Raw genomic sequence first — 72,089 nt, forward strand, 5'->3', positions numbered from 1 at the left:
TCAATCATCAATCAATCAAATTGTACTTACATAGCCCTAAATCACGAGTGTCTCAAAGGGCTGCACAAGCCACAACGACATCCTCGGCTCAGATCCCACATCAGGGCAAGAAAAAACTCAACCCAATGGGATGACAATGAGAAACCTTGGAGGGGACCGCAGATGTGGGGACCCCCACAGGGCGACCGGTGCAATGGACGTCAAGTGGATCTAGCATAATAATAATATCCATAATAATAATAAATGATAAATGGGTTATACTTGTATAGCGCTTTTCTACCTTCAAGGTACTCAAAGCGCTTTGACAGTATTTCCACATTCACCCATTCACACACTGATGGAGGGAGCTGCCATGCAAGGCGCTACCAGCACCCATCAGGAGCAAGGGTGAAGTGTCTTGCCCAAGGACACAACGGACGTGACTAGGATGGTAGAAGGTGGGGATTGAACCCCAGTAACCAGTAACCCTCCGATTGCTGGCACGGCCACTCTACCAACTTCGCCACGCCGCCCCATAATAATAATAATAATAATCCATTGTCATGTTTAAAGCAGCTAGTATTTTCGTAGGGCTGCAACTAACGATTAATTTGGTAATCGATTAATCTGTCTATCATTACTTCGATTAATCGATTAATAATCGGATAAAAGAGACAAACTACATTTCTATCCTTTCCAGTATTTTATTGAAAAAAAACAGCATACTGGCACCATACTTATTTTGATTATTGTTTATCAGCTGTTTGTACATGTTGCAGTTTATAAATAAAGGTTTATAAAAAATTTAAAAAATAATAATAATAATTTAAAAAATTAAATAATAAAATAAAATACAAAATTTGCCTCTGCGCATGCGCATAGCATAGATCCAACGAATGGATGACTAAATTAACCGCTAACTATTTTTTTAATCGATTTTAATCAATTAGTTGTTGCAGCCCAAATGCAGTGTGTCTTTTCCTGATCTCCGTGCGTTTATCTTATGTCCGCTAGTAAACTCTTTGCTTTGTTTTAAGGGCTCCTGTTGGTTGGCTCACAGAGCTGTTTTGGCAAGTTGTTATCTATTTTCAGGGCGTTAGCTGTGCTCCTTTCTGGGCGAGATGGGCTGTTTTCGTGCTACATAAACTGACTCTTTTTGTTTGGATTTAGACCTCTTCTTGCTGCTGCTATTGTTGCATTGTAAGGGCTGGTCCCCTAAAGCTTTAGTAAAACTTGGCCAAGTACTATTCTGTCTCGGTGGTCCTTCTTACTCAACATATACGGTATGTCATCCAAAAAAACTTGGGATTGACCAGTGCGCGCAAGAGTCTTTAAAGAAAAAAACAGTAAATAAATATAATTCACTTCACATGAATAAAAAAATAAACATTGTCACTGGACTGTAGATGTGATCATTTTATGCAGGTAGTAATGTAAAGTGAACACATAGCTGGACAATACGTACGACCTGTGTTAAAGAGCTGAAGGGAGTACAGCACATTTATAGACGTTGCATTATTCCATATCTGTAGGGACAGTTCAGCCGATACTTAACATGCAAATGTATTTCCTCCAGCTAAACACCGACGTAAGGAACCCCTGGGAATCCTTCAAGGACGTAATATGCTCTCGCTTCATTCACACCGAAGGGTACTTTCTACCTTTCTGTCCTCAAAATACCTATTTCTGTCTGTATGTTCAAGTTTATTAGTGCTTGTTTGTTGAAACAGAAACAAACTGATCTGTTCATGCTTTGATTGCTGTGTTCATGGAAACTACGATTTAAAAAAAATGAGAGAAGAGGCAACAAAATGTTATATATATTATGTAACAAAACATGTTCACTGGATGTTTAAATATGCATGCACAGTAGGGAAATCTTGATACAACTTTTTTCACTTTGATACGATAACGATATTTGAGCTTTGAGTATTGAGCCGATACAACATCAGCATAGGGTATTAGTATATTAGTATAGTACCGCGATACTAACGAATCATATTCAGTAGTATACCACCTCTAAAAAGTACCGGTCACCCAGCCCCCCACCCCTCCGTCGTCGTCACGTCGTGTCATTGCTAGTTTTGCGAGCAGAGGAGCATATTCGGCAGCGCACAATCACAGAGTACTTACAAGCAGACAGTGTGTAGACAGAAAAGGGAGAGTGGATGCATTTTGGCTTAAAAACTAACAATAAAAGTGAAGCTATAACACTGACACACCCTCAGGAAGAGGTGCTTTAAGACATGGCAATCTGCAGTGTTTTAGCTACTACCAAATCACTAATCCTCGCCTCCATGGTGACAAATAAAGTAAGTATCTTACAAGTATCATCTCTGCAGGACGAGGAATAGCTAAACATGCTTCACTACACACCATAGCTCCCCGGCATCAAAATGTAAACAAACGCTATTGGTGGATCTACACCTAACAGCCACTGTAATGATACCAAGTACAGGAGCGTATCTAGTCCATACTGTAATTTTTAGCATCACAAAATCTTCTTTAGTTTTTTTTAAATGTATATTATGTTTATAAACTCAGGAAATATGTCCCTGGACACATGAGGACATTGAATATGACCAATGTATGATCCTGTAACTACTTGGTATTGGATTGATACCTAAATTTGTGGTATTATCCAAAACTAAGCATTCGCTTCGATCTCCCAAAACTAAACACGAGCATCCAAACAACAGAAGAATAAGTGATTATTACATTTTAACAGAAGTGTAGACAGAACATGTTAAAAGAGAAAGTAAGCAGATATTAACAGTAAATGAACAAGTAGATTAATAAATAATTGTCTACCACTTGTCCTTAATAATTTTGACAAAATAATAGAATGATAAATGACACAATATGTTACTGCATATGCCAGAAGCTAAATTAGGAGCCTTTGTTTGCTTACCTACAACTAAAAGACAAGTTGTCTTGTATGTTCACTATTTTATTTAAGGACACATTTGCAATAACAAACATATGTTTAATATACCCTAAGATTGTTTTGTTAAAATAAAGCCAATAATGCAATTTTTTGTGGTCCCCTTTATTTAGAAAAGTATCGAAAAGTACCGAAAAGTATCGAAATACATTTTGGTACCGGTACCAAAATATTGGTATCAGGACAACACTACATCAGCCCAAATCATAGTGCATACATTTATATTGTAGAGTGGAATGTCAAGTGATATCAGTCAAACAGAGAACAATGGTAAGTCTGAAAAACACTAACCAATTTTTTTTGTCTGGACTTATGTTGTCTTTAAGTTGAAGTGGAGTGGTAATTGATTTTGTGGTGACACCCAGTGGCCAATAATTCACAATAATTTATTAAGCTAAGCTCATGGCGTAGTAAATTCAATAATGCGAACAAATTTAGGGCTGCAGCTATCAATTATTATAGTAATCGAGTAATCTATCGATTCGTTTGTTCAATTTATCGAATAATAGAATAAAACACACTTAGCCTCAATGGGTATTTTAGAGAAAATAGTTGAAATAAACTATTTGCCATAACCTAAAATAAAAAACGAATTAAATAAAAATACAAAAAATTATTAAAAATTAAAAGCACATCAACAACATTGATATTGCACTTTTAACATGAGTGAATTGATAAGTGAAAAAAATAAATTAAAATAACTTCTGCAGCAAAGTTTACAAAACCAGAAATTCTGGAAAATCCTGGAATTTTTTTTAACTTGGAAAAAAAGGTAGTTAGAATTTACAGAATGGTGGAATGCTTTGAATTGGTAGAAATGTGTGGAAATAGTGGAAGTTTGAAAAATGGCCAATTAATTTTGAATGGGAAAATTGTCCCAGAAAACCTGGAATTGTGGGACTTTTTGGAATTTGGAAGTGAAGTGAAGTGAATTATATTTATATAGCGCTTTTCTCTAGTGACTCAAAGCGCTTTTACATAGTGAAACCCAATATCTAGGTTATATTCAAACCAGTGTGGGTGGGCTCTGGGAGCAGGTGGGAAAAGTGGAAAAGCGATTCCCAATATAGGCTGAACAGTTTGAAGTTGGAACGGTTTAAATCGGGTGAAAAATGTGGAAGGTAGAGTGCGCCAAAATCTGGAGAAGAAGAAGTTGAATAATAAAAAAAACATGTGTCAATGCTTTGGAGGATTCATACAATAAATAGTCAAACTTGACACTCACAGCACGACTGCACATATTTGGATGCTGGACAGCATCAATCTACGAAGTCAGTGTATTGAAAATAAATCTTGAGAAATAAATGGAAGGAGAGAAGAACATTTTTTCAAAAAATCTATCATTCACACACCGTTTTTAAATTTGTGGTTCACTTTAACACACATACCCATAGATAAAAATGTTTTATACACATTTACTTGTAGTTCTGCTGCATCCACTGTGGGTCCAAATGATAACATTTCTTTATCACGCTACAAAAAAATAGGCTTTAATCAAAAGTGCAGCGTAGAAAACTCGATTTCCTCAAGAATGGTGTTATTTTAATAAATATAAATGATAAATGGGTTGTACTTGTATAGCGCTTTTCTACCTTCAAGGTACTCAAAGCGCTTTGACAGTATTTCCACATTTACCCATTCACACACTGATGGCGGGAGCTGCCATGCAAGGCGCTACCAGCAGCCATCAGAGGTAAAGGGTGAAGTGTCTTGCCCAAGGACACAACGGACGTCACTAGGAAGGTAGAATTACACAAGGCGACTCGGTAAAGAATCTGGGTATTATCTTCGACCCAACTCTCTCGTTTGAGTCACACATTAAGAGTGTTACTAAAACGGCCTTCTTTCATCTCCGTAATATCGCTAAAATTCGTTCCATCTTGTCCACTAGCGACGCTGAGATCATTATTCATGCGTTCGTTACGTCTCGTCTCGATTACTGTAACGTATTATTTTCGGGTCTCCCTATGTCTAGCATTAAAAGATTACAGTTGGTACAAAATGCGGCTGCAAGGCTTTTGACAAAAACAAGAAAGTTTGATCATATTACGCCTATACTGGCTCACTTGCACTGGCTTCCTGTGCACTTAAGATGCGACTTTAAGGTTTTACTACTTACGTATAAAATACTACACGGTTTAGCTCCAGCCTATCTCGCCGATTGTATTGTACCATATGTCCCGACAAGAAATCTGCGTTCAAAGAACTCCGGCTTATTAGTGATTCCCAGAGCCAAAAAAAAGTCTGCGGGCTATAGAGCGTTTTCTATTCGGGCTCCAGTACTCTGGAATGCCCTCCCGGTAACAGTTAGAGATGCTACCTCAGTAGAAGCATTTACGTCCCATCTTAAAACTCATTTGTATAATCTAGCCTTTAAATAGACCCCCCTTTTTTTAGACCAGTTGATCTGCCGTTTCTTTTCTTCTCTCCTCTTCTCCCCTGTCCCTTGCGAGGGGGAGTTGCATAGGTCCGGTGGCCATGGATGGAGTGCTGGCTGTCCAGAGTCGGGACCCCGGGTGGACCACTAGCCCTTGCATCGGTTGGGGAAATCTCTGCGCTGCTGACCCGTCTCCGCTCGGGATGGTTTCCTGTTGGCCCCGCTGTGGACTGGACTCCCGCTGATGTGTTGGATCCACTGTGGACTGGACTTTCACAATGTTATGTCAGACCCACTCGACATCCATTGCTTTCGGTCTCCCCTAGAGGGGGGGGTTACCCACATATGCGGTCCTCTCCAAGGTTTCTCATAGTCATTCACCGACGTCCCACTGGGGTGAGTTTTTCCTTGCCCGTATGTGGGCTCTGTACCGAGGATGTCGTTGTGGCTTGTACAGCCCTTTGAGACACTTGTGATTTAGGGCTATATAAATAAACATTGATTGATTGATTGATTGAAGGTGGGAATTGAACCCCAGTAACCAGCAACACTCCGATTGCTGGCACAGCCACTCTACCAACTTCGCCACATCGTCACTGATGTTTATGAAAGCACAGATTGAGGTTCAAATAGCAGACATGTTGCACTTTAACTTTAGGTAGAAGACACAGAATGTCTTCAACCTGGGAGAATATTATCACCCCCATTAAAATTCATACCGCATGACAAAAACAATAATTGATTCTGCGGTTTTACATCCTGCAATACATCAAATTAATGAGAGCATAACAAAACAATTACATTCTATTGACAGTTAATTATTGATATTGTCCTTTTTTAACGTCCTGCATTGTATCAGATTCAGCTGTTGTTTTATCGGCCATATTATTACCACATCAGCTATAAACGCTTGAATTAAAACACGGAGGGAAGTGGTTGGATGCAGCAGTGTAGCTGACGACGGAGTCATTCCTCGATGTAAAATTATATTGTGTGTGACCTCTCGTGTAAATCTGGCCCACCCTCAGAAAAGCACTCTGAAATGAAAGAAAACATCTGCTACACATAGGAGATGGCCCCGGCGCAATAAAGCACCAGATTTTCCGGACCATAGGGCGCACCGGATTATAAGGCGGACTGCCGATGAATGGTCTATTTTCTATCTTTTTTCATACTGTATATAAGGCGCAACGGATTATAGGGCGCATTAAAGGAGTCTTTTTTTTTTCTAAATTGATAACTAATGTTCTTTGGGTGAATAATGGAAACTCACTACGTTTAGCGCTTTTATGGCAGATAAAAGTAAGAACTTTACACTACATTATCTTAGAAATGGCAACAGAGGAGGATGAATGTCCCATAACAAGAAGATAGAGAAAAAGAAGAAGCTTATTGTCAGGTTCAAACACTGATGACATTTATTAAACAAGACAAGAAGCAAGGAATTAAACAGACATAATTAAATTTGGCTCAATTGAGGAGAGACGTCTGGACTGTACTCTTTCTACAGTCTCACCACGCTCTGACAAAAGATTGTACGCCTCCTATTTTATTTGGACTTTCCCTGATTACATGGCAACAGCTTTTTCTAAAGGAAGGGGGTCGTAAACAGGTGCTGCCATTGGCCACGAAACAGTTCAAAGAAAAGGTCGTAAAACAGTTCAAAAAAAGGTTGCCTGGAGGGGAGTCTGGTCCTGGTTCGAATTCGCTTTGTAGTTCTCGGGTCAAGACAATATCTTTCTGTTGATTAAAATACATCAAAGAAACAGAACACCTTCATGTTGCTTCCTATCCTACACAGTAGAGTTTTACAAGCCTTCTTATTGGTAGGATCAAAGACAGCTTTTGTCTTCTTGCTTGGAACTTAATGTAACACAAAGTTTTGTGATAATTTAGATACAATTATTCTAACACTTATCGACTACGGTGTCGGCACGGGCTACAAAGGCGGGATGCGCTCAATTTTTCAGGACTTATGCAGATCCAAAATACAGATCAGCAGGTACCAGAGGGTAAGAAAAGTTGCTTTTGCATAATATTGCGAAACAAAACCCCAGATATTATGTCTTACCTTATACACACACCATAATGATACTCGTATGTTGAAGCACAGTACAATCCATCAAGCGGTGTGGCTTCATAGCTTACCAAAGTTGTAATAAAACATATTGATGGATTGTTGAGCGCCGTGTGTAATGTTCTATATTTTCAATGGAACATATAAAATGTTGGTGATGTTTACTTGAGTCATAGTGTTGTCTAAACTTATCTCTTATGTTGGACTGCCATCTACTGGTCACACTTATCATTACACCATGTACCAAATAAAATAGCTTCGAGGTCGGTAAGCAAAACCAGAATTATTCCGTACATTAGGCGCACCGGGTTATAAAGCGCACTGTTGAGTTTTGAGAAGAAAAAAAAAAGATTTTGAGTGCGCCTTATAAACCGGAAAATACAGTACTTTTATAAAGAATACTTCATGTTTCTGTAAATCCTTACATTAAATATTGTATATTTTGTGCCGCAGTTGTTTTGAATGATGAATATTGGTGGTAATCAATCATTCGTGAGACCAAATGTGCCAGTTGGCAAGCACAAATCAGATATGCTAAATAGATACCCAAACAGTTTTAGTCCTGATGAATTAGATTGCAAGGGCTCAATTTTTATATTTGTATCTCCTCCCGGTATTGCAGACCATCTGACAATCAGCATACATTCTGCATAAACAGTGCATCCGAATAATATTCACAGCACTTCACTTTTTCCACATTTCGTCATGTTACAAAATGGAATACATTTTTGTCCTCAAAATTCTACACAAAATACTCCATAATGACAACATGAATGTATTTATTTTTTTGAAAAATGTAATAAAGATAAAAACCCAAAAAAGCTAAATCACATGTAGGCTACATGAGTATTCACAGCCTTTGCTCAATACTTTGTTGATGCACCTTCGGCAGCAATTACAGCCTCAAGTCTTTTTTGAATATGATGCCACATGCTTAACACACCTTTTTTTTTTTTGCAGCACCTCTCACTCTCTATCAGGTTGGATGGGAAGCGTTGGTATTCATCCTGGATGTCTCGGTACTTTGCTGAATTCATCTTAGTCTAGTCAAGGAGGTGACAAAGAACCCGATGGTCACTCTGTCAGAGCTACAGCATTCCTCCGTGGAGAGAGGAAAACCTTATAGAAGGACAACCATCTCTGCGGCGATCCACCAATCAGGCCTCTATGGTATAGCTGCCAGACGGAAGCAATTTCTTAGTAAAAAAACAAAAAAAACATTTTTTTTTCGCAACATGCACCTGAAAGACTTTCAGACCATGAGAAACTTCTTTGGTCTAATGAGACAAAGATGTAACTCTTTGACGTGAATGCCAGGCATCATGTTTGGAGCTCATCACCAGGCCAATACCATCCCTACAGTGAAGCATGGTGGTGGCAGCATCATGACGTGGGGATGTTTTTCAGCGGGAGGAACTGGGAGACGAGTCAGGATAGAAAGAAATATTAATGCAGCAATGTACAGAGACATCCTGGATGAAAACCAAAACTTCTCATCCAACCTGATAGAGCTTGATAGGTGCTACAAAAAGGAATGGGCAAAACTGCCCAAGGATAGGTGTGCTGCCAAAGATGCATCAACAAAGTATTGAGCAACGGCAGTGAATACTTATATACATGTGATTTATGTTTTTGTTTTTTTATTTTTAATACATTTGCAAAAATAGAAAATCACATTGTCATTGTGGGGTATTGTCTGAAGAATTTTGAAGACAAAAATGTATTTCATTTTGGAGTAAGGATTTAACATAACAAAATGTGGAAAAGTGAAGCCCTGTGAATACAGTACGGAAGGGATTCATATGGCCCCATTCCTGGGTGGATCTCACGTGAGAGGAAGAGTGAGGGTTAATCACTGTGCAATGCAGTCTGCTGAAAATGATGGAAACTGCCACTCTACATAGCAACTGTGGTCAGAGTTGGAATTTCCACGAAACACATTTTGATATATTCAAAAACCTACTGCCATCTGGCGGCTAAGGTGGATCGTGTAACCGCCCTCGTCCCGTTTCAGGTGTTAAGTAAATTGTGACAAAAAGGGCCATATGAATTCCCTTCCTACAGTACTTTCCTGATGAATTGTAAATTGTTGCGTCTGACCAGTCTTCCTCTCAGGGAATACAAGTCACTGGTCAATCCCAAGTTCTTTCACATGACATATATGTTGAGTAAGAAGGACCATCAAGACAGTATAGGAATATTATCAAGTTTTACTAAAGCTTTAGGAGACCAGCCCTACAGTGCGCTAATACCAGCACCTTGAAGTGATCTGAAAATCAAACGGGAAGAGACAACTTATTGAATACGTAAACAGCCCCCACCCTGCCCAGAAAGGAATACAGCCTCATTGTTCTAATACAGATAAGATAAAAAGGGAGTATATCTTACTCCCACATTCTAACGCCTTCAAGGTAAGGCACACTGTTTACTTGCGGACATAAGATACAAGAACAAAGTGTACACATGGGAAAATATTAGCTGCTTTAAACATGACTATGAATAAAGAAAGAACTCTTAGAAATACTGTTTATGCATTCTCCACAATATGAAGAATGCGCTCTGAGTTTTGCTAATTTAAGAGAAGGCTCTGCGCACGAGCTTCGTAGATCAACTTTGCGTGTTTTAATACAAACCCCGTTTCCATATGAGTTGGGAAAATGTGTTAGATTTAAATATAAACGGAATACAATGATTTGCAAATCCTTTTCAACCCATATGAAAATTGAATGTACTACAAAGACAATATATTTGCGGTTCAAACTCATAAACTTAATTTTTTTTTTGCAAATAATAATGAACTTAAATTTCATGGCTGCAACACGTGCCAAAGCAGTTGGGAAAGGGCATGTTCACCACTGTGTTACATGGCCTTTCCTTTTAACAACACTCAGTAAACATTTGGGAACTGAGGAGACACATTTTTTAAGCTTCTCAGGTGGAATTCTTTCCCATTCTTGCTTGATGTACAGCTTAAGTTGTTCAACAGTCCGGGAGTCTCCGTTGTGGTATTTTAGGCTTCATAATGCGCCACACATTTTCAATGGGAGACAGGTCTGGACTACAGGCAGGCCAGTCTAATACCCACACTCGTTTACTATAAAGCCACGTTGATGTAACACGTGGCTTGGCATTGTCTTGCTGAAATAAGCAGGGGCGTCCATGGTAACGTTGCTTGGATGGCAACATATGTTGCTCCAAAACCTGTATGTACCTTTCAGCATTAATGGTGCCTTCACAGATGTGTAAGTTACCCATGTCTTGGGCACTAATACACCCCCATACCATCACAGATGCTGGCTTTTCAACTTTGCGCCTATAACAATCCGGATGGTTCTTTTCCTCTTTTGTCCGGAGGACACGACGTCCACAGTTTCCAAAAACAATTTGAAATGTGGACTCGTCAGACCACAGAACACTTTTCCACTTTGTATCAGTCCATCTTAGATGAGCTCAGGCCCAGCGAAGTCGACGGCGTTTCTGGGTGTTGTTGATAAACGGTTTTTGCCTTGCATAGGAGAGTTTTAACTTGCACTTACAGATGTAGCGACCAACTGTAGTTACTGACAGTGGGTTTCTGAAGTGTTCCTGAGCCCATGTAGTGATATCCTTTACACACTGATGTCGCTTGTTGATGCAGTACAGCCTGAGGGATCGAAGGTCACAGGCTTAGCTGCTTACGTGCAGTGATTTCTCCAGATTCTCTGAACCCTTTGATGATATTACGGACCGTAGATGGTGAAATCCCTAAATTCCTTGCAATAGCTGGTTGAGAAAGGTTTTTCTTAAACTGTTCAACAATTTGCTCACGCATTTGTTGACAAAGTGGTGACCCTCGCCCCATCCTTGTTTGTGAATGACTGAGCATTTCATGGAATCAATCATCAATCAATGTTTATTTATATAGCCCTAAATCACAAGTGTCTCAAAGGGCTGCACAAGCCACAACGACATCCTCGGTACAGAGCCCACATAATCATTTTCTGAATCTACTTTTATACCCAATCATGGCACCCACCTGTTTCCAATTTGCCTGTTCACTTGTGGGATGTTCCAAATAAGTGTTTGATGAGCATTCCTCAACTTTATCAGTATTTATTGCCACCTTTCCCAACTTCTTTGTCACATGTTGCTGGCATCAAATTCTAAAGTTAATGATTATTTGCAAAAAAAAAAAAAAGTTCAAATATGTTGTCTATGATTTGCAAATCATTGTATTCCGTTTATATTTACATCTAACACAATTTCCCAACTCATATAGAAACGGGGTTTGTACATGCAAACCTTTATTAGATCAGGCCCTTAGAACTGTGTGGACAGTTTTTATGGATGAAAAAGTTGTCTTTTCTTAAAACATTTTGGGGGAACTATCTCCTTCCAACAGCGTAAAGCTAGCCGGTCCTTTTCAGTTCCAGCATAGCTGTGCCCCAGTGCACAAAGCAAGGTCCATAAAGGCATGCTTGGACGATTTCACTCTTTTGGATGAACGGCCAAAAACTCTCCCTCACACACTCCTTTCATGTGCAATCTTCTGAACGTCTTCCCAGAAGAGCAGAAGCTGTTATAGCTGCAAAGAGGGGACCAACATCTTATTTTAATGACAATAAATGTTGAACGAAGGCCGCAAAAGTTCTTGAAGTCCAATGCCTTTTTTGCGATGATAGAGTTCCACAAACACTGTTTATACACTATGTTCCTATACTTTTTCAAATTTGTTGAGATTCCTCGATGTAATTCATATAGTCCAATAAGGTTTTCATGGACTGCTGTTAAAAATTGACCAGTATAATTGTACTTATATTAACGTCAGTAGATCACTGTGCATTAGAATCCTTGTGTCATTTTGATACCCCCACTAAAAATAATAATACTTATGTTTTTTTCTTAATTATTTGTTAAAATACATTAAAAATTGTTTTGTTTTTCTTATTGTAATTACAATAATTAAATCAAAAGTGAAAAATATAAAAGTAATTTTTGCTTATTATGTTTCTCTGCGTGAGGATTATGATGAATTCTTCATCTAAACGGGAAGATAAAATATTCCATCAGTTGCCATCCCAGTGAGAGCAGACATTGTACATTTTGTGATTGTTTTATTATGTTCATAGTTTATATTACTGGTTTAGCAGCTAACGATAGTGCTACTTGCTGGATCTGCTTATCACTCAGCTTCTTAAATTAGTAGCTAATCCTCCTTTTTTTCAGGCTCAAAAATATACAATTCTGGATCATCATTTGTCCCAAAATAGTTGTTGTCCCTCATGAAGTCTGCCATGATTCGTCGTGTTGTTGTAGGAAATAGCGAACATTGTGATGCGTCTGTGAAATTAATATGCCGCCGTATGCCTAAAATGAGCGATATGCATTAATATTACATGTTATTATAAAAGTGCCTGTCACTACATTACATGTATATTTACAGAATGTATAAAACAATGGCGGTTTTTATAGGCAAAATAGAGAGACTCCCATCAACCCCTTTGTTAGCTGACACTTGCTAGCGTTTAATTACGAGTTAGAATGCATTTTAAAAAATGTGTTATTGTCTTACATAAGGATAGTGAATGATAGCCTAAAATCCCCCAAAAAAGTGTAATTCCTCTAAGTTGGGGCAATCTTAAATTGAGGTAACACCATACCAAATGGCAAGTTTGGAGGCTTTTGCACGTTAATAAAATGAATAAAACACACATTATATATATATATATATATATATATATATATATATATATACACATACATACACACACATATGTATACTTATATACAGTATATACATATGAGGTATATATTATATTATACACACACGTGTATAATAGATAGATGTTTTATTTATTTTATTTACTAATGTTTTTGCTCCATCTTTGTAATTTTAGTAAACCCAACTTGTACAGCACTTTGGGGCAGCTTAAGCTGGTGCTTTGTAAATAAACCTTGACCTTGTTACCTTCTTTTATTCTTAAAATTCAGTGTTTTTATTGATGCACTATAATGTGCTTTATGTGTCCAATTGCTATTAGTATAAATACCATATGGCCATACTTCATGTGTTTGCTAATTCTATGCCCCACCTGGACCCACTCCAATTCACCTACCAGCCCCTACTGGGAGTGGAGGACGCAGTCATCTACCTGCTGAACCGAGCCCACACCCACCTAGACAAGCCTGCGAGCAGTGTGAGGGTCATGTTTTTTGACTTCTCCAGTGCTTTCGATACCATACGGCTTGGGTTACCGGGTGTGAAGTTGGAGACGATGCAGGTGGAGGCACCCTTGGCGTCCTGGGTTGTTGATTACCTGACTGACAGACCACAGTACGTGCGACTGCAGGACTGTGTGTCTGACAGGCTGGTCAGCAACACCGGGGCCCCACAGGGCACAGTCCTCTCCCCCTTCCTCTTCACCATCTACACCACTGATTTACACTATCACTCAGAGTCCTGCCACCTTCAGAAGTTCTCTGATGACTCTGCGATAGTGGGGTGTATTGAGGATGGTGATGATGAGGAATACAGGGCACTGGTGGAGGACTTTGTCACATGGTGTGGAAAGAACCACCTCCAACTTAATGTGACGAAGACCAAGGAGCTGGTTGTGGACCTGGGAAGGAGGAGTACTCCGGCGACCCGTTTCCATCAGGGGGGTCGATGTGGACATGGTTGAGGATTATAAATACCACGGAGTACACATCGACAACAAGCTGAATGGGTCAAAACACGCTGAGGCACTCTACAAGGAGACTAGGATCCTTCAACATCTGTACAAAGATGATGAAGATGTTCTACGAGTCGGTGGTGGCGGGCGCCTTCTTGTACGCCGTGGCCTGCTGGGGCAGCGGGCTGAGAGCGAGGGACGCAAACAGACTGGACAAGTTGGTAGAGAAGGCCAGTAACGTGGTGGGAGTGGAGCTAGACTCTCTGGCGGTGGTGTCAGAGAGGAGAAGTCTAGCAAAACTCCTAGCCATTATGGACAACACCTCCCACCCACTACACTCGGACCTTTTGGATATGAGCACGTTCAGTGGAAGGCTCAGACTCCCAAAATGCAACACGGAACGACACAGGAGGTCCTTCATACAGACAGCCATCAGACTGTATAATGCACATGTTCCTTGACTGCACTTAAATGTAGAGTATATGTAGAATATATTTATATTATTTACATATTATAAATATATAATATGTTATATATATTATATTATTTATTATTATTCTTGTCTATTGTGAGCGAACCGTGGTGCTGAATTTCCCCCAGGGATCAATAAAGTACTTTCTATTCTATTCTATTAATCCAAATTCTAAAGTAAAGTTAAAAAAAACAACTACTTTTTCTAAACATTGACTTTCCTTACGCAACTGGCTATGAAATAGCTTTACCACTAGTGGTCACCACCAATCCAGGAAATCCTCTAATCTACAAGTCAACGAGATCAGAACGTGACATATGGTGTTTGTCTGTCGCCATGTGGACTGTGCAAGACAGGCCATCAAACAGCGGGGGGGCGGACTTGCCTGTCACTCTGGATGTCAACCTACTCAACTCTATCTGAACCTTGCTGTAAGTCCACACTCATCAAATGACTTAGCGATGCCCAAGAGCAGGTCACGGTGTTAATAGGAAGACTTTGGAGTTCCGCGCCAAGGCTGACAAAGGACAGGTGCATGTGAGGAGATCTATACACGGGAAATGTGGCCAAGTAGAGATGTTCTCTGCACCTTTAAAACCCAATAGGCCTGCTCCTCTTTCATCTGCAACCTACCAACTGTCCTGCTGCAGTGAGGCCTCCAACACAGGTAAGCATGTTTTCTCTGTATTCCCTCAAGATGTTAACTTTGAAAATGTCCACGTGTAACAATAATCAGGATGAAAGTAACAAGTGGCACGGGCAGATCTATTATTCAGCCGGTCCACTGTGCCAAGAGCCTGGCACGCGGCCAGCGAGGATAGAGGAGTGGCGAGCCAGATAGAGCGGACTGCCAATGTCGTAATGCCTGGCGCTGGTGCATTGTTAAAGATCACTGTTAAAATGATTCATTTTCAAGCCAATAATCTGCAGTGCTTTAGATCCCCACAAAGGCTCCATATAGTTTCGAAATGACTGCTAAATACGTTTTCACCTTGAAACCGAAGCTGAACTTCCAACCCAGAATATTCATCACAAATGTGATTTAATTAACGACACTAATAACAATTCTGCACCAGTGGAAGGATCAGCAAGGTGGGAAGTGACCTTGAGGGTACTCTGACAGAATCGACAATTATCATTTTTGCAACACTTTTTCCATTTATTGTGACACTGCAAGTATTGAGGAAGCTCACTAAAGCCAAATGAACCTTAAAATCTAATTCATTTCCCGATTATAAGAATATAGACAAAATCAATAAAATAAACAACCTGTGGGGACATTCAATGTTAATTATTTCCAAAGCCCAAAAGGAACTAAGTCCTTAATTTTGTGAAGGGCATACAATTTTCAATCCTTAACAAAAATCAAGCATGTACGTTTTTTCTAGCAAAATAAGTCATGTTAAACTAAATTATTCTGATTAAAAACTGTGACATTATTTGATCAAAAGGCCTTCAAAGGGTTTTAAAGAAGAAAAAAAAAAAGTTTAGTAGTTTTGTTCTGGGGTGAAGTCGATTGAGAAATTTCAGCAAAAACATTTTAATTAAGAAAATAATTAATCCAAAATGTTTTTGTGCCCAAAATGAAGGACTTTGGCTTTGGGGTATTGCCGAATAACTGCCGGTGTACCCTACACCTGTGAAAACATTGAGATGCAAAAATTCAACATGGAAATGTACAGTATAATGGAGTACCACCAACAGTTATGGCCAAAATATAGCAACATTTTACAGAAAGGGCAACAAAGTCAGCCTTTGTGCCCTGAGGGTTATATAAAAAGGTAACTTGTACTTTAACCAAAAACCACGATCTTACCTCTTCTCCTGCAGGCCATTACGATCAAGTATATCAGAAAAAATATTGAGTTAAGAGACAATTATAATTTGTGTTTAAAATTGCTTGTTGTCATTATTATAATTATGTAATTTGATTCAGTTTTTTTTCCTTTAGGTTTAATAATCTAAATATGTTTTAAATATCTGTTAAAAAATGTTTTTAAAGGGGAACTACTTTTTGAGGGGAAATTTTGCAAATCGTTCACAATCATTATGACAGATGTATTTTTTTTTAATGCATTCTAACTCGTAAATACAAGTCTGCTTATAACAGAGTCTATGAGAGGTCCTCTATTATGCCCATAAATCCTTCTAAATAACCATCCAAAAAGAACCCAACATTACCCCAATCATATTTTGTGACTTAAATTTTAATCAAGTATTGTCCAGGGTGTACCCCGCCTTCCGCCTGAGTGCATATTATAAGTACTATCACAGACATTTATTTTTTTGGCAGCGCCGTGATCAGAGATTCACAGCTTGTGCTGCTATATTGGCATCACCGGCTGCGGTGAGCTGCTTTCACGCCTCAGTGCCGGAAAGTTTACTCTAGTTCATAAAGGATGCCTGACATAATCTGATGAGTTGTCAACTTAAGAGTCAAATTTAGACCCAGAAATTGCAAGAAAGGCACAAAAAGACACTTTTTATGAGTCATTCTTTACCCAAATTGGAATATATGAACATAATCTTAGCAGTCGGCATCCTAATGACAGCAAACATTTTACAGTAAGTGGTATTTTATTATGTCTGTTGGCTGTCATGCAGTAATCAGTGATGTTGAAAAAAAAATCAAACGTGATGCGTTTTTGAAATTAATGTGTATGCTCAAAATGATCAAAACACGTAAACATTGAATGTTATTATGAATGGGCCTGTTAGTACAATACATGTATACTTACATCATGCATATAAAATCTTGGAGGAGTTGAGATGTTTTTTTAAGCGCTTTATAGGCAGAGTAGAGCGACTCCCACGGGCTCCATTGTAAGCAGCCTTTTGATCGCAATTATTTACTATTCAGAATGAAAAACATTTCTTCTTGTCTTACATAAGGATTGTCAATGATAGACAAAATTCCCCCAAAAAGTGGTTTCAGTGGAATTAATGTATAATATATAATAATCTTTTTCATACAGATCACAATATGAACATAATTTTATTGTATTTAAAAAAAATGCATTTCCATTGCAGTTGTTCGCAAAATAAAAGCGATATTGCTAAAATTTCCATAAAGTACACTTATAGGTGTTTCCATTAGAGGGCGTTCAGCGCCATGAGCCGTAATTTTTGTAAAATCTCATCTCGCGAGACTCCACTTTGAGGAAGATATTGCAGCCAGTGCTGTTGCCGTGACACTTGTTCGGGCATGTGGGTTTCTCTGAGCCTGCGGGTCGGCCTCTATTGCATGGAAGGGACCGGCGACACGGTCCAGCGCAAAAATGTTTGAGCGATATTTGAGATTTTTCCCGAAATACGGGTGTTTCTATTACCAACTTCTTATTGCGATTTTTAGGTTTTGTGCATTTCTAGGGGTAATGGAAACGCAGCTACAGACATAGTACACAGTAAGTGATATATGCGGATGGGTAAACTATTCGATTTAGAATGACTAAAGCAGGAGTGTCAGACTCATTTTAGCTCAGAGGAAAATCTGTGCACACAAGGGCCGGACTATTAAAATCATGGCATTAAAACAAAAAAATAAAGAATACTTCAAATTGGGGTTTTTTTGTCTTATTTTGGCCAAAAATAGAACAAACACATTCTGAAATTATTACAAATGATAAATGATAAATGGGTTGTACTTGTATAGCGCTTTTCTACCTTCAAGGTACTCAAAGCGCTTTGACAGTATTTCCACATTCATCCATTCACACACACATTCACACACTGATGGCGGGAGCTGCCATGCAAGGCGCTAACCAGCAGCCATCAGGAGCAAGGGTGAAGTGTCTTGCCCAAGGACACAACGGACGTGACTAGGATGGTAGAAGGTGGGGATTGAACCCCAGTAACCAGCAACCTTCCGATTGCTGGCACAGCCACTCTACCAACTTCGCCACGCCGTCCCTACAATAAAAATATAGGAAAAAATACCGGAAGCTGTAAAGTTTATATCCATAAAGGAAAGAAGAAAGTCAATGAATGTTTATGACTCAATGCATTTACATATGCTTAAAAATGTGTTTTCTTTTGTATTATTTTTTTTATGAATTAAGTAACATTTATGACAATATTTTTCCCAAAACACAATATAGAATGTGAGATATAACAGGATAATGCATAAATGTATCATTTGTTTTCAAAACGCTTACAAAAAAGTGGGACCCCATTTTTATGACTTGACGGGGTCCCTGGGACCCCATTTTGAAAATTCTTAGCGCCAACACTGATGGAGTTTTGGTGCGTGCACAACAGCAGCAGGCGGCTGTGGCCTGCGGGCCGGTTCTAATACTAATAAAATATTATCCCGGGGGGCCATAGATCATTCAGTCGCGGGCAGGATCTGGCCCGCAGGCCTTGACTTGGACACGTAGGGACTAAAGCAAAGAAAGGGACACAATATGAAGTGAGATTGTAGACAAAGTGTTTTATGTTGCAAGATTGCACCAAGAAAAATTCCTAGTTTGTGAACCCGTTCTCAAACAATGGCAATAAAACTATTCTGATTCTGAATAGTCCAAATGTTCCTGGCAGTTTGTCCACATGTGAGCAGCTTCACTATGTTTAGACAAAGTAATCCTGAACCAGCCGACCCGTCGACAAGGTTTATACTGGGTTACGAGATCTTTTAAGCATCTTGCTTGGACTTTACCTGTCTGGTGGTTCTCGAGCAAAACCACTTTCAGAATGGCACTAACAGAAAGTAGTAGCCTAAAGGAACGGACGTGTTTTTTTACCGGCCTGTTACGAGCCTGGCAACATTCTGTATCAGTATTTTGGTTGCCGTCTGATAGACGGGCTGTGAACCAAACATCAAAGTAATCCTGCTTGCTTGAGACAAACTTGTTCAAGTTTTTATGGATCATGTTTTGACATCAAAGCTCTTAAAAGAGAAGTTGTTGAATGGAGTTGATGGTGAGCCATGATTTAAGGATAAAATACTTTTTGGATGGATTCAATTTTTCAGAGACAATGGGACGATTATTAAAAGGTGAGAGCAGACTTAATTTTCTTATAAGAAAATGTTATACATTTTTACATTTTGTAAAAAGCTTAAGAAAAACCCTACATATTTTGTTGTCAAATGATTAAATAATTCATCAGATAGTCTGTAGTTAACTCATGATTAATCACTATTAACTGCAGACTGAAGTTGTTTTTTTAATCTTTAAAAAGTATACCTTAGACCGGAGGTCTGCAAACTGCGGCTCGAGAACCGCATGCGGCTCTTTAGCGCCTCCCTACTGGCTCCCTGAAGCTTTTTCAAAAATGTATGAAAATGGAAAAAGGTTGAGGAAAAAGTATATTTTTGTTTTAACATGGTTTCTGTAGGACAACCATGACAAAAACCTTCGTAATTGTTAGAAAGCCCACTGTTTAACATGTTTGTGTTCATGCTTCACAGATGAGAGTATTTGGCGAGCGCCGTTTTGTCCTAGTAATTTCAGCGGTCCATGAACGCACCGTAGTTGTGTGGCCTGTGACGCAGCAGTTTGTTTACACCACAGGGTGTCTATTAGATGGTTCACGAGCTACCAGTCGATCAGGGAGGGTGTGTCACTCGAACGAAAGAAAAAAAAAAAAGTAGACCTAAAATTACTGATCATCAATCTTCATTACGACGTCACTTGGTTGACGTTCACGGCCCCCGAGGAACTTGTGCAATGACGATGATAGCTGCGAGCTTAGTATGAAGGGAAAAAAATTAGTCAGTAATGCGAAAAAATACTTATTTCAACACTCTCTCTGCACCGGCTGTAAGGACCGACCACGCAACTCTTGTTTGCATAATAAAAGTGCTATGCCAACCTGCCAGCGCTAACAAAATAAAAGTCGCAAAAAACTAGCAAGCTACTGAATTAACTCCAATGTATTTCTTGTAAAGGTTTTTAAAACAGGTATGGAAGCTGAACAAATAAAAAGCTAATAACAACCACTTTCATGTGGTGTTATTAAAGAGAGGAGGACTTTATTTCCCCTTCACAATGTAAATTCAAAGTTGTGGAGCCTATAAGCAACTACTGTGAATCCTGTCTGATTCCAATCAATGCAAGTCATCAGAATAAGGTAATACACCAACTTACATTCTTGTCTTCACAAAAGAAGGGGATCTGTATGTGTTAAATATGTTTGTATTTTTAATTAACACCTTTAACAGGCCAAAAGCTAGGACATACCTTCTCATTCAATGTGTTTTCTTTATTTTCAAGAATATATAAATTGTCACTGAAGGCATCAAAACTATGAATGAACACATGTGGAGTTATGTACTTAACAAAAAAAAGGTGAAATAACTGAAAACATGTTTTATATTCTAGTTTCTTCAAAATAGCCACCCTTGGCTCTGTTTACTGCTTTGCAAAGTCTTGGCATTCTCTCGATGAGCTTCAAGAGGTAGTCACATGAACTGGTTTTCACTTCACAGCTGTCATAGCACCGCAAGCTCTTATACAGTCAGTGATCAGTTCAATGCATACGTCTGTGCAAGTATGAGTGAGAAGACTTCGACTGGTGTGCTTGCTGGCAAATTTTAATTTAAAATACACACCGACGGGACTTTAGCTAAAACGGTCACCACATTTCGCATAAATAAATGATGTGCGTTCAAGTAAAATACATTTAAGTCATTTTGCTGCAAATAATTCAAATTCAAGTGTGATTAATCTGATTTTTAAAACATCATTTGGCAACACTAACGTGTACTTATATAACACAAAGCATTGTGCTAGTAGACATGAGTATCAATATTTCACACTTTTTATCTTTAGAATGAATTTTTTGATCCACTTTTAGTAATATTTTGTTTATCAATATGCTGTGGGGCAAAATGGCCCTTGGGCCACACTTTTAACACCCTTGACTTGAAGACTGGGATTGTCACCAAGAAGCTTGATAAAATGATATTTAAAGTTAAAGTTAAAGTACCAACGATTGTCACACACACACGAGGTGTGGCGAAATTATTCTCTGCATTTGACCCATCACCCTTGATCACCCCCTGGGAGGTGAGGGGAGCAGTGGGCAGCAGCGGTGGCCGCGCCCAGGAATCATTTTTTGGTGATTTAACCCCCAATTCCAACCCTTGATGCGGAGTGCCAAGCAGGGAGGTAATGGGTCCCATTTTTATAGTCTTTGGTATGACTAATGATCATCCCGCTATATTTTAGATGTGTGTGCTTGCATATCTTTTCTTCGTTTTCCAAAGATCATTGTTTGGCGACAAGTTGGTTATACTATTTGGGAAAACGGTTTTCACCTCCGAATCAATACATTTAGCAATTTATTTAAAACCCTTCAGGCTTAACTTTACACAGAACCCTGATTTCATGCCCATGAAACACCTTTTAGATGGATGAACTATGAGATAAATTACTGTTTCAGCTGTTTAGGGGAGAACAACATATTCTTCCATTTTCCTTGTCCATGAATGTCATAAAATGCACAGTTGTTGCTAACAATATCAGACCTGGTGATGATATGGAAGCAGTATACATAATAAAAGAGCTTGATGGCCATACCTTTGCAGCACTCATTAATTTTTTCATCATCAGGTCTCCTTTCTATGGCCAGGGTACCATGGCTGCTGTCCATCTTGTTACTGCTGGTGCTCCAGGCGCCAAGGGTAGCCCCCACTCCGACGCAGCACCTCTGCGGCTCCCACCTGGTAGACACCCTGTACTTCGTATGCGGAGAAAGGGGCTTTTTCCACAGTTCGAAACGACTCCACAAGAGGGATCTGGAACACTTGCTAAGTAAGGCCATGCAAAGTATTCCTTAATTTGAGAAAAAGTGTGAATTGGGGTGAAGTGTATAATCCTCACATTGACTTGTGTCTGCCGTCTGAACCGCTATGTTAAAAGTTCACGCTGAACTTTTAGTATTTCAAGTAACAAAGTTAATACGCTGAAAAGTTTGCTGAATGTTTTTTAAGCCTTAAAGGCCTACTGAAAGCCACTACTACCGACCACGCAGTCTGATAGTTTATATATCAATGATGAAATCTTAACATTATAACACATGCCAATACGGCCGGGTTAACTTATAAAGTGACATTTTAAATTTGCCGCTAAACTTCCGGTTCGAAACGCCTCTGAGGATGACGTATGCGCGTGACGTAGCCCGGCGAACACGGGTATGCCTTCCACATTGAAGCCGATAAGAAAAAGCTCTGTTTTCATTTCATAATTCCACAGTATTCTGGACATCTGTGTTCGTGAATCTGTTTCAATCATGTTCATTGCATTATGGAGAAGGAAGCCAAGCAAGCAAAGAAGAAAGTTGTCGGTGCGAAATGGACGTATTTTTCGAACGTAGTCAGCCACAACAGTACACAGCCGGCGCTTCTTTGTTTACATTCCCGAAAGATGCAGTCAAGATGGAAGAACTCGGATAACAGAGACTCTAACCAGGAGGACTTTTGATTTGGATACACAGACGCCTGTAGAGAACTGGGACAACACAGACTCTTACCAGGATTACTTTGATTTGGATGACAAAGACGCAGACGTGCTACTGTGAGTATGCAGCTTTGGCTTTTTTTTGCGTATGTACGTAACTTTTTTAAAATATATAAGCTTTATGAACCTTGGGTTAGGTGAACGGTCTTTTGGGCTGAGTGATTGTGTGTGTTGATCATGTGTTTGAATTGTATTGGCGTGTTCTATGGAGCTAGGAGCTAGCAGAGGAGCTAGCATAACACATACCGTACCTACGTGCGCGTCACGTACGTAACTTTTTAAAAATATATAAGCTTTATGAACCTTGGGTTAGGTGAACGGTCTTTTGGGCTGAGTGATTGTGTGTGTTGATCAGGTGTTTGAATTGTATTGGCGTGTTCTATGGAGCTAGGAGCTAGCAGAGGAGCTAGGAGCTAGCATAACAAACACGCAGGTGTTATTATGCAGGATTAATTTGTGGCATATTAAATATAAGCCTGGTTGTGTTGTGGCTAATAGAGTATATATATGTCTTGTGTTTATTTACTGTTGTAGTCATTCCCAGCTGAATATCAGGTACCGTGAGTATGCAGCCTTGGCTGCTAAACATTCGATAACTTGACCGTATGTGCGCGTCACGTACGTAACTTTTTAAAAATATATAAGCTTTATGAACCTTGGGTTAGGTAAACGGTCTTTTGGGCTGAGTGATGGTGTGTGTTGATCAGGTGTTTGAATTGTATTGGCGTGTTCTATGGAGCTAGGAGCTAGCAGAGGAGCTAGGAGCTAGCATAACAAACACGCAGGTGTTTTTATGCAGGATTAATTTGTGGCATATTAAATATAAGCCTGGTTGTGTTGTGGCTAATAGAGTATATATATGTCTTGTGTTTATTTACTGTTGTAGTCATTCCCAGCTGAATATCAGGTCACCCCCGGCTCTCACAGCATCTTCCCTATCTGAATAGCTTCAACTCCCCACTAGTCCTTCACTTGCACTTTACTCATCCACAAATCTTTCATCCTCGCTCAAATTAATGGGGAAATTGTCGCTTTCTCGGTCCGAATCTCTCTCACTTCATGCGGCCATCATTGTAAACAATAGGGAACTTTGCGTATATGTTCAACTGACTACGTCACGCTACTTCCGGTAGGGGCAAGCCTTTTTTTTATCAGATACCAAAAGTTGCAATCTTTATCGTCGTTGTTCTATACTAAATCCTTTCAGCAAAAATATGGCAATATCGCGAAATGATCAAGTATGACACATAGAATAGATCTGCTATCCCCGTTTAAATAAAAAAAATTCATTTCAGTAGGCCTTTAAAGCCTTTGTGTCAACGCTGCGGCCAGTGAAGCTCCTCATTAACTTATTCACAAACAACCTTGTGATGTTTTCATGTTTAGATGTTGAAGCTATGATACAAACTATTGGATCATCATTGTACCCCCTTCTGAAATAAGGCCTAATGAGACTAAATGGATTGAGGCGATCAGATTACCGAGCCATTAGGCTTCCATTAAAGTGTGATGACTCTAAACGCTTGTATGAGAGACTTTGAGGTTCACACAGCAGGCGGGACTTAACTCGGCTTTGGAAACTTTCTCCACTTCTAAAGGGTTCCTGTCTAAGAAAACCAGACAAGAACAACAGCTGTGGAGGAAGTTTTCTGGCAGCGACGAGCCCAAGGTGAAGAGAGGCATTGTGGAGCAGTGCTGCCATAAGCCATGCAGCATTTACCACCTGGAGGGCTACTGTGACTGACCCGCTCACTCCACATTCACACACACAACCACTCACAGCTTCATATTTGGCCAAATATTTGCTGGCTTTGTTTAAATGACTGCAGCAAATAAAGCTTCATGACCCACAACCTCAGACTCCTCTTTGCAAAGATGTGACTTTGTACTTTTTGTCTATGGATATCATTTTGCAGTCGTCTTTTCAACATGACTGCAATCCTACACTGCCCTCTGTTGGCAGATGCCAGAATTAGCCAGTAAGATTCAAACAACTAATGTTTAAAAGACCACTTTATTTACAGATGAATATTTGCAACCCAAAAATACCACATAATTTTCTACTCCTGCTAGGTACTTAGCATTTATGACTATTTTTGGCTCCAAAACTATGACTTTAAAATGTGTTATTCGTTTTCAAACAAACATATTAAATATTTATTTTAAACTACTTTAAATGACCATTTCAAGCAAAAGGCAACAACTGTTAATCTATTTTAAGAATCATTAATTTCCAAAGAAAAATATTCTGTAATTACGGTTCTCGGCTAGTAGAATCTCCCCAATGTGCGATTTTCTACAAGGGAAAGGGAGAAAAAAAAGAATAAAACAGATTGACAACAGGCACTGTTGTGTTTATCATTTCATCATTAAGTCTTTGTGAAAGTGGGGTTTCTGTGTCATGAAAAGATGGCTGCTCACCGTCTTTTAGAGGCGTCTCAGCATGCCTGTTCTCCTTATTGTGTTGGAACGCTTTGCTGGGATCAAACTTACGCTCGCAACCACCGGGGAGCTTCGACTTGAGTTGATCCAGATCACTCTTTTGACGGCTAACCTGGGAGCGAAGCTTCAACACCTCCTACACACACACACACACACACACACACACACACACACACACACACACACACACACACACACACACACACACACACACACACACACACACACACACACACACACACACACACACACACACACACACACACACACACACACACACACACACACACACACACACACACACACACACACACACACACACACACACACACACACACACTACATTGAGGAGGACGCAGAGGAAAATACAGTCTTCATGGCAAACATCTTATATTTTTTCAAAAATATGAAATAGGGTCATTAAACACTTAACTTTCTTCCCAAGTTTTACAAAGACTTAATACCTGTAATGTGCACCCGACAAAAACTTACAACACTAATTACAACTATTTTGTCACGGTTTTTATATTTATACAAATAAAGTTAAAGTACCAATGATTGGTACTAGGTGTGGTGAAATGTGTCCTCTGCATTTGACCCATCCCCTTGTTCACCCCCTGGGAGGTGAGGGGAGCAGTGGGCAGCAGCGGTGCCGCGCCCGGGAATCATTTTTGGTGATTTAACCCCCAATTCCAACCCTTGATGCTGAGTGCCAAGCAGGGAGGTAATGGGTCCCATTTTTATAGTCTTTGGTATGACTCGGCCGGGGTTTGAATTCACAACCTACCGATCTCTAACCACAAGGCCACTGAGTAGGTCAACTCAACAGAATTTACTCAACTAAGCAACACAATTATGCCATGCACATTCTGAATATGTAATATGGTATCAAGTTGAATAGAATAGATAATACAATAGTGCTGGAAGATTATGGCGAAAATTATAATCACAATTATTTTGATTGATATTGAAATCACAATTAATAACTCCCTTATACACTAATTAAAATACATGAATTTTTATTGTAGCACAAAAAGTCAATTTTAAATATAATTTAAAAGAACAACCGCATATAAATTAGTAACAAAAAAAAGTAACAACAATAAAAAATAATAACAGTATGAAAAACAATAAAATTAAGCTTTTCTATTCAAATTGTTTTAATTCTGTTTACCTTTCACACTTGTTTTACAACCATAGAGAGTGTGTTTTGTGTAAAGAACACTTTTTTTTTCCAAATCAATCAACCAAAGTGTATTTTGGTTGATTATATAGCCCTTCAATTACAAGTGTCTCAAAGAGCTTTACACACTCACGACATCCCCTGATCTAAACCCACAAATGTTTGTTAATTAAATGTAAAGATCCTCACATTTATTGGTGAAATACATCTTTGGACAATTTTGAACAGTACATGAGATCAAAGGATAATACACTTGTAAATATATCAATAAGTGCTTTGAGTACATTATGGTTGCGTAAGGTACTTTTTCTGAAACCTTTATCTTGTAAGTGCAGTCAGAACAGAGTTGCGTACAGGGCTGTTATTGTTAAGGTTGAAAGTGTGCTGCTGTTCTGAGCTTTAAGCTGAAAATTGAAAACCTGAGACTGTTTAACACATATTTGTCTTTAGATATAAGGATAACAGTTATTTAGCCTTTTTATTTAAAAAAAAAAAACAAAAAAAAACATGATGGTGTCATGTTCAACACCCCACATACCCACAAACACTTTTAGCTAACATAATAAATTATCATGATTAATAATTGGTTGGTTGATTGAAGTTTATTTCGAACACGTATACAGTTACAACATGATACATTATATAGTTTACATTTTTTCTTTCCAACATGTACAAAAAGGAGTAGGAAGAAGCAAAGCTTATTTAATCCTACCCCTTTTACACTCCATAGCAATTACTAATGCCTATGTTCACTTCCTGTTCTCAATTTGTACACAGTTTACATCAATACATTGTAAATACAAAAGTTATCTTAATAGTTAAGTCAGTTATGATTCACTTAATGAGTTGAATAATATCATATTTTCAATAAGTTCAATACGCCGGTAATATTTATTCCTGCTTGTAACTTGTGAAAACTTGTTTGAACAGTTTTTTTATACAGGATTATATTAGTATTTTGACTTATTTGCTTAAAGTTTTAAACCATTCCACAATTTAATTCTGCATGCTGATATACTAAAAGTTTTAAGTGTTGTATGTGCATACAAATGTATTAAATTAGGTCTCATGTTCCTCTTTTATTGGGAATTGTTGTTCATTCTTGGGTAGCAGTTTATATTTGCTTTGTGCATGATTTTAACCGTTTGCAAATACACCAAATTGTTGAATTTCCATATTGTGGATTTAATAAATAACAGGGGTTGTTTGTATGTTCGCAATATCCAACATCATGTATTATTCTAACTGATCATACAATTAGTGAATGTATTGTACTTTTGTAGTTACAGTACAGTAAAACAATGCAGGTAGGGTTTGTTATTAGCACACTGACTGCATCGGCTACACCGCACACAAACTTGCCATTTACAGTAACCACTTTTGATGAGGCAGCAGGCCAAGGACGCGAGGCTCGACATTTCTGTTTGGAAGACGCAAGGAAAGAAAAAAGAAAATCCCTCAGCCACTCTCAATTAAGTTGTTGCAGTAATTACAAACTCAAAGTCGGTTCAATGTTGATAAATTGTGCAGCCCTACTTTTGTACAAAGGTACCGATTCACGTAAAATCAAAGGGTGCCATATTTCAATACCTCCTGTTGCAGACGCAGCACCAGCTTGAACACTTGGGGAGGAAATAAGCAGTCAAATGCTCAGCCAAACTGCCTCCAGGTAATGATATCAACTTTTATTCCAACAAAAGGCGCTCGAAAGTACAGTAAGGCTCTACTTTTCAAAATGTGCTTCTTTCTTTCTTGAATCTCTTTGCCTATGCAAAATGAACACAATTCATATACATTACAAATATTATTTAATTGTGGTTGATCTAAATAAATCCCCAGCAACCTTGTGAATTATCAAATCAGACATGATTATCTTTTGAAAGCACTACTCTAAACAAATATCACAATTTTGGGAGCTGTCACATATAGCAAGAATTATTTTAATTGATTATGCAGTCTTCCATAATGCTGGGAAGTTGGGAATCCCCCACCTGGAGCTTTGTGAAAGTAAACCAGAAACATAGCTGACTGCCTCTGTGAGTGTGCTGTTCATCATTACAGGTGCATTATTGTCATGAATGTTGAAATGTACACAAAATCACTTCACTCATAAAGATAACCAACAGATACAGTATCTCCACTGTACTCATTAAGTTAAAGTTAAAGTACCAATGATTGTCACACACACACTAGGTGTGGCGAAATTATTCTCTGCATTTGACCCATCACCCTTGGGAGCAGTGAGCAGCAGCGGTGGCCGCGCCCGGGAATCATTTTTGGTGATTTAACCCCCAATTCCAACCCTTGATGCTGAGTGCCAAGCAGGGAGGTAATGGGTCCCATTTTTATAGTCTTTGGTATGACTCGGCCGGGGTTTGAACTCACAACCTACCGATCTGAGGGCGGACACTCTAACCACTAGGTGAACACTAACGCCCAGTTGCATTACCTGTTTTAGGTTCAGGTTGTCCTCTTTGAGCTTCATCACATGTTTAATCTTCTGTTTCTGGTTCTGGTGCCCCAGCAGACGTGCGTAGGCATCTGCCAGTCTGTTTAGCTCCTCCTGGTTTGCTCCATTTTCATTGAGGAGAGCATTGCGCTCTGCTGCAAATGAATTTAACTGCTCCTGTAGATGCAACAAAACATTATTGGTTTATTATTCAATACTTCATGTTGTATTTGTGTTACTAAATCAAAAGTAAAATGAAAAAAAAGGCCATGTAATTGTGTCTCATGTAAAAACTTTGCTTATCTCATGGTACCTGCTTTTGTGTACGGTATTTGGTATCCCCATAAGTCATGAAAATGTGAACTCAAACCATGAAGGCATGGCGGAGATATTTATAAAACGATCTTGTTTTCTTCCAAATTTTCTCCAAACGAGCCGTTAGGAATTTAAGATTTTAGTGGCGTATTTTCCTTTAGTTACGTCAGCGGATATCTCCATGTATGGCAGAGATTTACCTGCAGAGCTTTGCTTGAGTATGCCATTTTTATTCAGTCATAGTCCAAAGTTGTAGTCAATATGTTCCTTATTTTTCTTTATCCTCTTATTGTGGGGCAGACTGGCTCGTACATGCACATGCAACTGCAGAGAGCAGTGGCAGGCATGCCTGCAGTATTAAACCTATTATCGGTGGGAGCGAAGAAGGAGACGAGAAAGAGAGGATGTTGGAGGATGAAGCCGTCGTGTGCGTGCCGCGCCATAATTTGAGAACATAAATAAAAACAGTCTACCGCCGCCGCTATACACTTTATTGCAAATTGACAGAAAACATTTAGGTAATAATAATAATGGATTAGATTTATGTAGCGCTTTTCTATACATTAGATACTCAAAGCGTTCAAAGGGAAGTGAAACCCATCATTCATTCAATCCACTTTCACACATTGGTGGTGGTAGGCTACATTTGTAACCACATCTGCCCTGGGGTAGACTGACAGAAGCGTGGCTGCCAATTTGCACCTATGCCCCTCAGACCACCAGCAAACATTCATACACCAGTGTGAGTGGCACTGGGAGCAAGGGTGAAGTGTCTTGCCCAAGGACACAACGGCAGTGTGTTGCTCTACAATCCTCAAAACTTCTGTAGCTTAGGTTTCCTCATGCTTTGAACTATCTGTCGAGCTGCACACGTTGGAATCGAGTAGCGAGGGGAGAATAATTAATTTATTGACAGTGCAGCGTGAAAGCCGATGTGTTTACCTTGCAATTAAGTGAACAGTCTCAAAGGAATATAACCTGCCGGGGCACATTCTGACGAAACATCCGAATTTCGATGTCTGGCCCCAGAGCATTTGGGCTCTTGAAACAGTGACCCTCTTCATTATGTTGTTGAATAGTCCTGCTATAAATTAATAAAATGAGCCGAGTTACATCTCACCCACCTCACTATTTGCAAAGCACTGTAATATTTAATGTGCTTCTAAAAACAATGAGATGCACAGAGAACATGAGCCATGAAAATGAGACTGGTTGAATCCATCCATCCATCCATTTTCTACTGGTTGTCCCTTTTGGAGTCACGGGGGGTGCTGGAGCCTCTCTCATTGTGGGAAATAACTGATAATTAGTTGTATCCATTGTTGATTGAATACATCACTTATACACGCTTATTATACACATCTTTTAAGTTGATTTCTGTCCAACATTTGCATTTACAGTTTGCATTTTGAGTGGAGCATCTATTAAAAAGGACAGCTGTTATCTCAACTGTTTGGAAATGACTGACCTGGAAGGGTTTAACCGTAGAAAACAGTTCCTCATACTGGGTCCTCCAGCGTTCTGCCTCGGACATTGCGATGCTTTGACAGAAATTAGAGAATTGTTGACAAAAAATGTGAAAAAAAAGATGCCTTCATTAAAATTAAAATAGCTCACTTGTTTTCCTGTGCTTCAGTTATTTGTTTCGTGAGCTCCTTTGCCTGCTCATCCATCTCCCACTGTAGTGTGACCTTTTCCTGAGTAAGCATTTTCACCTGCTGCTGCAGATTGTGTCGCTCTTGGTGATGGTCAACCACTTCACGCTGCAGAGCCTCCATTTTCTCCTCCATGAGGGCTAATTGAGCTTCAAGGGTTACACTTTTAAGCTGAAGTTCATCCAATTGAGTCTGAAGGCGATGCCTGTCTTGCTCTACAGTCTCCACTTGAAGTTTAAGTACAAGCTCTGATTGGTTGGAAAGTTCAACTTGAGAAACAAGTCGACTTCTTTCTTCACCTATTCTCTCGAGCTCAGTCTGGAATTCAAGCACGTTTAACCTGAGCTGTTGGTGGTCTTTAGTTTCAGCTTCCCATGCTGCACATTCTGCCTGAAGCGCTGCCAGATATTTATCGTTCTCTTCTTTATCTTGCAGTAGTTGTTCCATTATCTTTACCTTTTCCTGGTGGACCTCCTCGAGCTGTTTCTGGGACATTTCCCTCTCATGACGGAGCTCAGCAACTTCCTGGCTTTTTTGTTCTTCTACTTGCCTCAGCACCTCTTTCTTGTCTTTTGTCAGATGCTTGAGTTCCTGCTCTAACTGACCGATTCTTGCAGCATGGCTGACCTCCAAGGCTTGCATCTCCTCATCTCTTTGAGAGAGGCGAGCTTGCAGCTCCAGCAAAATTCTACAACATCAAGAAAAGAAAACGTTCAAAAAAACAGAGTAAAAGCTGCAATTATTTCAAGAAATTCTAATGCACATTAGGGACATACCGTAAATTATCCTCTTTAGCTTTCTGTTCATCAATCTGTTTCCCCTGGTACTGCTCCAGCGCCTCCCTTTTACTCTTGATCTCCTCATCTTTTTGCTGAATCACATTGCCAAACTCCTCCCTAATTTGCTGAGTCCCTTTGTTCATCTCCTTCTCCAGGTGTATGTGTCTCTCTTCTGTGACCCTCAGAGCCTCTTTAGTGCTTCAACAGATGACAGAAGATTTAACCTCTGCAACATTTCAGTGTAACAAACAATATGGCAACTCACCTTTCCAGCTCTGTAGCCAGCCCTTCAATTTTGTTCAGTGAGCTTGTGTGCGCCTCTTGGAGTTTTGTCATGGCGACTGAATGCTCCTCTCCTAAAGATGCCATGTCACTGCTCCTACTAGAAGGATGATTTTGGTTACAAAAAGGTTGTTTTTTTTTTGGATGGATCAACCAATAATCTATGCTGATATTTGGCATATCAGCATCAGCTTTTTTTATAAATAAATTAGACTGCTGATAAAAGATCATTGATTACTGGCAGAGTCAGCACACATAATCAGCCAGGAAGTTCCCAGGGTCAGCAACATATATTTTAAAGTTAACTGAAATTTTGAATACATAGCTTACTGGTGTTGTATAAAGCAAATACAACGGTACCTCAATATTGCACATGCAATATATCAGTATACTGATGATTATATGCTTTATACTTCCACGAGAGCTTTGCAGCGGCACACGCAAATGTAGTTTGTCTCTTTTATCCGATTATTAATCGAAGTAATAATCGACATATTAATCGATTATCAAATTAATCGTTAGTTGCAGCCCTAAATGTCACCAAGTCAGATGCTGCATTTTTTCCAGGCATCTGCTTGGACAAAATGTGCATGACAGCAGGTATATGCGTTTGTGTATAGACACCAGACAGTTATGAAACTACACTTCTGTGGGTAGAGATAGTTTTAACCCCGGATACGGTATGTGTTTTTGAAACTCTTCGTGTTTGTGTGGACATAGCCTAATTTAATTGACTTATTGATGGTTGATTAAAATATAGACAAGGGATGTCACCGTATAAACATTTCTTATCACGGTTGTTTTATTGTGACCAAAATTATCAGGGTTATCATCATTATCGCAGTATTTTTAAATGTGCTCTAAATTTTACTTATACTGAAATCTTTTAACCAAGTTTCATATAAAAAAAAAAAACACATTGAAAAAGATTTCCTTTGTAGAAGAAACATTATTGTAGATACAAATGCTGTTTTATGGACCTCAAGTAAAAATGTTATGTACGTATGAAAGCAACACAAACATTATAAACAAAGTAACATGGTAGAAAAAAAATACATATAGATGAAAATAGTTTACATGTATGAAATCTAGTCTTACACATTGGGCGGCACAATTATGGCCAAAATAATAATTAGAATTATTTAATCAATATTGAAATCATGATTATTCATTATGTTAGGTAAAACTGAGTTGGGGTGGGTTGTGAACGCAACACCATTGTAATGTCTAATAAAAGGCTATAGACAAAAGTTGTTATCCATATATTTAAAAGACAAGTATTTGTTTTTTTGTTCAATAATAGTATCAACGAGTCATCTTTTTCTCATTACATGATGCCTTTTTCTCTATTTTGACATTTTAGTTCAGTTATGTACATTTACATGTACTAATGTACGTACATGTACATGCTGTATCGGGACAGATCCATTAAGAGTTTGAGCAGAAATATGTCATATAGTAATTAACTATACACCATTAAATATTAACAACATGCTATGTCACATGAATGTTTTTTTTTTAAATACTAACTTTATTAAATTAAAAAAACAAGTAATGTAAAATAACATGGTGCTTAGTTTTGCTAATGAAAATAAAGTCTAATAAACAAGTTTTGTTCTTCTCCAACAACACCAACAGTTTGGTCAACAAAAATAAACAGGAGTGCTACCGCTCACATCGAATACACAATATTCACAGCCTGGTACAATTCGATGAGATGACAAAACATTTTAGTTAGTATTTGTTTTTTGAACACTGGTAAAATTTGCAGTTAAATAAAGGACGAGTGAGCATCCCAGTAAACAAACTAAATAATTATAAACAAGTAGTGGCAACGTTTCCTCACGTCATTAACTCTGTCACAGCAGCTGCTGGACGCTATTTTGAGAAAATTAAAGCAACATCAAATAGTTTTCTCCTTTGCTGTATACTTTGTGTGACACAAATGTGTCTGTCCCCAATATTGTCCACACCTGTCGCCATCTAAAAACAGCAGTGCGCTCTTAAACGCATGCCGATTACAAAGTCTGTGTAATTATGATCCGCCATGTTTTTTCAAGCCCAACGACGCATGTGCGCATGCGTAAGCGCAGCTGTGACTCCGTTTCCAGGAAGTAAGCAATGTTGCCTAAAGGCATTAATAAATGAAGTTTTTTCGGTAATTCAAAATTTAAACGGTATTACTATCCGTCTGGAATTTTACCGCGGTTTATCATTATACTGTTTACCGTTACATCCCTAATATAGACCAAGCAAAACAAGAGATCATCTGAAAGATAGCTGTTTATAGGTAATGAATTCATAATTTAGAGATATGAACTTGCTCTTTTTCTGAATTTAAACAAGGTGACCCTTAAATACTGTACTTCAAAATAATAGGTGTTATTACTTAGGTATAACAATGCCATTGTCAAAAAGTTCTATTTCATTTATGATTAATTTTCTATGCAGGTTGTGTACAGCTACACTGTGTTAAGAATATTTGCAGAGCATTTGTCTTCATTTAGGAGATAAGGACACAGAAAGGATGGGCCAGACAGGGGAACACTAATGTTATATATCCTGTGTAACAGATGTGCTGTCCAGCCGGGAACGGTGGTGGCGTATGTCAAATACGCTGCATTCAAGGAATTTAAACCCATTTTGAGATGGAATACATGTTTAGCATATTAATTGTGTTTACATTCCTCAAGGGGACCTATGATGATTGTAATCTACATTTAACACACTTCCTTGTGATCTACAGTAGACAATTTGTATAGGGTATGCTTTGGTGTAAATTTGCATTAATCTGGCTCCAGTCACCTTTGTAACCCGCTTTTTGTGTAATTTAGCAAACGGTTAATGTGTTGGAGGCCTTCCCTTTAGATTGCAAATGAAACCCTCCACGCCATGCCCTCTTCAAAAGTTTCAGGATTTATGAATGTACAAATGTTGAAGACAAACATCACCACTATTTTTTTTTAAAAATAAACTTCATAGATTATAAGATTAATGGATGACAACATTAGGTACACTTTGGGTTGCACACAATGCCACATAAAAAATGTACTGCATGTCACAATTCACTGTTATCGTGAACATGCCAATATTAGATTAGCAGTAATGTTGCATTGGTGCTGTCTTTTTCGTCTCAGTTCACGGGCTAATTCAATTTAGCGCTTACTACTTGCTGGTCTATGTTCACAAAACAGTCCCGTGTACAATGTTGTGGACAAAAAAAAGTATTCATTTTATAGGCCTTAGAGCAGGTGGGACGGCATGAAACGGTAAGGAATAACGTGGTAAGCTGCAAGCAACAGTATTGGCTCAGCAGATGAGGAGACTGGCGAACAGCATGTACAATTGTGACCACATACTTACATCCGTCAATCTGTGATGTCACAAATGGCCGATTGTTAAAAAAAAATCAAAAAAATCAAAAACAAAACAGCATTCAGGAGGCATGCAAAACTGCGTGCAGGCTCGCACCCAGATGCATTAACCTTATGATTTGATGCTTTGGCATTGTTTGTTGGACATTGCAACATTTATAAGTCGGAAAAGAGGAAAATCGTCATTGTGCCCCTTTAAGCAAACTGATCACTTTTATATCACTTATGAGCAACATGGGTGATTTGTTGTGACAATTATAAACACAATTTTATGCAGCACATAAAGAAATAAGAAAAACAAGCATGTTTACCGTGCCTTTGCTCTGGACACTGCTGCAATACATTCCACAGATTGTCCTGGGCATGATGTTAAAGTGCATCCGGCAGTGGAGGCTCCTCTATGGGGTCTTGGGGCACTAGGAGGTTAACCCCTTTACTACTGTTACCCCAGGTGGCCCTTGGCAAAGGCCTAGTACCTGACTGCCCCCTAACCAGGGATATGTTGAAGACCTCAACGGTGGAGCAGGCGGGAGACGGTAGATTTAAGAACTATCACAACGGCTGCGATGACGGAAGAAGGCTGCAGCAGAAAAGGGTCACCAGTCGTCTTGGACTCCATGCCACTGGACCCTGACCCGATTCTGTCAAGGATCGTGTGGTGACTGTCTGTGCACCAGTCTCCCCACGTAAAACAAAGTCACGCAAAGGCATCCTCCATTAAGGGATTCACCCCCACCAGGAGGATCGTCATACTCGTTCGAGTGACCGCCGATGGGTGATTTGTTGAGTGGAGATATATACCGAATGAAAGCAGTTCTGCTATTGCAGTCGGTATAACATGACTAAAAAATGCATTTTTGGTAACTTACCGGTTCAAGAGTTCTCTCGTGTCACTCAGTTGTCTCTCCATCTCAGTATTTTCCTCCTGGAGCCTCTGCAGGGCTTCCTGACTCTGTTCCATTGACTCTGCTCGTCGCTGCTCCTGTTCTTCCATGAGAACCAGCTCTCCCAGCACTTCCTCCAACTCCTCCTTCAGCTTACTCAGGCGCTCCTCTGATTCCTGCCTCTCTTGATCCAGCAGCACAGACAGACTGTCCACCAGAGCCTGAGGGTTTAAAATAGGAAGGAAATGAGCTTTAGAAAAAAAACACTAACAGATAAATACAGACATGTCATGTAATTAAGTAAATAAAATGGTGACCCTTTCTTTTGCCAGTTCCTCGTTGAGAGAAGCATGATCATGTTGGAGTTTAATCTGCTTCTTTTTATCATCTAGATTTGTGTCCTTCAGCAAGTTAAGCTCTGTTTTTAACTCTTTCACTCTCCGTAAACCCTCCTCCAGAGTTTTGTCTAAATTAAAAAAAAATTTAAAAAGAGATTAAAGATCAATATTTTTTGTTTTAATTGCATTGATATTGTTGGGCGAGCATACTTCTTTCTTCTGCGGAAAACACACATCTCTGTTCAAGATGTGCCACTCTCTCATCTAGCTCTTTTTCGGTCTTCCTGAGCACCTCCCGCAAGCGAACAAGGTCAGCATCCTGCAGGCAAACTACTGTTTGAGAGTCCTTGACCTCTCGGTTAGAGAATATCAATGCACCTCCAAGTCACTCACCAACTTTTGTGAAGACAACTCTTGGCTTGCCAACTTCCTCTCCACTTCCGATAAAGCCTCCTTTGAAGCCTGCAGCTTTTGCTGATATTTCAGCGCCTCCTCTTCTTTTTCCCTCAGTTCAAGTTCAGTGCTTTCAAGCTTTGTGCTGCACTGCTCTAATTCCTGTTCTAGGTGCCTTTGGAGAACATGCAACAGACATGCGTTGAAATCTAACACTCTGGTAGAGAACTATTACACATTTACTTACTTCATGTTCTGCAGCTGTGAATCAGAGACAATCTCTTGCTGATTTGTCTCCTGAAGCTTTAGGCGGAGATCCTAACAATGTTTTTAAGGTTAGCTTTTCACTGAATCAAAATACAACTGTTCAATGTTTTTACACCTACCTGGATTTGATCATTGGCTGTGTCTAGATATCCCTGTAGAACACGAACCTCCTCTTTCAGCTCCCTTATCTCAGCTGGAATAATAATATAATTGATTTAAAAGCCATTGGGATACCATAGTGGTGTACACTCGCTTTTTTCAAGTGCACATGCACATCACAAACAGATTCAATAAATAATACAGTTGCATTAAAAATGCCTTTCATGATAAAACTCAGAAGTATTATTTTTACAATGTTAGTGTGCCTGTATATAAAACAGCATTACTGTACCAACAGCTGTTTCAAACTCTGCCTGTTTTGCAATGCAGGTTGTAGACAAACAAATACAATAATGTACACAAAAACTGTGTTCACAGGATTGACTATTTAGCTTTTGGGTTGACTCACCGTGTAATCTGGCATTCTCCTGTTCCAACTCCTCATTTTGGGTTTTTGTCACATGATGGATGTCCTCTGTAAAGAACACAAATCGATTAACTCGCCACACAAAATGTATTTGATCAGTTACTCTTAAAACTTACCCAAGTCTTTGTTTCTGTCTTTTAAAGCCTGGAGAGTGTCTTTACTAGCTCTGAGATCTGTTTCTAACACCTTGAGGTGTCCTTCACCGCTGAGCTGCAGAAAATGTATCTCCTGCACAAACATATTCAACAGTAAATAAATAAATAAATGGGTTATACTTGTATAGCGCTTTTCCACCTTCAAGGTACTCAAAGCGCTTTGACAGTATTTCCACATTCACCCATTCACACACTGATGGAGGGAGCTGCCATGCAAGGCGCTACCAGCACCCATCAGGAGCAAGGGTGAAGTGTCTTGCCCAAGGACACAACGGACGTGACTAAGATGGTAGAAGGTGGGGATCGAACCCCAGTAACCAGCAACCCTCCGATTGCTGGCACGGCCACTCTACCAACTTCGCCACGCCGCCCCCAACAGTACATTAACACATCTGCCTAGAAAATCTAAACTAAGATCATCATTATAGATCATTTGTGTGTGTTTGAGGCTGATGCTGAATTTTCACACCTTATTTTTGATGTCCAAATTGTTCCTGGCCTCCATCAGCTCCATTGTAAGAGAGTTGATCCTCTTTTTTGTTGTGTCAGCTGAAACCTGGGAGAAAATATGAATAGCAATGTCAAAGCAGCACAAATAAGAAAACATGGCAAATCCAGTCCACTCAAACTAAAACAGAACAACTAGACTGAGTAGACCTTGTTTTTTAAGAACTCGTTGACTTTCTTGAGCTCAACTTTCTGTCTCTCAAGGGTGGTGATGTTGGCAGTGAGGCCCGTCTTCTCCCTGACTGCAGCCAACAGCTTGGCTTCCACCTTTTTAAAGTCCTCCTCCAGGGATAACAAGCGCCGATCCTGCTCCCCTCGCTGCTGGACCAGGCAGCGGATCTGCAGGGTGAAAAATCAACAACATACTTACTACGCAATTGTAACCGTGGCCATCCCATGCAGTCTAGCCCTCCCACGCTGTGCTTGAACCCATGACCACAAATCCCCACTGATTGAGAGTGAAGTCACAAAGTGCTAGACAATGAGCTAAAACCTGTGGACTGTCAACTCATTGTCTTGGGGGAGGTAAGATTTCAACAATGTACTGTCACACATCAACAATTAGGGCTGGGTATCACGGTCAATTTCCCAAATCAATTCGATTTAGACTCATATGGTTTTAAATCAATTAATTACAATTCCATGTAGACTCAAATATTGAAAATGTCTTAAATCTGTTAATACAATATACTTTTTGGTTTTTTTTGTCATCATAAAAACTTTTGACTGCTTAAACTTCCTCGAACGTCTCAAAAGTGCAATTTTTAAATAATAAAGTTATTGCAAATGAAAGTGTAATCGTACTGCAACATTCCATCACTGCAAATTGAAATAAGACAGAGCTTGTCAAATATTTTCTCTAAAGCCCCACCTTGGAAGAACAAAACATTTTGCAGCCACCCATTTTTGCAGTGTTGGGACTAACGCGTTACAGTAATGCGTTACTGTAACGCCGTTAGTTTCGGCGGTAACTAGTAGTCTAACGCGTTATTTTTTAGATTCAATAACTCAGTTACCGTAACTACATGATGCGTTACTGCGTTATTTTTTATGTAGTATAGGCTAGAAACAGAAGATCTGAGTGTGTTTTATTGGAGAGTTGCATTGTCGTCCTTCTGAATGTTCCTGTGTCACAAGGAAGAGGCGCGCCGCGCGCTGTTTGTGGGTGTGTGTGGTGTGGGGCAGGGGCGTGTCTGTGTTTACAAACAAAACATCATGGCGGACCTGAAGCCGAGTTTCTTGACATGGAGATATTCTCACTACTTTCCTTTTGTCGAGCACAAACAAAAGAACATTTTAGTTAAATGTAAGTTGTGTCTTGGATCAAAGATCCTATCTACTGCCCAAAACAGCAATTCAAATCTGCTGAAACAGCTACAAAAGCAACATACTTCGACGAAGCTAGTAAAGAGAGACACAAAGTGGCTGGATTTTAACAGAGGGACTGCTAGCCAGGACAACATTGATAGAGACACTGCAGCGTATGTGCTAGAAGACATGCAGGCTATTTCTACAGTGGAGTCACCCGCTTTCAGGCAGCTGGACACAGTGGACAGTGAGTACATAAAAATGGAAAGCGAGCTAAAGAAGACACTCCAAACTCTGCCTCTGCTCATCATTCAGCACTGAAGGTACACACACTCTGTCAATTCTCTTATATACTCTTTCATTCTAGACTTCTAGAGTGTTTGATTATCACATCACCCGAAATGTATAGACTATAAAGTTCACAAACTTAAAGAGGGATCCTAGTGGGCCAGGCCAATCTTTCCTTTTCTCTAAACTAAAACTGGGGAAATTCGTAGAGTGTTCTGGGCTTAAGTACAGTGTTGATCTCATGAAGACATGATTTTATTTCACAATTCCTTGAAAGAAAAAAACGCCTGGTTAGGCGTGTGTATAGCAGTATGTGTGCTGTATATAGTGAAATGACATATAATCATGTCATGTGTGCCTTCCTTAGGTGAAGCCAGGTTTACAGCTATGTTGTGACATGTTGTTATTATGCGGTTTGTTACTTATGTATGTTATGTTGCAGCTATTTAAAATAGTTTTGTCAATTTGTTCTGGCCCAAAATAAATTGGCCCTTTGAAACATATTTTTGTCTTTGTGTGTTGTATGTAGACCACATTGCTTAACAGAGTTCAGTGATGCAAATGCATGTCAAGTTGATCAACAGATTGTATTATTACCCAGTGCAATAACAGTACTGAAATGAAGGCTAAAAGGGCATTAATGGGAGCCTTAATTTTTATTTTTTTAAATAAGTAACTAGGTACTTTTCACAGTAACGCATTACTTTTTGGCGTAAGTAACTGAGTTAGTAACTGATTTACTTTTGAAATAAAGTAACTACTAACTGTAACTAGTTACTGGTTTTCAGTAACTAACTCAACACTGATTATTTGTCTATGAAATTGTATGAAAAAGTACAATTACCGTAAATAAATGAGAAGCACTGCATTAACCTAAAAAACAAAAAAGTAATTTGTGCTAACTTTTTTAAATCCAAATGAAGAAGTAAGCATAAATGGCTACAATGAGCATGTTTTGTAGGACACAGCTTTTCAAATGGGGTTTAAAGGCCTACTGAAACCCACTACTACCGACCACGCAGTCTGATAGTTTATATATCAATGATGAAATCTTAACATTATAACACATGCCAATACGGCCGGGTTAACTTATAAAGTGACATTTTAAATTTGCCGCTAAACTTCCGGTTCGAAACGCCTCTGAGGATGACGTATGCGTGTGACGTAGCCCGGCGAACACGGGTATGCCTTCCACATTGAAGCCGATACGAAAAAGCTCTGTTTTCATTTCATAATTCCACAGTATTCTGGACATCTGTGTTCGTGAATCTGTTTCAATCATGTTCATTGCATTATGGAGAAGGAAGCCAAGCAAGCAAAGAAGAAAGTTGTCGGTGCGAAATGGACGTATTTTTCGAACGTAGTCAGCCACAACAGTACACAGCCGGCGCTTCTTTGTTTACATTCCCGAAAGATGCAGTCAAGATGGAAGAACTCGGATAACAGAGACTCTAACCAGGAGGACTTTTGATTTGGATACACAGACGCCTGTAGAGAACTGGGACAACACAGACTCTTACCAGGATTACTTTGATTTGGATGACAAAGACGCAGACGTGCTACTGTGAGTATGCAGCTTTGGCTTTTTTTTGCGTATGTACGTAACTTTTTTAAAATATATAAGCTTTATGAACCTTGGGTTAGGTGAACGGTCTTTTGGGCTGAGTGATTGTGTGTGTTGATCATGTGTTTGAATTGTATTGGCGTGTTCTATGGAGCTAGGAGCTAGCAGAGGAGCTAGGAGCTAGCATAACACGTACCGTACCGTAAGTGCGCGTCACGTACGTAACTTTTTAAAAATATATAAGCTTTATGAACCTTGGGTTAGGTGAACGGTCTTTTGGGCTGAGTGATTGTGTGTGTTGATCAAGTGTTTGAATTGTATTGGCGTGTTCTATGGAGCTAGGAGCTAGCAGAGGAGCTAGGAGCTAGCATAACAAACACGCAGGTGTTATTATGCAGGATTAATTTGTGGCATATTAAATATAAGCCTGGTTGTGTTGTGGCTAATAGAGTATATATATGTCTTGTGTTTATTTACTGTTGTAGTCATTCCCAGCTGAATATCAGGTACCGTGAGTATGCAGCCTTGGCTGCTAAACATTCGATAACTTGACCGTATGTGCGCGTCACGTACGTAACTTTTTAAAAATATATAAGCTTTATGAACCTTGGGTTAGGTAAACGGTCTTTTGGGCTGAGTGATTGTGTGTGTTGATCAGGTGTTTGAATTGTATTGGTGTGTTCTATGGAGCTAGGAGCTAGCAGAGGAGCTAGGAGCTAGCATAACAAACACGCAGGTGTTTTTATGCAGGATTAATTTGTGGCATATTAAATATAAGCCTGGTTGTGTTGTGGCTAATAGAGTATATATATGTCTTGTGTTTATTTACTGTTGTAGTCATTCCCAGCTGAATATCAGGTCACCCCCGGCTCTCACAGCATCTTCCCTATCTGAATAGCTTCAACTCCCCACTAGTCCTTCACTTGCACTTTACTCATCCACAAATCTTTCATCCTCGCTCAAATTAATGGGGAAATTGTCGCTTTCTCGGTCCGAATCTCTCTCACTTCATGCGGCCATCATTGTAAACAATAGGGAACTTTGCGTATATGTTCAACTGACTACGTCACGCTACTTCCGGTAGGTGCAAGCCTTTTTTTTATCAGATACCAAAAGTTGCAATCTTTATCGTCGTTGTTCTATACTAAATCCTTTCAGCAAAAATATGGCAATATCGCGAAATGATCAAGTATGACACATAGAATAGATCTGCTATCCCCGTTTAAATAAAAAAAATTCATTTCAGTAGGCCTTTAAAGCATGATACCGATGAAGCATGTTCCCCAGACTGCGTCCCACTATTTGAGAAAAACTGCATTAAGGTATTGTTTCTTCAAGTGCAAAATAATAACAGTATTTATAAAAGCTATTTTTCTGGGAGTCTTATTTTGTTAGCGCAGTCAGACAGGATGCAACGCAATGAGCAATTGGTTTTCCTGCCCCACTTGACACTTGTGGGAGATTAACATGTAAACAATAGTACCTCCTTAGTATGGTTGCCTCCTTTCTTCAGCTCTGTTCTTATAAGACTCTCAGCTACAAATACAATCAATATAAATAACAGTTACATTCAGATTCGTAATGTAGTATGCTAGTACGTCTGCAAGAGTACCGAAGTAGTGGGGGATAGTAATTTTTATGCTTGTGAATCAATATTGCTAAAAATGCAAATATACCGATCCATAATCGAGCATTTTATCCAGCCCACCACCTAAACCTGACTCATCAAATTCACAGCACCATTGTAACAGCGGTAAATGGGTTATACTTTGCTACCTTCAAAGTGCTTTGACACTAACAATATTTCCACATTCACACACTGATGGCGGGAGATGCCATGCAAGGCCCTAACCACGGCCCATCAGGAGCAAGGGTGAAGGGTCTTGCTCAAGGACTAGGATGGCGGAAGCCGGGGGATCGAAGCAGGAAGTTGCTGGCACGGCCGCTCTACGAAACGAGCCACACGGTTATCACAGGCAGTCCAGCCCAGCACATATTAGGCTTGAAACTAGACCGCAAATCTCTACTGACTGAGAGTCCATCCATTCATTCTCTACTGCTTGTCTCTTTCGGGGTTGCTAAAGCTTTAAACCAAACAAATATAAATTGTATAGTATATTTATTATTCCATTCTTATTTATTATTAAAGTAACTCTAAAGTAACTAAAGTAATATGCTACACCTCCCTGATACCGAAGTACATGTCAAACTACTTCCATAACGTAAATGACCGCCATAACCACAACACCAGTGGGAGCTCCACAAACCACGTTAAACCCAGATTCCGATCTAACAGGTCTTAACTCATTCTCCTTCTATGCCACATCAATATGGAATGCACTCCCAACCGGTGTAAAAGAAAGTGCATCTCTATCATCCTTTAAAACCGCATTAAAAGAACACCTCCAGGCAACTTCAACCCTAGACTAACACCCTCCCCCCTTCACATCCCACCTCCATGGACTGTAAATAATCAAACGTATATAGCGGTACTTGTTCTTATGCTTTCTGAGCTCACTATGTTCACTGCTTGCTGTACATATCCTACGAAGTCACACCTACACTGTTTCAATATCCATTTCTCAGATGATGCAATTGTTGATGACTGAAGTGCTGATATCAACCAAACCTAACCCCCAACTCCCCCTCCACATCCCACCCCCCGGATTGTAAATAATGTAAATAATTCAATGTATATACTCTGATGATTAACTTGTGTGATGACTGTATTATGCTGAGAGTATATATTTGTACCATGAATTGATTTACGTGGACCCCGAATTAAACCAGCTGAAAAACTTAATTGGGTCTTACCATTTAGTGGTCAATTGTACGGAATATGTACTGTACAATCTACTAATAATAGTTTCAATCAATCAAAAAAAACAACTCTGGGTTGCTTTGAATAAAGGACACCTCTTTCTCCAACAGTCGGTGTTGTTTCCTTTCCAAAGTCATGGCATTTTTGTCTTTCTTCGCACTCGATCCTTCAACCTGCAAGATGCATTTGAAAAGTGGAGAAGATTATGTGGGGCCGGTTTTCTACCTAAAAGTAAAATTGCAACTTACAAGTCCATCAACTGATTGTGTCCTTCTGACAGGAGACATCAACGCATCTTTACAGGGTGATAATGGGTTCACTGAACACACAAGAGGAGGAAAACTAAATATTATACACAATTTCATTAATCTAATGCAATAAAATGTCGATCGAGGTTACTTACCCGCCTTGGGGTGTCTAAAGCGGTCCGACTTGTCAAAGGACGCAGCTCCCTTCGGTTCCCCAGGTTTGATGTCGTATATGCCAGGTGGAGGGGCGCAACCTTTAGTTGAAAGAAGATGATCACGACCACTGTTTTAGGCACAGCTTTGTTGGTTAGATGGTTTGTCTTAGTTTCATATCAAAAGCTGCAACTTTACATTCAAACGAGCTAAATACAAATGCTATAGCTAACAGGCAAGCCTTGAACAAATGCAGTGTTAGCTTCTATAAACACGCTACTCCGTTTTACTTACTGACAGATTCGTTGAACCTTTTCAAAGGTGCTCTTGAAAACGACATTCCTACTCAACTGTGTGGACTCAGCAAGCTTCGAAAGTGTTCAAAACGCCGCAATGCAGCTCGCAACGATTTACACAACAAACTGTTTCAGCGCTGAAATTTCAAATATACGTCACGCGCCCATTTCCGGGGTTGTGACCAATGAGTGTCAAGTATATTGACGTCACATACCGGACGTGTTGTTTTGAGTGTTTCCGGTGTGCTGTCTCATCGAGCTTTTTTGATTGATTGATTGAAACTTTTATTAGTAGATTGCACAGTACAGTACATATTCCGTACAATTGACCACTAAATGGTAACACCCGAATAAGTTTTTCAACTTGTTTGAGTCGGGGTCCACGTTAATCAATTCATGGTTTGTCGAAAACAGCTACCAGTTGCTGTTCCTGTTCAAACAATGAAAATGTATGCTACCGTTAATTAATTATTAATTATTTACATTCTTTGCTTACTGGTCAGAAAATACAATGAAATTAATATAATTCAACATAATGACCTACTTGTATCGCGAGTGACAGTCTGCAGTCTAAACAAAGTATTTTTTTATTCTATTTTAATCTGTTTCGAGTAAAACTTTGGCGTTGATGCGCATGCGTGCGTTTCCTCAGTACCGTTGGGAAGCTCTTTTTAGACAAATTAGTTGGATTTGTCAGAATACTCAGACAATCTCTCATGTACACATTTTCTTTTTTTATTACTATTGTTGTGTACTGTTCTTGTATACTGTGTGGTTTTTTTTTAATAATAAATAAAAAAAAAAGGTTTGCCAAAAATATATATATTTTCGTCTGGCTTTAGTTTGCATGCAGGTACATGCATTATGGTGCATGCATTTTTTTATACAGGGTCAAAGTGAAAATGTGCCAATGGTCCACAGGCCAAACACAGCAGTTTTTGCGGTAAAACACGAATATGACATTTTGCCTCATTGTGTTGTTTTTAACGCTGGAAAAAAGCACTTTCACCCCAAATTGTGTGTTCTTTCCAAATTATGAATATTATCACTGTATCCATATACCATCCATCCATCCATCTTCTTCCGCTTATCCAAGGTCGGGTCGCGGGGGCAGCAGCCTAAGCAGGGAAACCCAGACTTAGCCCCAGCCACTTCGTCCAGATCTTCCCGGGGGATCCCGAGGCGTTCCCAGGCCAGCCGGGAGACACAGTCTTCCCAACGTGTTCTGGGTCTTCCCCGTGGCCTCCTACTGGTCGGACATGCCCTAAACACCTCCCTAGGGAGGCGTTCGGGTGGCATCCTGACCAGATGCCCGAACCACCTCATCTGGCTCCTCTCGGTGTGGAGGAGCAGCGGCTTTACTTTGAGCTCCTCTCGGATAGCAGGGCTTCTCACCCTATCTCTAAGGGAGAGCCCCGCCACCCGCGGAGGAAACTCATTTAGGCCGCTTGTACCCGTGATCTTGTCCTTTCGGTCATAACCCAAAGCTCATGACCATAGGTGAGGATGGGAACGTAGATCGACCGGTAAATTGAGAGCTTTGCGTTCCGGCTCAGCTTCTTCTTCACCACAACGGATCGATACAGCGTCCGCATTACTGAAGACGCCGCACCGATCCGCCTGTCGATCTCACGATCCACTCTTCCCTCACTCGTGAACAAGACTCCGGTACTTGAACTCCTCCGTTTGGGGCAGGGTCTCCTCCGCAATCCGGTGATGGCACTCCACCCTTTTCCGGGCGAGAACCATGGACTCGGACTTGGAGGTGCTGATTCCCATCCCAGTCGCTTCACACTCGGCTGCGAACCAATCCAGTGAGAGATGAAGATCCTGGCCAGATGAAGCCATCAGGATCACATCATCTGCAAAAAGCAGAGACCTAATCCAGCAGCCACCAACGCCTTGACTGCGCCTAGAAATTATGTCCATAAAAGTTATGAGCAGAATCGGTGACAAAGGGCAGCCTTGGCGGAGTCCAACCCTCACTGGAAACGTGTCCGACTTACTGCCGGCAATGCGGACCAAACTCTGACACTGATCGTACAGGGAGCGGACCGCATCTCCCTGTATCCATATACAGTATATAAAAGTCTTTCCCACAGGCATCTGGCTTTAGTGCGCATGTAGGTACATGCATTATAGTGTTTGAAGTATTTAAATACATGTACGTGCTAAAATTTTATACAGTTGCAGTAGAACCATGATGGAACAATTTCCCTTGTGGATCAATAACGTTTGTCTAAGTCTAATAATAAACCATGCAATTTATATAAATGAAAATTATATAAATAAGAGGCTTGACAGGAATATGTCCAATTTTACTCCAGACCAGGGGTGCCCAAACTTTTTGCCCCCAAGGGTCAAAGTGAAAATGTGCCAATGGTCCACAGGACAAACACAGCGGTTTTTGCCGTGAAACACCACGAGTATGAAATTTAGCCTCATACCGCCATATATCAATGAGGTACAATAGACCGTCAGACTCTATAGATGGCAACTAGTTAGTCTGTGAAAATACATCTATAGATTTTATGGTTACCCCCCCCCAAAAAAAAATTACTGTGGTTTTTACACCAAATTACTGTAAATTGAATAACTAACACTGTCTTTTTTACATTAAAACATCTAGTGGCTGAGCTGACAGTTTACTGTAAAATCTAGTTTTATTACAGTGCATTACTGTAAATAGAAAATGGCAACAGTGTTATTCTTACCGTTAAATTTAGCCCCTTAGCTGTCAGATTTTACAGAAAAAATGTACCGTCATTTTTTACACTGCATTACTATGAACTGAACAACAATTCTGGCAACTGAGCTGCTTTTTAACTGTAAAATCTGTGGTTCTTGTATATACAGTTTATTACTGTCAATGGAAAAATGGTACCACTGATGATGTTACGGTAAACTTGGCTACTGAGGTGCCAGGTTTTAACCATAAAATCTTTTTTATAGCAAAGCCTTGCAGACAGGCCATCAATGATTGTGCAGTTTAAGATCTAGAGTCTAAATGAAGTCACATTTTATGTTTACATATAACACAAGTCAGATTATTTTTATCACCCCCCAAACAAAAAAATAACAGATCAATGTTCGGGTCGAACTGAATACAAAACAAATATACTAATTATTTCAGTTAAACATGTTTTATTTCATGGAAATACAACATCATTTCAAATCCTATGCAGGACCATTGTTGTACATTTTATAGTCTTTTCTCCATTTTCAGTACTTCAAAACATGGTCACTTGTACAATTACATAAACAAAGCCTCATGTCACAAATGGAGCCATTGATGACAATAAATTACACTTCCATGCTAAGGTTTTGCAATGATACACTTGTGCCTTCCTTTTTTACTAGATTAACCTGTAAAAAAACAACAGATCAAAGTTTAATAAATAAAATAAAAAGACAGCAGAGTTACAAAATAAATGTCTCAATTAAGAATTAAAAGATTATCAGTACAGAGTTACTGCTGAATAAGTCATTTTGTTTCTCGTCATATGAAAAAATAGGGGCTCGCTAATTTAGCATATCTTTGTAACACTGCTAAAGCTAAAGCAAAAATCCAACAATAATTAATACTGTTTATATTCAGGAAATGTTCATTTAAGTAACTTTTTTTTTACAGTTTTCTATATTTCACACATCTACTGGACCAGCATCGTCCACACACACACTCCAAACAGGTTAATCTAGTACAGCACTGTCATCATAAAGCCAGAGGTATTTCTTCTAATTGTGTTGTTGTTTTTAACGCTGGTAAAAAGCAAACACTTTCACCCCAAATTGTGTGTTCTTTCCAAATTATGAATATTATCACTGTATCCTTATACAGTATATAAAAATCTTTCCCACAGGCAAACAAGAAAAAAATAAGGTTTCCAGTCAGTATCAGACAAGTATACCAAATATGTGTAAAGTAAAATATTCATAGTAAAACAAGAACAATTACAACACTCAACACTTCACTTAGTTCAACAGTGAAATTTACATTGAAAAATATTGAATAAAAATGTGCCATCAGGCAAGAAAACTGGATGTGATGGGGTGGGATTGGGAATAAGATAATTAAAAGCAAATCAAAACAGCCAAGTACCATTCCCTTGAAAGCAAACAGATGGAGTCAACACAAAAAGTAATGAAGGACTCTTCAAATGGAAATGGAAGGTATGTCATACGCAGAGGGGATTTTTCTAACATGTTATGGTAAACTTAGCTGAGCTGTGAGTCTGACATGTCCGATGCAAATATTGTAAGTATCTATAATAGGACTTATGAGCAACGCGTGGCTGAGATCTTTTTAATAATTCATATTAATTGAAACAGAGTTTAATTTCTTCTAGCAGTCTGGACTCTGATATGACTATTTGGACATATGTGTAAGTAATCCAATCTTCAGGTGTGAAGTCGAAGGAAAGCAGGACATGCATGAGTCTGACTGCGGTGTATATTAAACCTGAAAATAAAAAATAGCGAAGACCTCTTTCCACTTCTGGTCTGATCAACCTCACTGTGCCAGTCATTCAAAGACATGACAGGGACCGTTTAAGATGATTTGTCTTGAAGGCCTTTAGTCAGTGAGGAGGAATTACAGTATCGGACAACTGTAAGAGACCAGCAAGTAGCAAGACACGCCATCGCATGTGTTTGTGTTTCAGTGTGTGCTATGTGTGTGTATTTGTTTTCAACAAGTGGTGGCCAGGGATTGGTGTATAGGAGGTTGGAAACAACGAACATGCTCCACAGTGGAACTGTCAGTCTCCACCGCCTTCATGTACTTGTTTAGGATAGCAAAGATCTCATTGTTAAGGATCTGGTACTTCCTGATGCGATCTGCCATTTTCTTTAGTGGCTGTGAGGGAAGACGGTAATGAAACAGTCAACTGCAGTCAAAACACAATGCCGGAATAATTCGTACTTCCTTTGTAAAACAGTATACAAACCACATTTTTGATGATCTCATCCTTGCCGTCTTGTCTTTGGACCTTCAGCAGGTGGTAGCAGAAGTCAAAAAGATCAAAACGGCGCTGTTGTCCCAACAGAACAATAATGGCACAGCCGGCCCAGTTCAGACCATCCCCAAAGCATTGCCTAAAAGGCAGAGGGACACAAGTCATGACATTTCTGATCCAGACATTTTATTGACAGAAATGAAGAGGACAGGAAAAAAAAACATGTCATGGATTGTCTTCAAAGTGTTTCCCATACATTCATTTGTGGTAGCCTGCTACAAATAAACTTGGAACATCACAAATAAATTGCAGTCCTATAGGAAACCACTGCGCTTGTCTAAACTTGTAACATATGCTTCCTTTTTTGTGCCCACTTGTTGTTGTTTTTGCGTAACTAGGTGGAGTACAGTGTTGTTGAGTGGTATCATAGTAATGAGAAATAGAGAGCAACCTATAGTACGAAAGAAATGTGTTTGCCCTTCCTTATGTTAACATAAGGTGGCAGGAGCATAACAACAAAAATGTATTACATAAAGGGTTTTCCTATACTTTGGTCAATGTGGTAGTCCAAAGAAATGAAAACAAAATGAAAAAAATCCTCTGAGAATGCTCATACAGGATTTTTTTTTTTTTAGATTTGTGCACAAATGCCATCCAATTTACACAAAGCTTTGCATAACAAAGCTTTAATGTATATTGGTTTTAACAAATTACAGTAAATTTAGTATTTAAATTAGGGGTGTCCTGATCTGATATCGGCCCGATATTAGCAATTGTCAAGTATCGGATAATATAGGCTTGCAGCTAAAATCTCCGAAATTTAAGCTCCAATACAAGCAGTCCTGATACGCATTTACTTCCTGCCAGTTCACATCTAAATGTCCTCTAATAAAAAAACAAAGTTGGTCTGTATTTTAGAGTGTTTTACAAAAGGTAAACATGGTAAGCTATAGGCTACTAGGATCTACCAGCTACACAAGAGCTGAGCACACAATAGCACACAAGGTAGGCAGACGTAACGTGTCCTTAGTTGCACATTATTGCAGTCTATAAAACAGTATTTGTTACTATAAAGAAGTATCAAATAATTATAGCTGCACATTACTTACAGATGCAAAGTCGCCAAGGTAGAAGTGTAGAAGGTCTTCAGTAACAAAAGTGTGTACATCTTTTAACTCATGAGCTGAGCGTTATCATAGTAATGATAACTGGAATGGCAACCAATACTGCTAAAAAATGTGTGTTGCCTTTTCATATGTTGACAAAAGATTGCCGTAGCATAAAACACAAAATAATATACATGTATATAGTATTAAGGTTGTCCTGTACTTGGGCCAATACGGTAATTAAAGTAATGAAAATAGCAGGGCTGTGAATCTTTGAGTGTCCTAAGATTCGATTCAATATCGATTCTTGGGGTCACGATTCGATCCAAATTGATTTTTTTTCAATTCAACACGATTCTCGATTCAAAAACGATTTTTTTCCCGATTCAAAACGATTCTCTATTCATTCAATACATAGGATTTCAGCAGGATCTACCCCAGTCTGCTGACATGCAAGCAGAGTAGTAGATTTTTGTAAAAAGCTTTTATAATTGTAAAGGACAATGTTTTATCAACTAATTGCAATAATGTAAATTTGTTTTAACTATTAAATGAACCAAAAATATGACTTATATTATCTTTGTGAAAATATTGGACACATTGTGTTGTCAAGCTTATGAGATGTGATGCAAGTGTAAGCCACTGTGACACTATTGTTCTTTTTTTTATTTTTTATAAATGTCTTATGATAATGTCAATGAGGGATTTTTAATCACTGCTATGTTGAAATTGTAACTAATATTGATACTGTTGTGGATAATATTAATTTTTGTTTCACTACTTTTGGTTTGTTCTGTGTCGTGTTTGTGTCTCCTCTCAATTGCTCTGTTTATTGCAGTTCTGAGTGTTGCTGGGTCAGGTTTGGTTTTGGAATTGGATTGCATTGTTATGGTATTGCTGTGTATTGTTTTGTTGGATTGATTAATTTAAAAAAATTAAAAATTAAAAATTAAAAAAAATTGTAAAATTTAAATAAAAAATATAAAAAAATAGATTTAAAAAAAAAAAAGAGAATCGATTTGAATCGCACAACGTGAGAATCGTGATTCGAATCGATTTTTTCCCACACCCCTAGAAAATAGACAGCAAAAATGTGCATTTTTATCTGGATTTGTGCCAAACACACATGTATATGCCATCCAATTTACACAAAGCTTCCAATTTACATGAAACTTCATGTAAATTGGTTTTCTAACTAGCAAACCGACAACGATGAAAACATTGAACTGCTATGTATTGACCAACACTACTAATGTGTCATTACTTACTCTGCTGTGAACTCATGAGTGCCTACAGGAATGCAATACACAAACTGCATTGCACTCCAGAGGCGATGGAACTCCATGCATTCATCAACATGCATGACACCGTTAGTGGGAGGAGGCCCGCGCCACACCCCGTCCTGCAGGAAGCTGCGGATACGCGTCAAGATGACCTCAAACATGGAGAGGCCACAACACAGACGCTCTTTGGTCAGCAAATCTCCCTCACGGGCAATGGCAATTTGCTACCAGAAAAACAAATTAAACATTAAATCATGTATTTATTACATCTTGAATGCACTTTTTAGGCTCAGTTCTAGAGACTTACCTGAGGGGTTCCCAACCTCTCAATTAGAGGCACAAGGTGAAGAGGGGCGTACTTTGCTTCCAACCTTTTCATCCTCACTTCCAGACGTTCTCCCTCTACGCAACATAAAAATATGCACATGCAATGGGAGATTATATACACATTTGATTTAAACCATCTGCAGCCTGATGTACCTTTGATGTATACTCTTGGTAGTATGTTCTGGAAGGGTGCAGCATGAAGAAGGTCACACACTTCCTCCTGTGACTAATATTTAAAAATAATACAAGATTAGGTCATTTAAATGTGTTCTTTAACTTAAAGAACACCCCTCTAAAGCATGCAGGTGGCAACAAGGCAATGTTAAATTTTCATTCACACACCGAACATTCCTCAAAGTCCCTCTACCCAAGGTTAGTAAGTGTCCAGATCTAAGGACTACATTATAGTGTTGTACTTATGGAAGTTGGGGTATTAGGAAATCCCTTGATTTTGTAAAGCACGGGTGTCCAACTCAAATCCTGAGTGCCAGGTCTGGCCCGCCACATCATTTAATGGGGCCCACCACATTATGGCCCCACACAATATTTTATGTGGCCCGCAACATCATTTAATGGGGCCTGACACATTATGTTATGTGTCCAGCGAAAGGCTGGAAATAATACAGCACTTTCTGGCTAAATGTATTTGTTATTTTAATTTAGACATAAACATTTACAGAATGTTCTACACCTTAATAATATCTGATGATGCAACGAGATGGGTATCAAAAATAAAAATGTAAATATCTACGTGTCACCTTGACTTGCGATTTCCAAGTAAGTTATCCATCATTTAAAACAAACAGTTGCCAATGCAAATTGTGTAACAAGGGTATTATACGCTTATATACACATTTACACGCCCCTCTAAGAGCAGTCATAATTGCAAAGTGGCGTTAAATTAAAAAAAGTTTGAAACCCCTACTGTGGAGGCACACTTGAGGGAGTTAGTAAAACTAACTTGGGCAGAAAAAGTGTCAGTGCATTGGCACAAATTAAGGTAAAATGAGAGTGAAATAAGGAGTTCGTCGTCCACTCTTCTGGAAAGACTTTTCAAAAGATTTGGTATGTCTGTGGGATTTTTTTTTCTATTCCAAAAGAACGTTTGAGGGTTTCTTATGGACCTTGCTTTGTGCCTGGTGTACAGTCATGCACAGGTACAGGCCTTCCCCAAATTGTTCCTCCAAGGCATAGAATTGTCCAAAACATCTTGACAAAACGAAGAAATAGGATTAATGGGGGATGAGGGATTAACCCATGCTTGATTATTTATTAATACTTTTGTCCATATAGTGAAAACACATAGCATACGACTCAATATTATTATTAGGAGACAAGAGGTAAAATGTATGTCCAAATATATATATTACAGAGATTAAAATATATTGTAGCTACTCTAATGCACTATTAAATGTAGCAAAAGTGTTATGTTATGTGGTAGTATGAAGAAAATGAAATATGAAGACTCATGCAATAAAAGAACACATGCATCTAGTTTGTTCAAAATTAAAAGTTACATGCAAATAAAGAAGTACTATAAGTAGGATAGCTGAGATGTGTTGTGTAGAAAGGCATTACTGTACATGCACACATAACCAGAGATTTTAATTATATAGATTTCAAGGCTGATAGAACATTGAACTGTGTCATGCAAACACAAACTGAAACAAAAGAGAAACACAGCAAACCAAACTAAAATAAGAGAAAAATAAAAAAATAGCCTCTGTGTTAAGCTGATAGCAATGAACAAAACCTATGTCCTTACCACCTGTGGTAGATGCCAGCGTGTAATGAAAAATAGAATCATAGTTTCAAGATTAAGCTCATTGTGGCACTCAGAGTGGGAGTGTGAACATTTCTGTCTGTGACTGTGATTTAAATTGGGCATAAACCTTTAAACTCCAAGATGAACAACATTAGCACATTAGCAGTCTAGGCAGCAACATCTACACTAACTTAAGTTGTATGAATTATCTTACCAGAGCTTGCTCGATGAGAAGGCAAAAGAGGATGGCATTTCCCACCTCCCTTAAGCTCTGGAAGACATCTGTCTTGAGCTCAGCGTACTCAATAATATCCTTGAGCTGATGGTGGAAGAACTCCAGGATCCCTGGAATTGAAAAGAATATGGGGATCATACTGTATTCTAGCTCTTCTTAAATAGTGGGCCACGACCAGGTGTCAGGGAGGCCGTGGGAGACAGCACTAGTGTTTGTAGTCATGTCTCCAGTTTGGTAATCAGGGACGTAGCATCAAATTGTTGTCTCCCATACATAATACTCCTGGTGGGCACCCTATTCTATCCTAAACCCAACATCGTCGCTCCATAGACATGCACTTGGTATGTTTACATACACTAAACAACAAACTATTGTATGCATTTAGTTGAAACTAGGGGGGGGGGTCATACAATATGATCTATGTATTGATAGAAGGAGTTTTAAGTCCAAAGTAAAAGACCAACCGTGCCCTGATACCACTTCAAATGAGGGTTGCTATTGTTGTGTACAAGCTTGCCAGTGGGGCAGAATAGACAGTTATTGCTAATCAGTTTGGAGTGCACAAATGCATCGTGAAGAAGTGCATGCTTCATTGTCTTCCCTAATCTCACTCGTAGTTGTTTCTGGAGTCCAAATTAAGCCGGCATCTTCCATTTTTTTAGCAACCTTCTTCAATGAATATGTTTCTTTTTTTTCTCTTCCATGGATGCACTTTAAAATGTTCTGTTCTTTTACTTTGTGAAGAAAATACACAGTCTATTTTTCATTCCAGTTGTTGCAATGTTTTAATTGAATAAGATCCGCTTCTGGGTCTGTTGAAACTGGCACATGCACGGTACGGAGGGTTAAAACAGTGGAGAGATCTAGTTTTCAATCGCATAATCTCTGTGTTAGTCCGACTTTTCAAAAGCCAAACACGATCATCAGATTTCAACCTGAAGAAACCTAGCATGAAAGAAGTGGAGGGAGTGGGGAGGAGTGCAAGAGTGGAGTTCCCTACAAAGTCTATAAAATGTGATGGGACGGAAATGTCGCCTAGGAGGACATCTGGAAATGGAATCTCCAAAAGGATCAAGTTCCTTATTCAGGGGTTTATGATGTTCTACCCAGCCCACCCAACCTGTTTTTTGTGACAAGGTGGAGACAACGGCTTGTCCCCTCAGCTTCAAAACTGGGACCTTGAAGCACATCCTGAGCAACTGTTCTAATGCTCTGAGCGAAGGCCGCTATCGTTGGAGACAATAACAGGTCCTCAATCAAGTCCATTACTAAGGCCATTAGCAAGGGGATCGGAGCCGGCAGGAGCATCAACACTACTACCAGAACTATCCAGTTCCTCAAGGCAGCCGAAGCGCAAACCCAAGAACCACTTGGGCGTCAGCAGACCAAGACTGATGATGTCAGTTGACTTGGATCAGCAGCTTAGAGTCCCATCTTGTAATAACCCAGTCTGCCTTGAGAGCAGACATCAACTTGGATTTTAGGCGCCACAAGGCAACTGATCTTGCTGGAGTTGACTGTGCCCTGGGAGGAAAGGATGGAGGAGGCTCAAGAGAGGAAGAGGGCAAAATATGAGGAGCTTGTCGAAGACTGCAGCAGAAATGGGTGGAAGACCAGGTGCAGGCCGGTTGAGGTGGGCTGTCGGGGAATTGCCATTCTTTTAGCAAGGCCTATGGAACTTTGAGCATCACATGTCAAATCAGGAGGAGTGTCATTCAATCAGACATAGAGGCAACAAAAAAGGCATCAAGATGGCTCTGGCAAGTGGGGGCTGTAAGCCACTTGGACACAGGCTTGATCAACCCTGGCCGGGTCGCCTGGTAGAGGGTGTCAGTTACAAGACCTGAAACATCCATGGAAGCCAGGTTTGTGCAAAGAGAATGTATGTATGTTGAACTATGTACAGTATATTGAACTAGTTAATGAACTAAACTTAGAATTTCTTTAAGTGGTTGCAGATGTTGCTTATTGATGCTTTTTTATTATTCTATTTTGATAACCTGGGGAAATATTATCAGGTTTTTAATAGGAAATCCATTTAGAGGGGGATAACAGAACATCATTGTTGTAGTACCGGTATGTGGATTTCTGAGAAAACAACCCTTCTTTGAAAACTTTATTTCCACCCACTCTCAAGCACATGAGCCATGTGGCAAAGTAAGCACTTACTAATGATAATCTAAAGATACCAGAAGGAATCAAGAAATTGTCAGGTAAATTGTTGGGCTGCCCTGACCCACATTGTTTTAGAGTGCCATGAGGCTCTTGTATCAGAGGATGAGAGGATCATTAACTGCTGGTAGTCAGCTTCAAGCAGTAAATCCGGTCAGAACTCATGGTACAGAACATCCGTAATCAAAGGATTACTTAACCCTTCTTTCACGGATATCCCATCTGACAAACGTCTAATCTGAACATACAGTTCCTGTCAAAATGTAAAGAAGCGGGTCAGAAAGGAAGCTGGTTAATAATCTCATATAAACAACATTTGTAAAGTTAGAAATAACTTAAAGTTAGTAATATTTCCAGATGACACAACTGTGTTTTGTTCAGGAGTGAACACATTGAGGCTAATACAAATAATTTACAAAATAAGAAACTATTTGATAAAAACAGATTATTTTTTAATCTTAGCAAAACTAAAAAAAAATGCTATTCGGTAACAGTACAAGAGAAAGTTAAGCACAAATACAAATAGAGTAGACATTTTTCATTTTGTTGTCAATGAATGTAAACATTTATGGTTATCTTTTTATTTCTGAAAATCCACAAAATACTTGAGGTTTGCCACTGACTTCCTCTTTTAATCTGTGGATACGGAAATAACTACTGTAGTTATTGGTACATTTTGTGGTAAGTCCAAAAAGTCCAATGGAAACTAGACCAATAAACTTGAATTCCATTTGTTATTTATGTTGCTTTTGGCATTGTTAATATTTAATTGCAACATTTTATAATTTAAGATGACAAGACCTAATCAAAACAAAACAAAAAAACATTCAAAAGTAATGCAGAAATTGTACTGTATAACATTACATTTCAGAGACAACATCTACAGTGTATACTTTCAAATGACAGTAACTAGTAACATACAATGCATTTAATTTTAATCATTTTAAATAGTGTGGCAAATATTAAAAACACACCCAACTGCAGTAAATGTGGTTCTTAATATATGGTTGTACCGATTCGTTACCAGCAAAAAAAATCAAGTGTCAGATTATATCAGCTTGCAAAAACACATCTCCTGTATAAACACTGTTAATAGAAGCAGTCCTGCAACATGTTTACTTGTGCAAAGCTGGACAGACAGTTAACAACTAAATATCATCAAATAAGCACACAATGTTGGTCTTTTTTGTATTTTAATGAAGTAATTTCCAAAAGGTGAACATGGTAACTATAGGCTACTAGAAGCTAAGCAGCTACAAAATAGCTAATCACACAATACCACACAAGCTAGTCCCTGAGTTGAACAATATAGCAGTCTAAAACACAATAACTGTCAATGTAGAGAAGTATTAAATAATTATGGTTGCATATTACTTAAAAATACAAATTATCCAAGGCATATGTGTATTAGAAAGCATTCAGTAACAAATGTGTCCACATCAGTTAATTTACTGCATTATGATTTCAACTTAATTAATGATTGTAAGTGCCGCCACAAAACCTACCACTCCACTTAAAAACGAAATTAAAGGCAGCATAAGTCCATTCCAGATGGTAAATTATCAATGTTAGTAATTTTCAAACCTACCTTTGTTCTCTGAGTAATTTCATTTGATCAAGCCTTTTCTAACATTCCACAATACAAAATAATAAAAGTATGTATGATTTTTGCTAATATCATATCAGATCAATATCGGTATCGGCCAATATTCAAGGCCCAAAGTTTTTGAGACTCTTACTGAGTTAGCAAAATGGACAAAACTTGTCAAAAGCTGAAAAAACTAAGAAAAGGCACACATGCTGGAGTGGTGAGTTATGACTTCTCCTGCACTGCAAGTGAAGTGGAAGGGTCCCCATCTCCAACAATGTTTTGCCCTGCTTTCTTACCTGCAGGGGCCTAAATGAATCGTTTGTTTACAGAGACACGGTTTGCACAAAGAGGAATATTTGGGTTGATCTCAAAGTTCATAAATCGAAAAGTTGTTAATCGAGGTTCCACCGTATAGGTATTGGAAGTGAAAAAGTTGTATTAAGACACCCCTAATTCAAATGTGCAATCTACTAATAAAAGTCTCAATCAATCAATCAATGTTGTCTGTGACAATGTCTTCATTGTCAAATCAATGACAGGGAAGACACTGTCACAGAGGGGTAACAAAAGCTCACCTGGGGAGCCATACTCATGGCGGGGTAGGCGGCAGATTTTGGGCATGACTTCTATCAGTGTTTTTACATACTGCAGAATGGTGCCCTGTAACTAGAATGCAAGAAGAGGACACACCACCAAGATGAAACACAAAATGACTTTGATGATCTATAAAAATAAAAGGCGATGACAATGTATACCAGGCTTTTGACAATCTTTAGCAGCTCCTCCATCACAACGGCAATGCCTTGATAGCCGAGCAGACGACAAATTGTCTTAAAATGAGGCGGGCCAACAAAGTTTCTGTAGGAGCTGTATATGTGAGAATAGGCAATGTTCAGAGGCTGAGAGGGGGAAGAGGACACAAAAAAGGAAAACAGTGTTAGTGTTGCCCTTTCCAACCTTGTCAAACAAGCTTTTAGAAATTAAATGTAAAGTGTGTCAGTGATGGTAGCATACCTTGGACCCATACAGGTAGTAAGGCTGCACATTGGCTGGCTTGTCTCTTTGAGGCTCCTGGGTGAAGGGAATGGCTGTGCGTACAAAGCTGAAAATAAAACATGTACATGTTAAAAAAAAGCGTATACTAAAAATAAAATATGCTAATGTTGAAACATAACAGTACAGTGGAAACTCAATTAATGAAGCCCTCTATTTGTGCACCTTTTGTTTTACAAACTTTTATTTCGAGCCAAATATGCATCTGTGTGCAAACCACGTCTCTGTGTACGAACGCTTCATTCATTTTGTGTCCCGCCTGCAGCCATTTTGTGCTGCAGTGCACAGCATTTTTGGAAAGGCGCAGCCCTCCACGTCACTTGCTGCACATTACAGTACACTACTAGTCACTAATCGGAGTGAGTGTCTTTGGTGTTTTTTCCCACATTTTGACAACTTTTGTCCATTCTGCTAACTCAATAGGAGTCCCAAAAACACAACAGGCCAGCATGGAAAGACGATAGATATATATATAAAAAATACAAGAGTACATTAATGACGCTCGCAAGTATAGAAGAATCGGCGAAGCGGGCTTCGTACTACGGCACATTTTAATTGTGATGAGCCTGGACTTTCCTGGAAAATTATGACAAAGCAGACTTACAGTATATCACAGAGGAGGAGAAGACTACCGTACCTTTTGTTCAGAGGCGCCTCTTCAAACAGAACACACACAGCCCCTCCGCCCGCCCTTTCTCTTTTCCCCCTCTGTATGCGCTTTTCTCATCAGCTCCTCTTTTGCCAATGTAAGTTGAATTTAATTTTTTAAATGTTGATTATTGTAGCAATATGGTTGTTAAAGTTAAGAATTTTTGTGATTTCTGATCATTTGTGAGGGCATTGAAGGGACTTCTGTGTGTATGTGCATTAGCAGAGCAGCGCATACAGAACAGTTGAGCTTGTCGTTGGTGTTTTGGTAAATAGATAGTTGATTTATCACTCCCTTGTTATGTTTGTTTGATACATAGTAGTGTATAGCATTTTATATTGTTTTCAAAATGTACAAACCTTCACTAAAATATGGACTTTTCTTGTAGCTGGAACCCATTATTCACATTTACATTGTTTGTTATGGATGAAATTTGTTTCACTATACAAACTTTTCAATTTCAAGAACCAATTTAATTTGTAAATCGAGGTTCCACTGTGGTACATATTGTATCAAACACTAACCGGTTTGTGGATCCGTTGTAGCAGTAGTTTGGGAGGAAATCAAAATTAAGCTCCCAAAAGACGTGCAGTGTAATTCGTCCGTAGGGAGCAGAGACATTGTGATTGGCCTCCCGGAACATGGCATCAAAGCTGTCAAGGGTCATGTGCTTGCACAGAAGCCGGTGGGTGAGTCTGTTGATCTCCAGCAGCCATTCCAACTCCTGACCAAGAATATTGCAAAATGTGGACTTTAAAGTGTGAATTGAAGGCATAGATTTACTGATATCTCAATGGTGTGTGATTTTACCACGATGGAAGTCAGATCCTCGCTTTCAAAGCGGCTGATGGCATGGTCAAGAGACTTGTACATGGCAGCTGAGATCCTCTGTGTGATCAGGCGGTTCAGGTCAATGGAGCGACCCAGTAGCTGCAGGACAGATGGGACAGTTCGTAAGTATAGTTAGAGGGTGTACAAAAGGTTCTTACCAGAAACTAAAAATATATATTTTTTGATTACCTGTACATGTCTCTGTTTGAGCAGCGTCTCATAGCGGTTTGAAGGAGGGTATGGTATAATCACGCCATAGTTTTTACACTCTGCACGGAAGCGCTTATCTAGTAGGACGCTGTGGAACATATGTCAAAAATATTTAGAACAGTGATTATCAACTGGAGGACCCGTGTTCATCGTTCTTTGCTTGGTAGAGACAGGCCGACTTTTGTGTCCTTTCAGTAAATGTTTGCCATATTTTTAGTTACTCCATTATACATGATTTTTCCAAAGAGGGTTTTTTGCATGTTAAATTAAAAAAATTAAATGGCCAAATATTTGACAGGGGTATGATGCACTGGCAGTTATTTGAAAATACCCCAAAGCCAAACAGAACATAAAAGTCCTTCCTTTTTCCAACATAAAAACATTTAAATTTTTTTTTTTTTTTTCAAGTCTCTACAACAACTGCAGCCCTAAACAAAAATACCAAACATGTCATGCTTTTGTTATTTAACCCTTTGAAGGACTTTTGATCAAATCACAGTTGTCAATTGGTATACATTTGCTAACAGGAGTTATTTTACAAATTTAAACTTGTAACATTATCTGATCCAAAAGCCTTCAAGAAGGGTCAAAATAAAACATGAAATGTTTGATATTTTTTATTTAGGACTGTTTATTCAGAAATTTGAGCAGAAAAAAAATACAAACCCAAAACAGTTTGTGCACTTCAACAACTGTCACTCAAGTAAATAATTAGAGCTATTTGACTCTTATGAGTCGTTTGCTTGCGAACCGTTATTACTTGCGCATCTCAATTAATTAAATGAGCTGTTTGCAGCATTTGCACAGATGTCTAGAGGGCGCTAACTTTCCAATTTATTTTACAAAATATATCCCACCCTCTTCAGGCTTCTAGGACGTAATGACGCAACCACGTACATACTGTACGTAAGACATGCATGCGCATTAGTTTTGGGTGTAGTTAGCTAATAATAGCGATTTGGATGATTAGTGTTAGCTGTCATTGAATGTACATTCCATCATAACAACAACATGACTGCAAATTGTTCGTTACTGCTCTTGGACTGGTTTTGTATATGTGCACGCGCTCTCTGCGTGTACGTGTAAGTATACCGCCGTAAACACAAACCATTTTATTCTGGCCAGTAAAAAAATTTACTACACAAACTTAGTAGTTGTGAAAAATATAGATATAACACAAATGTGTTTTGTTAAACCATTAATGGTAACACAAACTAGACAATGGTGTTCTTGTTATATGTTTTTGCTTAGAAAAATGTAACTGTGAGCAAATTGCAAACAGCCCCTTTAAAATATTGTGCAAAAGTGATTTAATTTCAGGAGTTTAAATAAGAAAAAAGGGTCCAATTAAAGGCAAAGGTAGTTTTTGCAGTTAATTTTTTGATTGGAGCAGGAAACAATATTGAACTTAAAAAAAATATGATTTAGGACAAACTCTATTTGGAGTTTGTATTTGCTCTACACTGATAATGTGTCCTACAGCCAAATCAGTTGAGAACCACTAATGGATGCATTGTAATGTATCACTAACTACTAACCTACAAGGAGTAATTCACTTCTCCTACCTTCCAGCCATTGCTTTGTAGTAAGCAAATATTTGATCAGCCAACTTGTAGACAAACTGATCGAAACAAAGGTTTACCTGCAAACACAGAAAAAATAGTGAGTCTAAGAATATAAAAAAAACGGTTAGCATGTAACCATTATATTTTACCTCAGCTTCAATTTCATCATAAAGGAACTGCTTCTTGAACTTAGTAAGAGCATAGTAGCCGCTGTCATTGTACAAGTCCAGAGGATACAGCACATACCTAGGAGAGGCAGCAACGCAAATAAACATACTGTAAACATACTGTAAACATACTCTGCTGATACATAATTTAACTTGTCAAAGGAAGGTCAGTCTCACTCCATCATCGAAGGCTCCTTGGTCTCCAGAATGTGGTCAGTAAGGATCCAAGGCATGGACATCTCAATAGGGAACTGGATTCTGCGTCCCATGGTCAGCTCAAGAAAGAACTCTCTAAACCACAGTTGGGATAGATCACAGCACTGCTGCAGGGCCTCTGGACATTGAAGGACACAAAAGAGCATTAAGGCTGGAATAGACCCCCCGATGGAGTCTTGTTTGATTTATAGTTCTTCCATGGTGGGGTGGTGCTAGACTTGTAATTCTCTTCCAAAACACTTAGAGGCAGTGTCTCCAGAAGGTGCAACTGCAGCTGTTGTTGACTAGATACTGTGTGTTTACTTCCTGTGCCGAGTGATGTCAACGACTGAACCACAACATCAACATTGTTGTCTACACTGGAACTATCCATCCATCCATCCATTTTGTACCGCTTGTCCCTCTCGGAGTCGCCTATCCCAGCTGCACTAGGGCGGAAAGCGGGGTACACCCTGGACAAGTCACCACCTCATCGCAGGGCCAACACAGGTAGACCGACAACCTTCACATTCACACACTAAGGGCAATTTAGTGTTGCCAATAAACCTATCCCCAGGTGCTTGTCTTTGGAGGTGGGAGGAAGCCGGAGTACCCGGTGGGAACCCACACAGTCACGGGGAGAACATGCAAACTCCACACAGAAAGACCCCGAGACCGGGGATCGAACCCAGCACCTTCGTATTGTGAGGCACACGCACTAACCCCTGTGGCACTGTGCTGACACTGGAACTAATCATTCACAATCATCAGTTTACTTTTAATGGACGTTTTACTTATAAACCAGAGGAAAATACTTTCATGAAGATGGACTGTGCAACTTCTGAACGACTAGCGACAGAGGACGCTGTTATTATCTGCAACATTATTCAGCCATTCGGGACATGGGACAAGAGAGTACATGTAATTGTAAATAAACAAAACTGTTAAAAAATGATGGTATAGTTATGTTCAGAGTTCGAAAATGTTTCTCAGTATACTGTGCCTAAAAGATTATTGACGTAGAATGAGAAGTGTTGAGTGTGAGAGAAAAAGACGTGTGGGCACGAGAAAGAATATGTGTCGGACTTGAACCTGTTTTTAGCACACGATTGACAATAAAAGTTTAAAAGAGTGTCGTACTTTGTGACTTCTTCTGGGCGCAACAACAACACAACACGCTGAAAAAAAACACATACAGTAATATATTTTTAGAGCGCACCGAGATATTAAGTACACATTATCAGTTGTCATGCAATTGTTTAATCACTCTTCTTTTATTTTATACAGTAATTTGTGCATTTCAAGCAAAAAGTCTGCTTGCCTGTGTTCAGGGACCCACCTCGGCAAAAACTGACCATTCACAGCTCTGCGTTCTGTGTCGCCGGGGACGCAAACCTAGGATTTTTGGGAGGTGCACGTAGGCTACACGGGAGGCTACGCAGGGGGAGGGAGGACCACGACGTCGCCTACTCAAGCTACGTGACGCAAGAGTATACACCAGGCTTTAGTCCCAATAAAGACACCTGTACACATTTTAGTGTTGTTTTGAAGTTTAAATCGTGTTGAAAAAAATATACTTTCATTATTAGATGTGGGATCTGAGCCGAGGATGTCGTTGTGTCTTGTGCAGCTCTTTGAGACATTTGTGATTAAGGGCTATACATGTAAACTTTGATTGATCAATTATGATACTACACAGGCAATGGTATTGGAACACAACACCAACAGACCAGTAGGAAGCAAAAAGGAAGAAATAAAATTCAACACAATCTTCTACTACTTAGTCTCACACCTAAATTTGTATTTAGTTGATTAAAAGCACCCACTGCATTTGTCAATGAGCTGTTTCACTTTTTCTCACCGCTGAAGTTGAGCAAGTGTGTGAAGAAGAAGGATTGTTTGTGGAAGTCCTCTATGGCCACCACAATGGGTCCATCCAGGCTGCTGCGCAGAGTCTTTTTAGAGCCACTCTTGTCTGCAATCAATGACTCAAGCATGGTGCGCACCATGTACAGCTGCAGGGGAACACAAAGGAGAACCCATGAAGAAGAAGGAAACCCCACATAACACTGCACAAGTAGCATACACACGTATAATAAGATCCACTGAGCTACTATATAGCAGTAAAACAGTTCTACACAACTGCAAACTACAACTATGTATAGTAATAGACATAATGATTGCACAGTGGCCTAGTTGTTAACATGTTGGCCATGCGGTCAGGAGATCTTGGCTCAAACTGTCTCACTTAAATTGCCAATTTCCCTTGTTTTACCCATATTCATCATATCACCAGTTGGGACACATTCAATGACTCTTACAATTACAGAATATGAATTAAGGAAAACGGGTATTTATTTTAGAGTGCACATTTCATCCACACACATCTATGCAAGTAGATAAAAAAAAATAGAAGTCTGTTCACATAAAAACACAGTCACTGGCTGTTATGCGCACCAGAAAAAAAACAACCACAGATGACTGGCACATAAAATCTCTGCTCATTTATATAGTGATACATTAGATGTGCAATGATGTGTACATTATCTTTATAATCAGCGCATAAGACTCGTCTCGCAGACGAACACCTGCAATCCGAAATGGCTCTGATGGTAGAGTGGTCATCCAGAAACATGAGTGTTCCTGGTACAAAATGAGCTTCCGCCATTCCAGTCACTGCTGTTGTGTCCTTGGGCAAAAAACTGATCACCCTCCTTGCTCCAAGAGCCACTCACGTTGGTTTATGAATATGAATGAATGTTTGGTGGTGGTTTTTCCGTCAGTCTACCCCAGGGCAGCTGTGGCTACGAATGTAGTTTAACACCACCAATGTGAGAATGTGGAGCGAATGACTGATGGGTGCTCGGTTCTCACTGTAAAGTGTGTGGAGTGTCTCAAAAATCATTATATGAATTTAACCCATTATAAATTTTAATATTATCCTAAGAGTTAACAGCACAGAACCTTACCCTAAACATTAATGAAGTCATTGCCAAGTATCAAGCCAAAAGTGCATGGAATGAGATCTACTGGATTGCAAACACCAAATGTCAGGACTATGCATAGAATTCATCAAATAAATAAGGTAGTGGCAGATTATTGTGATATATGTTGTTTTGAAATGTAAAGAAACCACCAATGAACATTGAACCGAAACCGTGACCACAAACCGTGATAAGATCTTAACTGTGAATTTTGTAACTATTCCACTTGTACAAGTCAGCTAAATATATATTTTTTCTAATTTGCCTTTTTTGTTCAGATTTGTGAGGATGTAAGTAAGTGAATTATGCGTCTTTCTGCGAGATTGTACCTGTGTACTCGATGGTCCCACAGCTCTCCGAGGAACCTTGATATCAAATCCCCCTTTCGGGTCCTTTTCCCCCCTCAGACAAGGGTCATTTGGAGGTTCCCTCGCCCCTTCCCAGTCACAGACGGTCTTTCGAATGGCCTGCAGAACACTGGAGAAAAAAAAGGGATTATCGATCCACACAATACAACATCACATAAAAGTGACCTATCTATATCAATCTATAACATCTCATCCTGGTTCAACTTCCTCACTGTCACCGTCAAAACAAAACTCTCCTGCATAATAAATTAGGCCAGGAAAATAACCAAAACAGCTCAACTTTTTCTGACTGAACTGCATAGGCGCTCAGTGGGAAAGAAGTCCATCCTCATACAGTAACTGAGGACCCCGTCGACCCCCTGCATCACTCCTTCATGCTGCTGCCATCAGGCAGACAATACACAACCGCACTGGCCAGGAAAAACATTTACAAGAAATCATTCATCCCTCTCTTCAATAACTGTTCTAAACAACATGAAAAACTAAAAGAAAAATGTACATGGGTGTTGAAATTATGTTTTTGTTTGGTTGCTTGTCTATGCATGGTGCAATCATGGTGCGCAATATATATTATTGGTTAATTATTTTTTTGTTTTTTTTGTTGTTTTACTTTTGTAGCTGTATGTAGAAAGGGCCCTGCTGGAGTGGCAGCTGGTTGAATCAGCTGTGCTCTTTTAATGTATTTAATGTCCTTTGTGTTCTTTGATGTTTCCCTCTTGCACACATGTTTGTGTGCTATGGCTATGAGTTTTTTTTCTTTGGCCTTAGTCTGGACCCCCTCTCAGGTGCCCAGGCTTAGACTCAATATTCTTTTTTCTCACCCCCCCCCCCCAGCGTTTACCTATTTCTCATCTTTTTTGTAAGGGGCGCCGGAAGTTGGCGGACCCGTCAGCAATCCTGTTCTGTCTCCCTGTAATGTTTGTCTGCTCTTGAATGGGATTGTGCTGAAAATCTTAATTTCCCCTTGGGGATTAATAAAGTACTTCTGATTCTGATTCTCAAATCCCCCTTTAGGGTCATTATCCCCCCTCTTTTGTATGCCTAGTGCTGTATCTAAATGTGATTTTAATTTTGTGATCGAAGCCGTGTCAAAGACAAAATTTCTGTTTTTCATGTAGAAACAGACAATAAGGCTATATTCTATTATATCAGATCTGATAATCAATGTGTACCTAATGAGGACATTCTTTTTCTTGCGGACAGCCTGTCGCAGAGGCTCCCTGAGGGTCATCTGGGCAAAGTCCTGCAGCGCAGCGTAAATGGTATTCCTGATTGCCTGATTAAAAACGGACTCCATTCGGCCCATCAGAACCTGCACAACATTATAAGCATGAAAACTGAACGTTGGACATTGGAATTAGGTAAAACACATTTGATAGACAAAAACACACAGTTTTATTACACTTGTGAAAAGCTACACAAACTATAAAAATGACCATAATAATCAATACCTTTAGTGTTCTTTCATACCTGAAGCCCTTTGATCATGGCAATCACTTCCACCAGGGCAAATTTTTCCTCACTGGTGTAATTGTATCGCGTGGCTCGTTCATACTCCTCTGCTGTGCCTGGACAATCCTTATTACAGAACTTATCTGTGGGATGGACCAGCTTCCATGAGTACTGAAAGAATCAAACAAACCTCTCAACATCCATCAGCATCAGCTCCCCCCAGGGCTGCGTGCTAAGCCCCCTACACCAGTGGTTCTTAACCTGGGTTCGATCGAACCCTAGGGGTTCGTTGAGGCGGGCTCAGGGGTTCGGCGGAGGTCAAGACACACCCGACTCATCGTGTAAATAAAAACTTCTCCCTATCGCCGTATTATGGGTACGGTAACAGCAGAAGTCAAACTGATTTGCAGGTGTGTAATTTGTTGTGAGTTTAGACACTGTGTTGGTTTTGTTGTTTGAACAAGGTGATGTTCATGCACGGTTCATTTTGTGCACCAGTAAAAATACATGGTAACACTTTAGTATGGGGAACATATTCACCATTAATTAGTTGCTTATTTACATGCATATTAGTAACATATTGGCTCTTAACTAGTCATTATTAAGTACTTAATGCCTTATTCGGCATGGCCTTATTATAACCCTAACCCTGGCCCTAACCCTCTAACCCTAACCAAATAACTCTAAATTAAGTCTTTGTTACTTAGAATATGTTCCCCATACTCATCATCATCATTTCTTTTTATTCCTTTCATGAAAATGCATATATACAAGCCATGTACAGTTGACACTTTCATTGTTTTTTTGTTTCTTATACATTTCCATGATCAGAAAGGAGCAGATGAAAGAATACTATTCTTATATTTATCTGCCCCCTACTAAAGTGTTACCAAAAACATACAACTTTGTCTTGAATTTGAAAAAAAAACAACATTTCATTTTTCACTAAAGAAGGGTTCGGTGAATGCGCATATGAAACTGGTGGGGTTCGGTACCTCCAACAAGGTTGAGAACCACTGCTCTACACTCATGACTACACCCCTGCTCATGCCAGCAATACCACTATTAAGTTTGCAGACGACACCACAGTAGTGGGACTCATTTCTGGGAGGGATGAGTCTGCCTACAGAAATGAAGTGGAGTGGCTGACTGGGTGGTGCAGGGAAAACAACCTGGTCCTTAACACCACCAAGACGAAGGAGCTGATCATGGATTTCCGGAAGAAAAAAACAATAAACATCCAACCACTGTACATCAATGGGGACTATGTGGAAAGGGTCTCTAACTTCAGGTTCCTGGGGATCCAGATCGAGGAAGACCTGTCGTGGAGTATGAACACCTCAGGGACCATCAAAAAGGCACAGCAGTTACTTTACTTTCTGAGACTCCTCAAAAAGAACAACCTGTCACAAAACTGCTTGTGTCCTTCTATCGCTGCTCAATAGAGAGTGTGCTGACATACTGCATGTGTGTATGGTATGCCAGCTGCACGGCGGCAGAGAGAAATGCACTTCAGAGGGTCATAAAAACTGCCATAAAGATCACTGGCTGCTCTCTCCCCTCCCTAGATGAACTGTACAGTGCCAGGTGCCTCAAAAAGGCCCAAAACATCATAAGGGACCCATCTCACCCTGGACATAAACTTTTTGAACTGCTGCCCTCGGGCAGGAGATACAGGACAATAAAATGCCGGACAAACAGACTAAAGAACACTTTTTACCCGAGAGCAATAGTGTCGCTGAACACAAGACGACAATAATGACTGTGCATGTGAGCTGTGTGCTTGGTATTTTTATGTATTTTTATCTATTTATCTATGTTCTTATGTTTTTATGTGTTATGAATTTGCACTAAATTAGTTTTGCTTGCAATTTCGTTGTACAATGTACAATGACAATAAAGATACAGTATATTCTATTCTATTCAAAGATATGCAGAACTGCAAGAGCTGTTGTCAGACAAAAGACTTAGACTCTGACTTGAAGGGTTAAACAGTACAGTAACATTAACATTTATTTCAATTGGCAAAAAATGTCCTGGAAAATGTTGAATTCCTAAAAAAATTTACATTTTTGGAAAATAGAAATTATATCACGTCTGTCATGAATAAGCTCAACATTTTGAAAGTAGAGTGGCTTGAATCAGATGAAAAATGTGGAAAAAGGCAGAGGGAAAATAGGGCGGAATAATAATTAGAAAACTATATGCAAATTGTGTGAATTGTGTAAATCATTACCCTTATTAAAACAGACTTCATACAGTCGTTTAAATACTGTAAATATAGTTCAATTGTACATGTCCACCTAAAGTTGTGGCGGGTGAAACTCACACAGTTTTCCTAGACTATCCAGAAAGTGGTACTTACAACTTCCATGACATGTGTGCTCCACTTGGACAGCAACTGTAGACCCCTCAGCGACAGGTCAAAAAGCTCTCTGTATTCCTCGTCTGACTTTTGGCTGTCCAAACCCGAGCCCGTCACCACTTCACTGTTGCTATATCGCGCCAGTTCAGAGATGAATCTGATGTGGTCTTCCCTGATCTGCACCATCTGCTCACAGAGGTTGTACTGTGGGGAGATACTGCTCTGGGTGCACGTCCACCTGGGTGAATAGTAGAGAAGAGAGAGGGTTCAGTTGTGGATGATGATGTCCAAGAAGGATGGGAAGCTGTCACTCTACTACTAATGTATTAATGCGTTTTTTTACTTGGATTTGTTTTCTTCGTAGTGCGCACTTGTCTCAATGTAACGGGACAGCTCTATCTGCATGTCTCCAAAGAGTGGCACAACTTGAAGCTGTGAAGCACATAAATGAAAAACTTGTCATTCCCTTAAACTTAGGACTAATATACTGTGTATTAAAAAGATTAGGGCCTTACTTTAAAGAACTTGTCAATCTTGCTCAGGTTGATTCTCTTTTTGGCATCCAGTTTGTAAATATTACTCACATTTCCATCCATAAGGTACAGACCAAAGCCCATCACCTTACACATACAGTAGATGTTATTTTACCCCACAAAAGACAGAATAAAGCATTTGACTGCCGACATCAAGTAGAACAGCATTACGTATGTATACCTTGAGCAGCATGTGTTTCTCACTTGGAGTCAAATACATCTTGTTCTCGTAATAATCTACACAAATGTTGACAATATCTGCCAAAAGTTCCTCATAACCGGGAATCACCTCCAGTTGTTGATGCAGGCACTGCACATAAACAACACAACACTGAGATTAGTTCACCAATAATCAAAATCACTTTCTTTATTTTTTCTCTAACAAACAAAAAAATGTGTTTGAAGATTATTTGAAGACTATTGTTTTTCACTACAACCCCTCCCTTACTTGGAGGACTAAAGAAAGCAATGGTGTATCACAAACTCCAAAATACAAATGCTAAAAATCCAAACTGAAAAGCTAACATCGAGCATGCTGACCTGTAGAGGTGGGAATGTTTGGGCACTTCAGGATTCGATCAGAGTCTGATTCTTGGGGTAAAGATTCGATTCGGAATCAATACTCAATTCAAACCGATTCTTGCAATGTATTATTTGATATAATAATCATAATAAAACCTTTTTTTTTTTTAACAGGTTACAGGTTATAATACCACCTTTTGGTTGCTGACCTATGATATATACGCGCAGCAAGTAAGCATGGACATGGCCTGAAAACATCTTTTTTAAAAAGGTTTCCTTAATAAAATAGAAAAAAATATATATATATATCTTTATTTTTTTGTTGGTTTTTGAAAATTTTTAATCCACTTAGAATCGGAATGAATAAGAATCACAATTTGAATGTGAATTGATTTTTTAAACACACCTACTAGCCAGATAGTAAAAGTAATAAAATATAATAGCTGGAAGACTATAAGGCGCATATCAATTTAATGAGCTAAAAAAAAAAAGCTAGCATGCTAAAGTTAGCATGCGTCAATTACCAAAATATGTCTTTGAGGTGCACACTGGCATAATTACCTAAAAGGCTAG

General features: G+C 39.2%; 3 protein-coding genes across 5 annotated transcripts in view; 1 reads left to right on the forward strand and 2 right to left on the reverse strand.

Moving 5' to 3' along the window:
* The first annotated feature begins 14,932 nt into the window (after positions 1-14,932).
* LOC133648973 (insulin-like) lies at positions 14,933-25,268 on the forward strand. Of its 2 annotated transcripts, none has more exons than XM_062045587.1 (3): positions 14,933-15,169; positions 22,056-22,256; positions 24,560-25,268. In XM_062045587.1, exons 1-3 carry the CDS (start codon positions 15,079-15,081, stop codon positions 24,703-24,705), a joined length of 438 nt encoding a protein of 145 aa, XP_061901571.1. In that variant the 5' UTR covers positions 14,933-15,078; the 3' UTR covers positions 24,706-25,268. The 2 variants fall into 2 exon arrangements, with proteins under 2 accessions (XP_061901571.1, XP_061901572.1); XM_062045588.1 differs by lacking the exon at positions 14,933-15,169 and adding an exon at positions 19,097-19,495.
* hmmr (hyaluronan-mediated motility receptor (RHAMM)) lies at positions 24,962-45,372 on the reverse strand. The gene is made up of 21 exons (XM_062045586.1): positions 45,187-45,372; positions 44,895-44,993; positions 44,740-44,810; positions 44,587-44,664; positions 38,661-38,849; positions 38,473-38,559; positions 37,965-38,076; positions 37,831-37,896; positions 37,442-37,515; positions 37,303-37,373; positions 37,056-37,230; positions 36,873-36,981; positions 36,642-36,790; positions 36,310-36,545; positions 32,050-32,166; positions 31,782-31,982; positions 30,968-31,693; positions 30,819-30,891; positions 29,036-29,212; positions 25,383-25,539; positions 24,962-25,257 (listed from the first exon to the last, which is right to left on the reverse strand). The coding sequence occupies exons 1-21, from the start codon at positions 45,230-45,232 to the stop codon at positions 25,229-25,231; spliced, it is 3,042 nt and encodes a 1,013-aa protein (XP_061901570.1). The 5' UTR covers positions 45,233-45,372; the 3' UTR covers positions 24,962-25,228.
* A 2,963-nt stretch (positions 45,373-48,335) lies between these two features.
* cyfip2 (cytoplasmic FMR1 interacting protein 2) overlaps positions 48,336-72,089 on the reverse strand; it is a 57,075-nt gene continuing 33,321 nt past the window's right edge. The window contains exons 8-30 of one of the 2 annotated variants that reach the window (XM_062045589.1): positions 71,176-71,304; positions 70,977-71,081; positions 70,805-70,893; positions 70,462-70,699; positions 68,115-68,267; positions 67,817-67,956; positions 66,606-66,753; positions 65,154-65,307; positions 63,275-63,431; positions 63,080-63,176; positions 62,931-63,007; positions 61,345-61,453; positions 61,135-61,254; positions 60,849-61,048; positions 59,637-59,724; positions 59,378-59,521; positions 59,198-59,288; positions 54,839-54,969; positions 53,013-53,085; positions 52,840-52,934; positions 52,518-52,756; positions 50,135-50,282; positions 48,336-50,043 (exon numbers count right to left, since the gene is read on the reverse strand). In XM_062045589.1, the coding sequence (XP_061901573.1) occupies positions 49,876-50,043; positions 50,135-50,282; positions 52,518-52,756; positions 52,840-52,934; positions 53,013-53,085; positions 54,839-54,969; positions 59,198-59,288; positions 59,378-59,521; positions 59,637-59,724; positions 60,849-61,048; positions 61,135-61,254; positions 61,345-61,453; positions 62,931-63,007; positions 63,080-63,176; positions 63,275-63,431; positions 65,154-65,307; positions 66,606-66,753; positions 67,817-67,956; positions 68,115-68,267; positions 70,462-70,699; positions 70,805-70,893; positions 70,977-71,081; positions 71,176-71,304 (3,093 nt within the window). In that variant the 3' untranslated portion in view covers positions 48,336-49,875. The other variant, XM_062045590.1, reaches the window with a different exon arrangement.

The sequence above is a fragment of the Entelurus aequoreus genome, linkage group LG04, assembly GCF_033978785.1.
Source record: "Entelurus aequoreus isolate RoL-2023_Sb linkage group LG04, RoL_Eaeq_v1.1, whole genome shotgun sequence".
Taxonomy (NCBI): domain Eukaryota; kingdom Metazoa; phylum Chordata; class Actinopteri; order Syngnathiformes; family Syngnathidae; genus Entelurus; species Entelurus aequoreus.

Excerpts from the sequence above, each read along its gene's own strand:
- LOC133648973 (XM_062045587.1), top strand. The coding sequence starts at position 15,079 with ATGTTCTCTGCACCTTTAAAACCCAATAGGCCTGCTCCTCTTTCATCT. Across the intron at positions 15,170-22,055 it reads CAGTGAGGCCTCCAACACAG|GTCTCCTTTCTATGGCCAGG; the intron begins GTAAGCATGTTT and ends TTTCATCATCAG. Across the intron at positions 22,257-24,559 it reads GGATCTGGAACACTTGCTAA|GGTTCCTGTCTAAGAAAACC; the intron begins GTAAGGCCATGC and ends CCACTTCTAAAG.
- hmmr (XM_062045586.1), bottom strand. The coding sequence starts at position 45,232 with ATGTCGTTTTCAAGAGCACCTTTGAAAAGGTTCAACGAATCTGTCA. Across the intron at positions 44,811-44,894 it reads CTTTAGACACCCCAAGGCGG|TGAACCCATTATCACCCTGT; the intron begins GTAAGTAACCTC and ends TTGTGTGTTCAG. Across the intron at positions 37,374-37,441 it reads CAGCCAATGATCAAATCCAG|GATCTCCGCCTAAAGCTTCA; the intron begins GTAGGTGTAAAA and ends AAACATTGTTAG.